The 72089-nt window shown below is 35.8% G+C and overlaps 2 protein-coding genes across 3 annotated transcripts; both read left to right on the forward strand.

Moving 5' to 3' along the window:
• Nucleotides 1–15485: 15485 nt before the first annotated feature.
• Nucleotides 15486–19737, forward strand: LOC112715272 (5-amino-6-(5-phospho-D-ribitylamino)uracil phosphatase, chloroplastic). Of its 2 annotated transcripts, none has more exons than XM_025767020.3 (11): nucleotides 15486–15945; nucleotides 16027–16146; nucleotides 16379–16447; nucleotides 16559–16663; nucleotides 16987–17041; nucleotides 17334–17407; nucleotides 17553–17639; nucleotides 17724–17864; nucleotides 18351–18416; nucleotides 19023–19132; nucleotides 19432–19737. In XM_025767020.3, the coding sequence occupies exons 1-11, from the start codon at nucleotides 15841–15843 to the stop codon at nucleotides 19598–19600; spliced, it is 1101 nt and encodes a 366-aa protein (XP_025622805.1). In that variant the 5' UTR covers nucleotides 15486–15840; the 3' UTR covers nucleotides 19601–19737. The 2 variants fall into 2 exon arrangements, with proteins under 2 accessions (XP_025622805.1, XP_025622806.1); XM_025767021.2 differs by having other exon boundaries at nucleotides 17556–17639.
• A 5330-nt stretch (nucleotides 19738–25067) lies between these two features.
• LOC112717362 (protein FAR1-RELATED SEQUENCE 5-like) lies at nucleotides 25068–26255 on the forward strand. Its single transcript, XM_025769418.1, has one exon. The coding sequence runs from the start codon at nucleotides 25068–25070 to the stop codon at nucleotides 26253–26255; it is 1188 nt and encodes a 395-aa protein (XP_025625203.1).
• Nucleotides 26256–72089: the final 45834 nt, after the last annotated feature.

The following is a 72089-nucleotide window of genomic DNA, read 5'->3' on the forward strand; positions in this document are numbered from 1 at the left end:
AAACTTGTATCTCAGATAGGTGGAGTGCAATAATCACAATAATCAACAATTCAGCATATATGCATTCAATTCATAGCCATACATTAACATTCATCTCAGCCATCCGGCTTATAATTCATAACCAGCCATACATCATCATCACACTCGGCCATTTGGCTCATATCATACTCAGCCCTTTCGGCTCTTATCATGCTCAGTCATTCGACTCATCTCATATACAGCACTCCACCACCCTCCTCCACAACTCATATCATCATTATTAATCATAATTCATCATAATATTCCCTTTCTTCATCCACAAGTTAACCCCTTCCCTACCTTATTCTCAATCACTAGGCTTTTTACTTTAACATAAGATTTAAAGGATGAAAACGGGAGTTTATAAGCCTAAAACAGCGCCTCAGAAGGTCACAAGCTTGTTGGGAATGTGAAAGGCTTGAAAACAAAAGCTTTAGAGAAGAACAGGATCGCATGCGTACGCACACCCCAAGGTATTTTCAGAACGTGTGCGTGTGCACAGGGCTGTGCATACGCACAGAAAGTTAATCTTCCAAGGTTGAGTGCACGCACAAGGGGTGCTAGCGCCATCAACAGATTGACATTCCCGACGTGTGTGTGTGCACAGGTTTGTGTGTACGCACAGCTCGCAAACCTTTGTTGGTGGTGTGTGCGCACAGGGCAAGCTAGGGCTCCCATCAGTGGTCCGCATGTGCGTGCGCACAGGTTCAAATTCCCGCGGAGTGTGCGTGCACACAGAAACCAGAAATCTCAAATTCTGTAAAATTTATAGAATTCAGATTTTTTGCCCAAACTTCCAACGATCATATCTCCTTCCACAAAATTCATATTTCAACCAAATTTAAACCATTTTAAAGCTTATAAAATCATCTTTCTTTTGATATAAAAATCATCAGATTCTAAAAATAATAGCTCAAGATATGATCTGTTGAAGTTCATCAAAATTTCATTTTTACCAAAACTCACAAACTCCCAATTTTCAAAACATACACTTCCAAATCTCATTTAAAACCAACCAAAACTCACCCTTCCAACATCAAACATTTCCAAACCTCATTCAATCATCAGTTCACCAATGTCGCCATATTTAACCAAACCTCAATTTAACAAGTCTCACATCATAATTAACATTTCACATCTCAATCTCCAAACAAAAATTCATTATATATATCACACTTCAAATCAAGCTCATCAATAAGAGCCTCAACTCTATAATCAATCACACATATTAATCCATATCACATACAACCCCATATGCTTTGCCAACAATTATCATCACTCACAATTATTCAACCACTATCCATATATTCATCTCAATGCAATTCATTCATCAAATATATCAACATGTCACAATTCACTAATTTTGTACATAACAACACAACTTATATCATCCATCAACCACATCAATAGCTCAAAAATCTTATCCTAGGGCCACTAGCTTACGTTTTCACAACCACATTATATTTTAGATATAAGAAATCGAAATCATACCTTGGCCAATTTCTGGTCAATCCAGAACACTCTAAAATTCAACTTTTAAGGTCTCCAAAACTTCACCAACAGATTTTCAAGCTTGGTGTTCCACTCCAAAGCTTTCCAAAACCACCAATCAAGCTCCAATACACATATATACAATGCCTTAGCCACAATATCACACCCAACACAATAACTCAACACCCAAATTCTTTAATATGAAACTTTCACTAGGGTTTGAGGTATCTTACCTTACCCAAGGACCAAGGAAGCTAGAACAAGCCTTCTCTTCAAGTTAATTAGATCCTATAACATAAAGAGCTCACAAATTTCAATATATTTGTCCAATAAATTCGAAATAAGGGGCTGGGATTCGAAGAAAAAACTGTGGCTTACTTCAAAAATGTTTGTATGGATTTCATAGAGCTCGACGCCGCGGTCACGTGGCCACAAACATAGCTACGAATAGGAGCTGTAAAAGGAGTAAAAGTTACGAATAGGAGCTGTAAAAGTTTACTATAATATCTTAAGTTTGAATACTAGAAGGGTTAAACGGGTTATTGCAAGTAATGATCCCCAAATAGTTGGAATTGATTGTGACTGCGAGCTTTGATGGTTCTAAAGCGGATGAGGAAATTATCATTGATGCATAATTGGATTTAGATGATGAAAGAGTGCAAGTTGTCGTGTTTGAGAGATAAGTACTATGATGTTTGGTCATAGTGACCTTGGATTTAGTTTGAGATTTATAATGATTGGTTTTGAAAGACGAATGTGAAAACCATTAAATTGTAATGTTGATGCGGTACTGAGATTGGTTTGAAGGAACCCATGACGGGTGGTAAACTCCAATTTTTAGGGAGGTGCTGTTGAAAATTTTTCCAAGAATTTGAAGGAGTGTTGGTTATATTTTTGAAAATGATTTTTGATATGAGTAACTTCAACAAAAGAGATGTGTCTCGAAAGCTTTTATAGATTATTAAAGGAAAGCGGATTCTTAAGAGTTTGTCAGCTTGTTAGTCCAAACTCATTGAATTCTAAAAACGAAGAAAGTTTTGATTGATTATAGTGATGTGGGATGATGGCTATGATTAACGATGATGGCAATATTATTGATGACATGATTTGAGATTTAATAGGGTGTGGGTTGATGAGACGGTAAAAGTAAGGAACGAGGCTGTTGGTCGGCATTGAACAAACGACCGAGACCCTCAGGGATAGAGAAATCAGAGCACGGCAACGGAAGCGCGCAGAGTAAAAGGACCTTGGAACTGTTATGCGTTTGATATAAAGGCAAACTATGCTCGCGTACTCATAGTGATGGATGGAATTTTCGAGGGCGAAAATTTCTGTTTGGGGGGTAGAATGTAATACCCGGTCTAACCAAAATTAATTAAATAATAAATTAAATAGGAGCAAATATGGTTGAAAGATTTGGCAATTGGAATTTAATGATTTAAATATGATATTTGGATTCAGTGAATTTTTCCGAGTCAGAAAACATAGTTTTCTGTGTAAAAGCACGCAGTAGAATTTTGACCGGAAGTACCGGCTGAGATCTGTCTGGTACTGCAGCTAAGAAAATTGATTATGAGTAAATAAGATTAAGAAATGAGGAATTATAATTAGGGGAGGTAGAAATATTTGAAGTGCGATTTAGAGCGCTAATCTTAAAGGTTTTGGTCCAAAATTGGGCCAACGGACAAAAATAAGTGAACCGGACCTAAGTGGGCCCAAGACCCAACATATATAAACATTAGTTATGAGCATTTCAGCTCATTTTGCCCTAAAGAAGGGGTGTTGGGCGCTGAAATTGGGAAGAGAGAAGAGAAGAGAGAAAACCTGACTCTCTTTGATCTTCAATCCACCATAACTTGAGCCACGGAGCTCCGATTGACGAGTCGTTTGCAGCCACGCATCGCTCTTCTCATCCTCTACAATTCTATCTAAGTTTTGTGGTGAGTATTTCATTCATCTCTGCCCAGTTTTTGAAATTCCCCACTGTTACACGTTTTTGGGCAGTTAGTGTTGAAATCTTGTGATTTTGGATGTTTAGGGATACACCAACATGGATTTTAAGTGGGTTCTATCCCTACTTCATATGGGCTGAGGTAAGAAGTTCTCAAATCCTTGTGATTTGTCATTTTTATGAACCCTAGGTTGATGTATATATGTGATATTGGTTATGTTAGTGTATTTGGTAATGTTGGTGCACAATTGGGAGATTGGTATTGGTTGAGGAGCTTTGGTGAGGCTTGAAGCTAAGGGTTGGTGGAGGCTTCCATAGAAGAGGCTCAATTGGTTTGGCTATAAGAGGTACGGTTTAAGTTTCATTTAAGTACCGCGTGGTGTGATGAGAATTCCTAAGCTAGATGCCCCTAGGATTAAGTTTGGATTATGTAAATGGTTGGTGCTAATATGCATAGTTGGTATATAATGTGAATTAATGATTGGGTTGAGAATTGTGTGGCCTTGTATGCTTGGTGTATTGAAAATTTGATATATTGGGTAATGAGTATTAATTTGTAGTTTATGCATTTAAATTGTGAAATTGGGTCGGAGGCCGTAAATTTTGGGCCGGAGGCCGGAAAGAGGTAAGGAAGGTAAGTTGATGTGTGCATTGTATGATGACACAAGTGATTGGATGAATTTCAGATAATGAATATGTGAATGATTGGGTTGATTGTTGAATAATAAGGTTTGAGGAGTTGAAGTGTAGAATTTGGTAATTTTGGGTGAAATTATGTAGATGAGGTATGTTTGGTTTTGGTTGAGAAATATTATGTGGTCATATATGTGATTATGATTATTGATGTCTTGATGGTATGATAATGCATGAGAGATATGTATGTTGTGATATATGCTTGAGGAATGATTAAGGTTAATTTGTGGGTAAAACCACGTGATAGTGAGTATGACATTGATTATGTATAATGATGGTTGATTGGAAATAGTATTGTTGGAAATTGGGATGAGGAAGGATGTATGACATGTTGATGTGTTCGTAATTTAGCCATTTGTTTGAAATGAGTAAAAATGGTTATATGGCGGTTTTGTGAATCGTGGCAAAGTGTTAATGTATGAGTTGAGGAGGGTTGATGTTGATTTTGGTATATTTTGATTGATTTCAAAAGGGTTGAAACTAGTATGTTTTGGTTGATTTTGAAAAGAGTTGAAAATGACTTGTTTTGAAAAGGGCACCTTGTGGTTTTATATGAAAACATAGTTTTTGGGCATACTTTGATGGGACATAACTTGGACTTTGGATCCCCGTTTTGTGCCAAACTTGTTTATAAGTGAAATTGGATCCGGGATGTCCATGCCGTTCGAAGAACGGGCGAAAAACGATTTAAAATGAGAAAGTTATGTCCGTCGGAAGATTGGGGGTTGAATCTGTGAATTCTGCAGCTTTTAACTTAGAAAATTTTTAGCAAAATGACCCTCCACGCGTAGGCGCACTTGGCGCGTACGCGTCGTTTTTCAAGAAGGCACCATCCACGCGTGCGCATGGTGTGCGCGTGCGCGTCGATGCGCTGCACCCAATGCCCAGCCATTTTCCCGAGAGTTGTGCCAGAGTTGTGCCAGTTTTGTGCTTGGGGCGCAAATACACTCACGCGTATGCGTGGCTGATGCGTACGCATCGTCTGGCTGTGTTTCAATCTGCACGTCCGCATGTATGATGCATACGCGTCGATGAGCTTTGTGGCCATCCACGCGTGCGCGTGGAGTACGCGTACGCGTGGCCCTTTTTTCATCCCAAAGTTGATTTTTGAGTTTTAAAAGCAAAATCTCATACTTCTAAGCCTCCGATCTCACCCCTTATGTATTAAATCATTATGATATGCCTAGCAAAGAGGAAGGAGCTAGGGGATGTGGTAACTTGCGAATGAAGCAAGGGGAGAAGTTGTGATCAATGATGATCAAAGATGATTATATGAGATATGGAGGATGACGGTAGAAGTACCGTGTATGCCATGAGCCGAAGGGCTATATTTATTGATAAATGGCTGGTTCTTGATTGAACCATGAGCCGGATGGCTGAGTTATTGCCGGGTTACAGCAAAGCCATTATCGATTATGGCTGAGTATAAATGCATATATGATTAATGAATGAATGTGTTAAATGGATAATAGTGGAAAATGTTGAAATGTGATGTGTAACCCCGGGTAGTAGGCAGTGGCGTTGTCCACTTGCTCTGGGTATGAGACGGAAAATGATGTTTTTGATAAACGAGTTTAATTATGGAGTTTTGAATGAATGTATTTGTGATACCTGGGTAGTAGTAAAGGTTGTGGTTCGTCCCATTTGCTCTAGGTTAATGTTTGAGATTTGATAACAATGATGATTGCTTTTAATCTGAACAAATGTATGTTTTGAGATCCTGGGCAGTAGCAAGGGTTGTGGTTCGTCCCACTTGCTCCAGGTCAGAAATTGTGACGCCTGGGTAGTAGAGGCAGTAGTGGTGAATCCACTCGCTCCAGGTTGAGCTTTTAAACACCCGCCTGGGTAGTAGCCACAGTAGTGGCTATTCCACTGGCTCTGGGTTGAGCGGGTAGTAGCAAGGGGGTTGTAGCTCAAACCTACTTGCTCCGCAAGGGGTGTTTCTGTCCAATGGTTAGCTACCAGGACATGTCGGGTTGGCTATATAACCGACAGATGATATCATCAGCCATAGGGCAGGCATACATCATTTGCATATGTTTGAATTGTTTGGGTTTGCCTATTTATTTTGGATTTCTACATCATATATGCTATGTTACCTGATTATGTGCTACTTGTTCTACTTGTACCTTATTTGTGTATTACTTGCCTGTATTGCTTGTGTTTGTACAACTGAGAGGCCCCTCATACTAGTGTCGGTGGATGTTGGGGGCTGTTCTTGATGAGATGATTTGATGATACGATTGCAAGATGATGATGATTATTGAATGAGATAATTTGAGCTCCCTGGGAAGACGCAGTGATGTGGTTTCACTAGCTCCAGGTGAGGGTATGAGGTATTGATACAAAATTGCTGAGGTAGAACAACTGGTGATGGTTTTGCTTATGATTCTGAGTCTGATTCGTGGAAGAGTCAGCGAGTTGGGAAACATGTGTAACATGAACTAGATTTAGTATCCCCTTACGACAGTTGCCTATTCATGGATTAGTGAGAATCTAGGCTGGATATTTGGTGAAGAAGTTTAGGATACTTAGTGAGTTTTTATTGCAGTGCATTGTATTTATTTGGCACTTTTACCGTACTGGGAACCCATGGGCCCGGGGTTCTCATTCCGTATATATCTCTTGTTTTTCAGATACAGGTCCAGATGCTCAGAAGTGAGCTGTGGTTCGTCTGAGATGGCGAAGATATTTATTTTCTCTACTTTGTGTTTTTCTTAGAATCTCTCCACCTTTGTTTTGAAAAGATTATATTATGTATTGAACTCTTTTGGAACTTGCCTATAGAGGCTCTTATGTTTCCTTTGGGAGAGATTATGATATACTGTTGTCAACTACATTCAAACTATACCTTAGCCGGCCTAAACTTCGCGGGTCGCGACTAGTGGCTATTACTTATGTTATATATATATATATATATCTATTTGTTATCTATCTCTTAATCTCCTTTATGCCTTGTCCGTATATCACTTCCGGCTTCACAGTTTAACTTTTCGTTGTCGAAACGTGAGTGATACGTCTTCACAATTTTATTTCTACTCTTTTCAGGCTTCTTGATTAATACTCCGTTCGAAATTTACCTATATTTATATATTAAAAATCCACTTGAGAGTCGTACCACCGTAATATCATTGACTTATGACTCGAGCATAAGGATTTGAATATTAGGGTGTTACAATTTTGCCACGTGTCAGATTATGCCACGTGTCGCAATGCTATTTGTCCACGTGTCATCCACTATGTCATCGTTACATGTGCACTAAATTGGTCCCTTACTTTGCATCAAATGACTCATTTTAGCCCCTGAAATTGAATGTCGTGCACCAAATTAATCCCTTCATCAGTTTTTTCTCATTTTTTTATAAATTTAAAATTCTCAATATTTTTTATACACTAATTTTAATTATATTTTTTATTATACATATTTTATAATAATTTTTTTAATTAATAATCTTAACTTGTATCATTAGAGTACATGTTAACTAAAACCAAAACTTTATTGTTGCCTCTTGTGTTTATTTGTATCTATTTTAATACTGTTCAAGTCTTGGTTACAATAAGTACTTATATTGATTAATAGTGTAATATATGAAAAAGCCGCCTAACTAAGTTATAGATAAAATGAATTATTATAATCGACAGTATAAATCTATCTTATTAATTTAGTGAGAAGTTAATTATATGGGAAATTAGACATTGTTAAATGGATGAGAATAATGAATTTATATTAGTTAATAAGTGCCTTATCAAGTATTCCTAAAATATTTATTAAAGTGTTAAATATTAAAAAAATTGTATTAAGGAATATTATTATACTTATAGCGTACCCTCTTTATTAAATCAATATCAATATGTCACATAATTCTTTTAATAAAATATTATAGAAAAAAATTGTATAATTAAAACTAATATTTTATAAAAATACTTGTATTTAAATAACTTGTGAAAAGATAAAATTAAAATTAGTGTATTCAAATATATAATGAGAATTTTAAATTTATAAAAAAATGAGAAAAAACTGATGAAGAGACTAATTTAGTGCACGACATTTAATTTCAGGGACTAAAATGAGTTATTTGATGCAAAGTAAAGGATTAATTTGGTGCACATGTAAATATGACATAGTGAATGACACGTAAACAAATAGCATTGCGACACGTGGCAAAATAGCATTGTGACATGTGGCATACCCATCCACGTCAGCATGTCACGTGTCGGTCAATGACACGTAATCATACCGTTACACGTGACCAAACCATGAGGTGACACGTGTCACCAAATGTTCACGCCATCAAGCCACGTTAGCGCGGCGTTAACGAAAAATGAGTCAGGGACTACTATGGTACAATTTTTTCAATTTCAGAGACATAATTGATGCAACTAAAATCTCAAAGACAATTTTAGTACACGAGGTCAATGTCAGAGAACACTATAAAGATTTACTCCATGCTTTTCATTAAGTATAATTTGAACTCGAGGATGGGTTATTGAGTTGGAAGAAAAGAAAGAAGAAATGGATTGGCTTGTAAAATTTTATTCATTTTACTCTTCATTCAAGACCTTTAGTTTTGGATTTAGATCCTCTAAAGTTTGAATTTCACTTTAGAGAGTAAAGTGTGATCTCTCACCATTTATTTCATAGGTGGAAATAAGAATAAATATGAGAGAAAAACTATTCAAGAGTAGAAGATCACACTTTACTCTCTAAAGTGAAATTCAAACTTTAGAGGATCCAAATCCTTTAGTTTTATCATAAACTAAAAACATATTATTATTAATTAAACCATTCATATCTAAATCTACTTTCTTTAACAATCACAAAACATGAATGCAAATAAGGGATACTAATTTCCAACTAGGGACAAGAATGTTACCTAGATTATTTCTTTATCAATAATAGGTTTACCATTGTAATTATTTTTTAGTGAGAGTACATAAAAAAAAGTACATAGTATATAAGGTGTAATAACTCAACAAATATTTTCTAAGGGGGATTTTTCATTCTCTCCAACAATGAGAAGAACCTATCTCTCTCCCTCTCTTAATCCCTTCTGATTCATCAAACCATCAACATCACAGCTTGAACAGCTTAGGGTATGAGATTTTCTTCATGGTGCGGTGAGCGTGGAGAGCAACCAAGCTATGAATCAAAAAAAAAAGTTGTGAATTGAGATCAATCCAATTTTGCCATTCTCTTTCTATCCCTAATTTTTCTTTCGACATTTTCTTTCCCCCATTCTTACCTCTTCCTTCAAACTCATCCAATAGAGTTTGATGAGAGGCTATTTCGCAAGATTCTTTCTTGGTGAACATAGCTGTTCCGATCAACGAGTTGGAAGGAAGAAGATCTGAATCCCTATTACTCTGTGATTCATTGATTTCTCAAAATGGCAAACATGGCAAACAGATCCTCCCATTGCAGAGGTCGTGGAGCTACATTGGCTTGCTCTCATTGCAACAAGCAAGGCCACACAGAAGATGTATGCTATAAGAAGCATATACTCCTCCCACTTCTACCAATGGCAACAACATAACACCACCATCAATCACGTGATCACTGAGGGGCATGATGATATACTCAGTGACAAACAATTCCAGCTCAATTGTCTCCAAGAGAACATTGGAAAATCAAGATCTGGATTCACTCCAGAGCAAAGATTTGCCTTGTTAGAGTTGATCAAAGACAAAAGTGTGCAGCAACAACCTCATAATGCAAATCAAATTTTGACTAATTCCATTCACACTTCCACTCCAAGTAAAACCATTGCATTACATTTTAATGCGAGAATTATGAATATTATCACTCCAAAATCTGCACTATGGGTCATTGATTCCGGTGCAACAGATCATGTGACTTTTGACTTAAAAGATTTTGCAAGTTTTCAAAATATTGATCCAATCAATGTGATATTGCCAAATGGAACCAAAACTGTTAGCACCATCATTGACACAATCACATTCTCTAAAAATTTTTTTCTCAAAAATGTTTTATACATTCCTTCTTTTGATTTTAAATTGATATCTGTGTCAAAGTTAACCTCAAACTTACATTGTCAATTGTTAATCAATGATAAGTGTTGTGAGATACAAGATAGATCCACATCAAAAATAGTTGGCATTGCTGAGTGTATAGAAGGGTTATATACAATGAGTAGAGAACCAGAATTCTCTCATTTTCCCCCTCTTCCAACAAACAAGCTTCATTGGCGGTAACTACTACTACTACTCATCCCACCACACCTTCACACAGTGAGCACAACAACATTTGGCATCTTAGATTAGGACACATACCCATGCATAAATTGATTTTTCTGAAGAAGTATTATCCTTTTATAGATAGTATTGCTTCAAAATTTCCTTGTGATTCATGTCATTTTGCAAAACAAAAGAAATTATCTTTTAATCTTAGTACAACTAAAATAAAAGATTGTTTTGATTTAGTTCATATGGATATCTGGGGTCCTATTTCTGTCCCTTCCAATGAAGGATATAGGTATTTTTTGACTGTGGTGGATGGTAAGAGCAAATTCACTTTGATTTTTTTTATGAAAACCAAATCTGAAGCATCACAATTGGTTATTAATTTTGTGAATTTTGTCAGAGTACATTTTGAAAAACAAGTTAAGTGTATAAGGACCGACAATAGGCCAGAATTTACTCTAAAATCCTTTTTTGCATCAACTGGAATTTTACACCAAACTTCTTGTGTAGAAACACCAGAGCAAAACGGGATTGTAGAGAGAAAACACCAGCATATTTTAGGTGTTGCTAGAGCACTGCTATTTCAATCAGGAATTCCACATTGTTTTTGGCAATACGCAGTTGCTCACGCCATTCACCTAATTAATAGGCTGCCCAGCACTAACCTGAATAATGCTAGTCCTTATAAGCTTTTGTATGGCAACTTACCTGACCTTTCATATTTAAGAGTATTTGGTTCTCTTGCATATGCCTCCACATTAACAAATTAAAGAACAAAATTAGACCCAAGAGCCAGAAAAACAGCTTTTCTTGGTTTTAAATTAGGAACAAAGGGTTTTCGACTTATTGATTTAAAATCAAAGGAAATTTTCATATCCAGAAATGTAATTTTTTATGAAACTCATTTTCCATTTTTACATTCCACTAGTACTGACATTTCTGTAGTGCCCATTCGTACTCCACAATGCATTGATCTTTTTCAATATGATACACCATCCACACATCATTTGCAATCACCCACACATACTACACTCATAGATTCAAATGAACATTTCTCAAGCTCAATGCACTCACCAATTTCCTCACACCCATTGCACCCATTACCACACCACACACTAATAATGCACCTGCATCACAACACTCTGACATCACACATGACTGCATTACTAGAAAGTCTGAAAGAGTCAAGAAACCGCCTGCTTATTTGAAGGACTATCATTGTATAACAACCCACACAGCTCACTCTAGCAATGTTTCCAACTCTAACTCTTTATATCCTATCTCACAACACTTGTCATATGATAAACTAACCCCGAAATATAAGTCACTTTCTCTAGCCATCACCTCAAATCAAGAACCTAGCACTTATGAGGAAGCGGCTGCACATGAATGTTGGAGAAAGGCAATACAAGATGAATTGACAGCTCTAGATCAGAATAGAACTTGGTGTCTCACTGAACTCCCAAAAGACAAGAAGGCTGTGGGTTGTAAATGGGTTTTTCGGGTAAAATTCAATCCCGATGGCACCATAGAAAGGCACAAAGCGAGGCTAGTTGCAAAAGGATTCACTCAAGTGCAAGGAGTAGATTATGGTGATACTTTTAGTCCAGTTGTCAAAATGACTACCCTACGAGTAATGTTAGCATTAGCAGCGGCAAAGAAATGGCATTTGAAACAGCTGGATGTTAACACTGCCTTCCTTCATGGAGATTTGGACAAAGAAGTTTATATGAAGATACCACCCGGCTTGGCTGTGTCACAACCAGGTTTGGTTTGTAAATTGCAAAAATCTCTATATGGGCTTAAGCAAACAAGCAGGCAATGGAACATTAAGCTCACTCAGACTCTTGTGGATGCTGGTTATAAGCAGTTTTTTGATGATCATTCACTGTTCATCAAGAAACAATCTGAAAGCTTCACTGCCATTCTAGTATATGTTGATGACTTGGTTTTAACCGGGAATGACATTGGTGAAATCAATTCCATCAAGCAAGATTTGGATGACAAATTCAAAATAAAGGATCTTGGTGATCTCAAATACTTCTTGGGAATGGAAGTAGCACGCTCTAACTCTGGAATTCACATTTATCAGCGGAAGTACACCATGGACTTTCTCAGAGATTTTGGTTATCTAGATTGCAAGCCTCTTTCTACTCCATTTGATTATAGTCAGAAACTTTCAAAGGAATCAGATACCATTTTAACAGACAACACTGTTTACAGACAGCTCATCGGCCGACTCCTTTACCTCACAAATACTAGACCCGATATCTCTTATGCTGTGGGACGTTTGAGCCAATTTTTGGACTGTGCAACAACTTCTCACCTACAGGCTGCTTTTCGTGTACTCCGATATTTAAAAGGCCGACCTGCAACTGGTCTCTTCTTCTCCTCTACTTCTAATCTGCATCTCACTGGATTTGCCGATGCTGACTGGGCTACCTGTGCCGATACTCGTCGCTCCGTTTCCGGTTATTGCTTCATGCTTGGGAACTCGCTCATTAGCTGGAAGAGTAAAAAGCAAACCACAGTTGCCAAGTTCTCTGCAGAAGCTGAATATAGGTCTCTTGCTGTTGCCACTTGTGAAGCTAGTTGGTTATCTTTCTTAATGGATTTCATTGGCTTGCCGCTTCAAAAGTCTATCACTCTATTCTGTGACAACAAGTCAGCCATTCACATTGCCAATAATCCCATTTTTCATGAAAGAACTAAACACATTGAAGTGGACTGCCACATTGTTCATGAAAAGCATTTGTCTGGTCTCATTCATCTTATGCCAGTTCGTTCCAAGGATCAACTTGCTGATTTTCTTACCAAAGCTCTGCCACCGGGTCTTTTTCTTGCCAATGTTTCCAAGCTAGGATTGTTAGATTTACACAATTCTAGCTTGCGGGAGGGTGTTACCTAGATTATTTCTTTATCAATAATAGGTTTACCATTGAAATTATTTTTTAGTGAGAGTACATAAAAAAAAGTACATAGTATATAAGGTGTAATAACTCAACAAATATTTTCTAAGGGGAATTTTTTATTCTCTCCAACAATGAGAAGAACCTATCTCTCTCCTTCTCTTAATCCCTTCTGATTCATCAAACCATCAACATCACAGCTTGAACAACTTAGGGCATGAGATTTTCTTCAAAGAAAGGTAAATAAGGTAAAGTTTAAATATAGAAACTTATTCAACACCAAGGTTCAATCGAGGAAACAAGCAAATATAGTGTAAGGTTAAAAATAAAGTTGGGTTGATCTAGTGGTTAACTTACTAATCTAATTAAATAAGTGTCAGAAATTTAAATTCTGCTTGTACATGTAATAATCTATTAATTAGTAACAAACTCATTAGTCATTGGTCTCCCAAACTAAAAAATACAGTGAAAAACCAAAAAAATAATGTAAACTTGAAGTTACTTATCAAATTTTAATATCTTAAAATTGACCATACAAAAATGAGAGATTCTCAATTTTTTTTCTCTTAATTTTCTTATAAAATATGATCTCTAATCATTTAACATTTTTTCTTATATTTATTCGGTTGGTTCTACTTAAAAAATATATGACATCACGTGCTTGGTTCAATGCACATATTCTACCATCCGTATTAACAACTTGACGTGCTATTGAGAATACTCATGTTCAATATCTATAAAACCCAATATGTAGTTATTCTTTTTGCAGTTTTGTGTAAATTATTTTTTAAAAGTATTTAACAGATTAATCTTTAATATTTTAGATTTTTTTTGGGTGTCTATATTTTAGAATACTAGGTAAATTAATCTTTATTTTTTTAAAGAAAAGTACATTTGAAATAAAAAATGATCTAAAATAAAAAAAACTAATTTAAAATTTTTATTTGATTAGAAATTAACTTTTAATATTTTAAAAAACTAATTTATCACGTTTTTATTTGGAAAAAAATCTAAAAATATTATAAACCAATTTGATATGTATTCTAAATTATAAATTATACTTACTCATAATCTCACTTGTTGTAAATATGAATAAAAATCAAAATAAAATTGAAGAGAAATAAAATTGGTAAACTTAAAAGTGTATACAAGAAGATAAGAATAATAAAATAAAATATTTTGGTGAGATATGTAAAATCAGACTTTTTTTTAGATTAAAGACATTTTTGTTATATAAAATTTAATGATAATCCTAATCAATATAGGATGTACATTTACCTTCACCTATATCAATTACACAAAAAATCAGTTACTGATTAATTATTATGCATAAAAATATATATTTTACATCTCAAAAAAAATTATTATACTATTATAAAAATATTTAATTATTTATCTATTATAGAGTTGATTATTTTACTATTATAATTTAATTATTTTTATTGTTGATTATTTAAATAAAAAATATATAAATTAATATTTATAAATATACACAAATACATAATAGTTAATTAGTAACTAATTTTTAGTGTATATAAAAAATTAACTACTACATATAAAAATATGTATTTGATATTTCATAAAATTTTTACATTATGCCAAACAAGTTTATTTATTCATTTATTGTAAATTTGATAATTCTACTATTAGAGGTTTATTTATTTTGGTAGCTGATTATTTATCTGAAAATTATGTAAATCATATGTATTTTTTGGTGGCTATGTCATAGAATTTTTTTAAATACATAAAATAAATATTTTATATATAAAATAGGTAATTTGTAATATTTTTATTGAAATTCATCTTTTTACTTATCTTATTTACACGAAAAAAATTTTTATTTTGAGTATATCTCATTTACAGTGTAAATAAAATAAAAAAATAAATTTTAATAAAAACCTTATAAATTATCTATTTCAATAAATGAAATATTTTATTTTATAAAAAAAATCCCGTAAATCATATATATAAATATATACAAATAGATATAGTGCCTGATGCCTCATCTAGGATATAATTTTGAATGTGCATAGAATATTTTTTTATTGTAAAATAAAGTAAAGAGAAAAAAAAACAACAGGATTAGAAAGGAAAAAAAAAGTTTTTCTTACGTCCACTTAATATTTCATTATCCACTTATTAAGAAAAATTACTTTTTATTTTATTTTCCTAAAAATTCCAAGGAAAATATCCACTTAATATTCCATTATCAGCTTGGACTGTTGCAGTGAGCAGATTAGATTTAGAAGAAGGTTGAACCGGTTGAAGCTTGTGAGTTGTGACGTATCACGTGATCAGAAATTACGACCACAGAGTATTTAGAACGAAAAGAGCACCCTACCTCAAATACATATTTAAAGAGCCTAAAAAATTAAAGAGAAAACAATTCAACCCAATAATCCCAAAAAAAAAAAAAAAAAAAAAAACACACACACATACACACACAGAAAGTGTGAAACAAAACGGCACCACCACCACCACCATCATCATCTTCTTCTTCTTCAGTTCTTCTATGAGCTAAACTTCCGTGACAAAAACGTCGTCGTTTTTGGTGGTTTGGTTGTGTTCCGAATCCCCATGGAATCTACAACCTTCGCCAGTTTCAGAGCCTCTTCTCCTCATTCGATGCAACAACCTTATCTTCTGAGACCCTCTCCTTTACCCTCTCACCTTCGAATTTTGGTATCCACTTCTCTCTCTCTCTCTCTCTCTCTCTCTCTCTAATTTTCATTTCCCCCTTTTTTATATATTCTTTTTGCACAGAAATTGAGGCGTTTTGGTTTGGATAAGAATCGTTTAGTTGCTCGTTGCTCTTCTGGTTCCGATGAATTTGGTCCTTTCAATGGGTTGCACTTCGCACCGAACAAGCTCTTCAGGCAGGAGGTACCAATCGTCCTCGTTTTTCCTTGTTTATGTTTAGTATTCATAGCTTCAAATTTATGCTATCGTTTCGTTGATTACATTTTTTTTTTGCTTTAATATTCTGAATGCATCCATCGAAGTTCAAAATTTCTTTTGTGCTCTTATTTAACAATTTCATTGGAACAGTGAATTGAGTGATGCCAGTGATTGGTACCTTATGTATTTGATTCCTTCACTTCGTGTTTCTTTTTAGGCTATTGGAGCTGAATATGGGGAAGGCTTTGAGACTTTCAGGACGGATGGACCATTGCAAGTTGATGTGGTAAGGATTTTAGATTCAGTTGGATTGTGTCACCGTAATTTTGTGAATGAAGTTGATGTATTTTCATGATTGAAAGGATGCTTAAGTTCTAACTTTTGTTGAAAATTTTAGGACTACTTGAATGACAAGTTGCAAGATGGTTTTCTTCAGCGCATTCGCTATGCCATGAAGCCGGATGAAGCCTATGGTCTTATCTTCTCTTGGGACAATGTGGTGGTGAGTGATTTCAAACTCAAGCTTATAGTTATTTTATTTTATTTTTCTGTAGACTGAGACAGTGTTTGTAGTTTGTCTTTACTCTTTACTATCGGATTCGAGCATGTTAGGGATGTTAAGTGAGGCAAGCTGAGTTTATGATATTTATTTATTGCAATCATATAGACGCGCATATTGGTTTGGTTTGGTTGTTAAATAGTAACTATACATGAGGCCGACTAAGTATTAGGTCTGAAAGTCTTGAGAAGATTAAAGTGTGACCACACGTAATATATTGGTTAGGGTAAATTGGTTCCCTGGTTATCACATGTTATTTGTTGCAGGCTGATACCCGAGCTCTGAAGAGGAAGGCGTGGAAGGAGCTGGCCTTGGAAGAAGGTATGTTAATGGTTTTGCTTGTGGGATTTTGATAGGATGGTCTTTATAGTACACTCTTTTAGATAGATGGGAAAAAAACAGAATTACAATCATACAACCACCGCAAAAGAATGGAATGCTTCGGAATAACCTACAGTCATATGTATGATAAGATATTTAATTTATGTTTTTATAACATCAACTTTTTCATACGGCGGACTCACCAACAATCAAACTGAAGGAATAAATTTTGTGATTATTTTATATGTATTTTTTCTGAGAAAGATTTTAATTTATAAAAATTCTTTAACAGGAAAGGATATTCCTGAAGATGATGATATGCAAAGATTGGCACTTTATGCAGGTGTTGATGATGTGTTGCATAAGGTTTGTTAGCCTTTCTTTTTTGTTTATTGGTTTTATGTTGGAATTGGTTTTTAAAGAAATACTTCCTTGGACATGGTGCGATCTTTAAAAATCTCAATTCTTGATCCAATACACCTTATTTCTCTGACTGGCTATTTTAAATTAGCAGCATTTCCTCTCAGACAAGGCAGAAAATGAGATGGAGAGGCTAAAGTTAAGGTTTTCTCAGTTATATTATGATAATCTTCTAAAGGTAAGCTATTGCCTTAACTTCTAGTGGCTTAATCTAGAGTTCTGTATAGTTGAACTTTACATTTCTTGCATACAATTTTTTTAGCTTGAAAGACCAATGGAGGGCCTCAGAGACTGGTTGGAAGCAGTTCATACAGCTCGAATTCCGTGTGCTGTTGTTTCAAGTCTTGATAGAAAAAATATGGTAGAAGCTTTGGAAAGGATGGAGCTCAACAAATATTTCCAGGTTGGCAATATTTGAGAAGAGTTGACACAGTAATATGCCTTCTTTTTCCAATCATAGTGTAGATAATCATATTGGTATAACTAGAAATAACAAACTTGGTCATGGATTGTTAAGATCTTTTTTATCTTTTTGCTTTTCAGTCTATCATTTACTATTATAATATACTCGATTGGTGTAGTTTGTTGCATGTGGATTTTGTTCTTGTCATGTTTAACATATTTGGAAGAACGCCATTGAGGCATTGACATAATTTCATGAAGAAAAAGCAGTTTTCTTTTTGCTGTGGTGTATATCCATTATGGAAAATTAGGGATATCGAAAAGCTTTCACCACATTTCGTGGTTAGCCACAGTTGAAAACTTTCCTCTTGATACTATTTAAATTTTCAACCTGTTGTGTGTACTAGATGATATGGTATATAAATTTACAAATTACTTACCATGCTCCTGAGTTTGCCACTTGCTGGTTCCCCCATTCAAATTGCAGGCAGTTGTGACGGAAGAGGATGGAATGGAATCAATAGCTCATAGATTTCTTTCTGCTGCCGTCAAGGTACAGTTCAAGTAGTAATTTATTTGACGAACTATTTCTGGGTTGGAATAATCATTACTAATTGTGTTGTTGCTCTTTTAAACTTGTTACATTTGAGCAAGTTTTCAGTCCTATTAATAATCTATTTTTTTCCTTGCAAAGATGTTTGTTGGATGGTGATGATAAGTTAAAGATGGATGTGCCTGATTGTTTTGTATATTGTATATTTTAAGTTTATCTTCCATTTTTAGGTGAAGAACTTGATTGAATCATACTAGAACTGTAGAACATGGGAAATTTTTAGGCTTCCATTCCTTCTAATAAAAAAAACCACTAATGCATTTTATGCATAGCTTTTGTTGTAGTTCACATAAATGCCAAATAGCCTGATGTGTCAATAACAAGGGTGATTGTTTGAGACGTTTTCGATGCAGCCCTGATATTTTATTATTTTATGTAAGATTCATTGAGGACTTTTGGTTCTCCTGTCCAATTATTCTGCATGTAATATGTATTAGCATGATAACATCTTATGATATCAAATTTGAACAAGGCTGAATATTTTTTACCCCTTAAGATGTCATTTTACTGCTAGTATTGAACCTGTCTGCCTAAAATGCTTTTCAGCTTGATCGGAAACCCTCGAAGTGTGTTGTTTTTGAAGATGATCCTCGAGGAGTAACTGCTGCACACAATTGTACGATGATGGCTGTTGCATTAATTGGCGCTCATCCAGCGTGAGTAATTCAATTTTATGCAGTTTTGTTATTGTAAGAGGTTTTAAGGAGAATAGAAAAGATTCATGAAACACCAGGAATCCAGGATAGTTTCCAGCATACAAATATCATTCTGGGTTTTAGTCACTTTGCTATAACTTAAACACTATTCCATCAGTTCTATTTTCCCTTACTATTAAATGAAAGAGTACTTTCCTTTCTTTTCAACAGTTCAGCACCTTAAAATCCTTTTTTCCGCTCCTCATTTTAATGAATTATTCTCTTGGCATTCAAAAACTGATTGGTGTTGAAATCTGCAGGTATGATTTGGGGCAGGCTGATCTTGCAGTTGCTAACTTTGGTGAACTTTCTGTGATAAACTTGAGAAGATTATTTGCTAACAAGGGTTCTACGTTTATGGACCTGCAGAAGCAGATCATAGAGAAAGCTCCTCAGAAAAGGAAACTTACAATAGACACCAGTTTCTAAATATATTCTCCTTGCCATTCTTTTTTCTCTTTTTTTGGGAGCCCTGGCCCTCAGATAATTTTCATTGTAATTAAATATAGTTATGTAGTCCTGATTTCTATGTCAAATAAAATGGCTATCAGTTAGTTCTGATGTAATCCATTTTTTTCAATATCTCAATTTATCCCTTTGTTTAGTGGAATGTAGTCTAATACCGGAAAAGTGGAAAGGGACGCGAGTCAGTGATGGACAAATAAGAGTAGTCAGAGGGAAAATACAGTGACTCATTATTGTGGGAGTAGAAAGTGCAGCTTAGGTGGCACACTATAATTTTGGAAGGGTTAATTGCAATTTACTAAAATTTTTTATGTAGCACACATTTTAGTCTGTAATCTTTTAATATGGGTTGATGCACAATTTAGCCCTTGTAGGCACATGGTCGAAGCATTTTAGTCCATGTACTCTTGATTGAATCAAATTAGTTGTCCTAAGTTATTAACATGAATCAGTTTTTCGAACGGAATTTGTTATTTTTTTTAATTTTTTTTCCAAGATAGTAGATGTATTTCATTCAATCAAAAAGAAAGAAACACAAGTGTCCAAAATTGGACAGTCAAGGATAAAAGAGGGGCTAATAAACTTTAGCTCACATGGCATATCTTTCCTTTTTCATCTCAAAAGTCTAGGTTTCAAATCCTAGATATTGCAATTGAGAAAAAAAATTGACAAATATGTGAGGAGTGTGTGGATGTATTATGTACTTAAAATTGGGGTTGTTCAATTTACTGACAAAAACAAAAAAAGATAAAAGAGGGGTGTCATTCCCAAATCACAATTACGAAACTCAAATAGAAAAGTGAGCGAGAACTTAGGACACAAAAACTTTCTGCAAGAATTCCTCCATTGAATATTCAACTACTTTCCAAATCTCTTCTCGCATCAAAACCTTGCCTTCAAATTGTTATTAGGTTGTTACACACGTGTTTATGTAATAAGTTTAGTGACATGTGGTATGTGCTAAACAGAAAATGTTCACTTTATTTCCCATATATAATATGGTCAACTCAATGTCATTTTGATTCCTTTATTTTTAATTGAATCAAATTGGTTCATATAAATTACTGTCCGGATCAAATTGGTCCACTAGTCTTCTTGAAAGCCGGCAATTTTGTTTATTTTAAGTTTTAGGTTATTTTGTAGTTGAGGTTAGGGGTGTGCATGGTTTGATCCGGTTCGAAGATTCGTCTCGGCCCAGAATATTTTAGGGATTAATTTGGTATGATTTCATCAGGTCTAGGGTCGGGTAAGAGTCTCAAAAATAGACCCGGTCATTATTTCGGGTCGGGTCTGGGTCATGGCTCGGGTCATTCGAATTGGTCCAGTGACTCGGTCATCATACACAATTAATATTTTTGTATTATTAGTGATGGATGATGGCTATTCTTATGTGGAATTTAAGTATTGTAAACCTTAATATTTTGTGTTATTAGTTATTATAAGACTATAAGTTAATGTTTTATATTTAAAATGCATAAGATTTTAGACTAATTAATGCATAATATTATGTTATTTGTATTGATTTAAGTATTTGGTGTTATTAGACAATATTAGTATTGATTATGGTTATGCTTTAATTTTAGAGAAGAGTTGGTTCTTGTTTTATTTTTCTAAGTGAATTTTACCATGACAAATAATGGTTGGAGTATTGAAAATTTGGATATTTTTACATGCTAGCTTATAAGAAGGTATCAAGGTAATGTAATGTTAACGGCTCGGTTTTCACCCGGTTCTTACCCAGTATAATCGTGACCCGAAAGTGTATAGATTTCATCGAGTCTAGGGTCGGATTCAGGTCTAATAAATAGCCCCGATATATATTTCGGATCGAGTTTGAATCACATCAAATTCAGTTTCACCCGACCCATGCACACCCCTAGTTGAGGCCTTGGATTAATGGCAACATCACCTGCTTTGCTGGGAGCTATACTTATGTTCAAATTTTCAACAAAAAATATAGACCAATAGTAATATGTGAGTGGATGTGTGTTATATAATGCGTAAGACAAAAAAAAGGTTTTGGTTATTTTGTACATACATTGGTAATATTAAGTAGATTTTTTAGATTATTTTTGTTTTAAGGTAACATTTGGTAAAGAGACAGAAACTGAAAGACTGAGACTGAGAGACAGAGACTAAAATAAATTTTAATATTTTGTTTGATGTAAAGTGAGAGATAGAAATTAAAATAAGAATAAAATTCTAATTTAATTTGTACAAAGGATAAAATTGGAATTAATTAATTGAAATGAGGGTATTTTAGGTATAAAATATTATTAAAGTTTCAGTCTCCGTTTCTAAAAATTTCAGTGTCCCACTTTTTGGAGGTATTGAAATACTTAAATTTTGGGGATAGAGACAGAAATTTTAGTGCCAGTCTTTAAACCAACAAACATGATATGTACTGAGTTTCTAGTCTCTATTCCAGTACCTCACAACAAACGCTACCTAAAGGATTGTGGGACTAAACTGAGTATTGTGTTTAGTGACTAAAGAGTAACGAGAATTTTAACTTCGAAATACAAAATTTCAATTCATTTAATGCTTCTTAAAAGTGGAGATACATGAGACTAAAATTAAAAAAAAAAATAGAGATTAAAATTTTAATAACATTTCTTTCTAAAAATATTCTCATTTAATTTTTTAAATTTTAAATCTACCTTTTAGTTTTCATATTTATTTTAAACAAAATAAGATACTAAGACATAATTCAATCTTATACATTTTATACCAAACACAATATAAAAATTTAATTTAATCATTATCTCCCAGTCTCTGTCTCTAGTCTCTGTCTTTAAGTCTCACTCTCTCTTCCAAAAATAATCTTATAGAATAATATCCTTCAATTTATTGTGAAATAGAGGTAAATTGACTCTTTTAAGCTAACTAAAGGTATTACACAAGAATCTATATCTCTATACTTGTTTGTCATTGCTAAGGATAAATTATCACACTATTGGAGAGAGAGTTGCCAACCGATTCTAAACTCCAATGAGGCAAATTAGGGGATTTATTTTAAATATCTTATTTACAGGTATAAATAATTTAGATATAATTTATTTTTTTATATCTTATTATTTATATTATTTATTATGTAAATGATTTAATTATTAACATATTTTATTTATACCGAAAACGAGATAAGACATATATACTTATAAATGTATTACAAGTGAACACGCATTAAGATACCAAGCATATTCTCAAATGGAATCTATATAAGCAACTCGCTTACCATGTCTCTCATTTGTCATTTTCACTACTTTTTTACTTTTTTTTTCTTCCTCTTAGAACTTTTTTTTTATGTTTGAGTTAGTTGGATACTATGGCATGGGCAAATGCATGATCGGACAAGAGGTGAAGTAAGAAATGGATCATTTTAAATAAAATTCGAATGCTCAAAATCACTAATATCTATATCATTAATTTTTATAAAAATCTCTATCACTTATTAAACCATAATTCTCCGATTGATATCAAACAAATTATTGACCTAACATTTTTGTTTGAAGAATTCAGTTTACCTTACTTGAAACAAATTGTTGACCGTGAAGAGAAAAAAACTTTCAAATAATAAACTCCCAATGCAAGTAATTTTGGAATACTATCAACTTCAAGTTTATTATTTATATTAAAAACAAAACGTTAGGACTATGTTTGAAAGGGAGATTTAGATTGAAAAATAGAAACTAAATTAAATTTTTGTATTATATTTAGGCAAAGTCTTTGGTATAGACAGCAAAATAGTATCTACATGTGTAGACAATGGGTGACAAGCTGTGGCTATGACATGTGGTACAAGGAGGGGACAAATTGATCAGGCTTTCACAGAGGTTGCAGGAAAAGTTGATGGAAGCACGTGAGGGAAGGGATAATTAGGTTGGGTAATTAGGTGATATAATTAGTAATCAGTTTTGGCTGATTAGGGGCCCAATCCTTGTGGCCCGTTTTTCGTTGTTGGACAAAAATATTTTGATGCTATTTTTTAATCTGTTAAAAAAAAAGAAAGGGACCTAGGTCATTCCCAACCCTCCATCGTGACCCAACCCCCTACCCCTATTCCCTAAATCATTCATTCAAAAACGTACAGGAGAACGCAGAATCAAAAAAACCCTCACGGCCTTGCCCTTCGCCTAGCCCTGCATGGTCGCCGACTAACAGAGGTCCTCAGTGTCGACGCCATCCCAGGTCCTCAGCACTGCAGCTTCTTCCTCCATCCTCGCCGCCTAACCCAGATCCTCCATCGTCACCGCCTGACCCAGTAACTCGGCAGGTCCTCATCGGGTCTTCATCTTTACTGGCTTCTCGGCACGGACTCAGGTTAGTGGCTTGTCGTCCTCATCTTCACTGAGGGTGTGGTCTTCTTCTTGAATTTTTGTTTCTTTTTTCTTCAAGTCTTCTTCGGTCTTGCCTTGCATTTTTATTTTGAAGTTCGGCTCTTGGATTCTTCTTCTTTGATCTTCGGTCTTGGTTTGAAGTTTGATTCCATCTTGTATTTAAAAAATTAGTACTGTGAAAATTTGTATGTATGGTTGCTAATGGTGGAAACTCACTCTGTTAGGTGGAATTTAGACTGTATGGTTGCTAATGGCAGAAGCTTACTCTGATGCTAATGGCGGAAATTTGTATATTGTTGAATGCTGTAGGCAGAATTTGAATGTCTCTGAAGTACTTGGATTATTGAATTTGAATGTCTCTGAAGGCTAAAGTAGTGATTTGTGATTTTGAATATCTCTGATTCATTGAGTATTGATTTGTGTTTTAGATATGAAATTTGTGATAAATGATAACTGACTTCTCGTGCTTATGAAATTTGTGTTTTCCCTCAAGTTAATTTTGGTTCATGTGATTTAATAGGTGTTTAGGGTAGAAACTGAAGAGGTTTTTTTAATTGGATTTGCAAGGTGAAATTTAGTTGACTTTTGATTTAATTTGGTAACAATGTTTTATGATTGGGTTTATTTGGTTTTCATTCTTTTTGAATTTGGTAATAAGGTGATTTTTTTTTCTGTTTTGTAGTGTTTGTTGCTGAATGATGGTTGTTCTCTCTTGCCTCTGTTTAGTAATCTTTGTTGAAATTATGTACATTTTCAATGCATATTTGTAAATTTTCATTGATATTATACCTTGTGAATAAGTATCTGGTTAATTATTATTCCAATGTTGTGGTTAAAATTTTTGTCTAGTTGATGATTTTTGTACCGATTTCCTTTACTTGAATTTGTAAAGTTGACTGTGTGTTAAATTGGTTTGCTGCTGCCCTTTTAAGTTGCAAAATTCCTTAGGGTTTTGCAATTTCAATTGGCGGATTATCTATTTAGGTGTTGTGGTTGTCTGTTTATTAAATTGTTGTTGTGTAGAGGTTAAGGCAGTGTATTTTTATAGCAGAAAAAAGTTATTCTTTAAAAAATCAACTATTACAACTTAATAGATGGAGTGCTATGGTGGGATGGGCAAGGCAAATGGTTTGTCTCCAGATGAAAGTAAAAACAATTTATGCCTTTCAAACAACAACGTTGTTGACGAGGATGACTTAAGAAAGGTTGAGTTGTTGTCGGATGAAGATGGTCGTGAATATGGTTACGTGATTGGGTTGACTGCAGAGGATATAATGAAAAAGGTGTTTCGAAGTGAAGAGCGTGCATATGATTTTTATGGTAGGTTAGGGAAATGCAACGGATTTGGGGTCCGTAAGGGAGACTATGCAAAGGATGAAGATGGGAGTGTAGTGAGAAGGAGGTTCTTCTGTAATCGGGCTGGCCTAAGGGATGGAAAACATTACAATAGACTAGACAGAAAGAGATGCCATAGGCCTGAGACATGCACGAATTGCCAGGCCCTGATGTCTGTATACCTTGATAAAGGTAGCTCGGTTTGGAAGGTTCGGAAAGTAATCCTCGAGCATAACCACGAGTTGATACCGACGGGAATGGTTCATATGATTCGAAGTTTCCGGGCGATATCGGGTTCTGCAAAGGCCCACATGGATGGAATGCATACGTATGGGTTGCCGACATCTAAGATATTGGGGTACATGGCTGGGATTGCGGGTGGTTATTCTTCTTTGGGTTTTACCAAGAAAGACGCATACAACTATATGGATCGGTCGAAGCGTGCAAAGGTGGTTGATGGAGACATGAACACTGCTATAGTATACCTGGAAGGCAAGGCAGCTGTTGATCCCATGTCTATGGCCCGGTACAATTTGACTGAAGAAGGTATGTTGGGAAACATGTTCTGGGCAGATGGTCCTAGCAGGGTTGATTTTCAACACTTTGGAGACGTCGTTGCATTCGATTCGACGTATAAGAAGAACAAGTACAATAGACCCCTTGTCATATTCTTAGGTTCAAACAATCACAAGAAAACAACAATTTTTGGTTTCGGTTTGGTTTTAGATGAGACAATCAGTTCATACAAGTGGATGTTGGAGAACTTGTTAGAAGTCATGTGTAGAAAGCTGCCCTCTGTAGTCGTTACCGATGGGGATGAATCAATGATTGCTGCAGTTAGGGAGGTGTTGCCCCGGGCAACCCATAGATTGTGTGCATGGCATCTGCAGAAGAATGTTACCTCGAACACCAACGAGCAGATGTTCCGTGATGTCTTTGCCAAGTGATTGTATGCTGACATGGAGGTTGAAGAGTTTGAGTGTGAATGGGCACAGGTTGCTGAACAGTATGGCTTACTTAATAAGTATTGGGCATTACAGTTGTATGAAAAGAGGAAGATGTGGGCAAATGCGTACTTGCATCGCAAGTTTTGCGCTGGGTTTCGCACGACGTCATGGTGTGAGGGCATCAATTCCCATCTAAAAAAATTTCTGTCGTCTAGGCACAGTATTCTAGAGCTTGTGCAGAATCTGGAGCTACTAGTACGGGAGTACCGGAATAGTGAGCTGGTTGCACAGTTCAGTTCAATTTACGGTGTTCCCGTTACGACGACCCGTCTTGATCCCATCGAATAGTTTGCTGCATCGGTGTACACGAAGGTCATCTTCATACAAGTGAAGAAGGAGATTGAGTCTATCTCGGTTGTTAACTTCGTAAGCAAACAAAGGGTCTCAACAACCATGGTGTACACGGTTGAGGAGTATGGATTCCCCGGTCAGAATGTGGTGGCATTGTACAATCCAAAAAGAGATAGGTTGGTATGTCGATGTGGATTTTGGGAGAAAGAAGGTTTTCCTTGAAGGCATATGTTTTTTGTCATGAAGCACGAGCACGTAAAAAGAATTCCCGAAAGCTTGATTTTGAGACGATGGAGGAAGGATGTGAAGACAGTCAATGAATATACTGAGAAGACGGGACTAGAGGATGAGCGGGGTTTCTTGTTGAGACATGGAGCCCTGCATGCTGCTTCGCAGTGGATGTTGTTCGTCGGATCTAAAAATGACGATCTGTAAAAGAAATGCATGAAAGGGATCAGGCAGATATACTGTGATCTAGAAGCCCGCAGCGGAAATGACATGATCGATAGGAGTTCGAACGCTGCCTGTGCTGTTCGGGATCCAACCGTTGTGCGCACCAAAGGGGCACCCAGTACACGGGGACACAAAGGTAGAAAAAGAAAGTGCACGAGATGCAGAAAAATCGGGCACACAAAGAGGAGGTGCACTGAGCCACAAAAAATCTCAACCTCGACAAGATATAAACACTGTCCCAACAAGAAAACGAGAGTTAGCAAACTCGAGGTAAACACTTGGTTGCAAACACTATATTCATTACTTAATTAGTTTTACCTCATTAAGTAAGCAATTTTATATCAATTTTGTTGTCATGTAGGCTGTTTCTCCGCACTTTAACCTGCACGATGATCAAGGCAAAAGGTTAGAAGAGAGAGATGATCATCGTAGTGAGCAAGATGGCGGAGATAACGACAGATGGGACCATGTAATAGGCACAACGCAAAGCCAAACCAGGAACATGGGCGGAGTAGGTAACACCGTCGACTGGAACATAAAGTTAATCGACTTGTGGCTTGGTAATCTCCTTTTCGATTGTTACTCGTATTCTTATTTCTCCATCCATAGAACATGCTTTGTGGCAGGGATTGTGTGGGAATTTCTTGATGATATTTCATGGCACTGTTTGTATTATGAATTTATTGTTATGGAACTTGCAAATTAGCTGCATGTACTTGATTTTGTTATAGTCATTGTGGAGTAGAAGTAGTTACTGTGATTCATTGATCTTGGGTGAGTTTGGATTAATGTGAGGTTCTTCGTTGTAGGTGTTGGAAATATTGCGTTTGTTACAAGATCGCTGCTGAAAGTATTGAGCACATAGTGTTCTTTGTATGGCTGGAAAAACGTTTTATACGTTACCAACTTTTTATGGGTTCCGAATTTCTTTGGTTTGTATTCCGTTAATCCGGCTGATGCCCGAAATCGTGCAGCTGCATCCAAGTTAGCATGAAAATTAAATTATGGTGTTGTTATACCTACATATATTGGAAGAAATAGTTTTGCAGTTGAGGGTAGATTGAAAGACAACAGCATCTCTTTTTGTTAGCCATGCAATTTATAAATTTATTTTAATTTTTCTGTTCCAACTTTTGATTGCATTTTAAGGCTAAAGAAATATTAGATGATATACGATCTCTCAGGTCCAGGAATTTGTATCTTGAGGCAATGCATTGCAATGTAACCCATCGAGAGAAATATAAGTTTTCACACATTTGTCTCAAGCATGGACACGCATGCACTGATTTTGAGTTCGCCCGCTTGGAGTATTATAATTTCACCTTCATTTCATTATCTTTTCTTACTTTACCAGTAAACATTTCTCGAGTGTTAGTTCATTCCAATTCTCGAGTATAAGTTTTTTCCATTATTGACATGTGTTTTTTAAGTTTGGTTTACAAGATATTCTTAATTGTATAATAAGATCCTGTATACGTAAAAATTATTATAGAGTAATTCAAAGGTTTTTTATTATGTAAAAAACAACGACAACTAAAAATTTAAAAATCTTTAGTTACATGTTGTCTTGAAAGAGAATTAGTCAATTTTAATAGTTCTAACATGTAACATATATAATTAAAAGTTTAACGATAATCCAAAACTTTAATATATTTATAAAGACTAACATAATTAACGCTTAACTAAATTATATATCCTTGCAAAAGGTTTCATTGATCTAAGACAAAGTAGGTGACTTAAAATCTACAACAATTTAGGAACCCTTCTAACGGGTTCTGGCCATCAGTGTGGCACATCTACCCATTTTAATTACCAATTGTAGTAGCCCAAAATAACAGAAATGCTAAACTGCATGCAACATAACAAAACCAAAAAGTTGTATACAATGGTAGAATGAATGTTTGGAATCACAATAACACGTCACGAGAACGAAGTTCGTCTTCACCCATCAGGACTTTTCAAAAAAATAACAACCCTCTACTATGTTAACTTAGATGGTCAGGCTTTGGCTGCTCATGCTGCCGGCTGCTGCATCCTCTTGTCCACCATCCTTGGCGTCATACCCATCACTGTCGAAGTAGCTCTTCACTGAGTTATCCCAAAAATATCCAACCTTCTGACATACTTCCTCCCTCTTAGGGTTTGACTTCGACATAACCAGATCCACAGCCAACCTCATCCGAGTTTTGTCATCAACCCTCTACAAACAATAAAATGAGCAACTGCGTTACTTCCATACAGGTTCAAAGCTTTAGGGCTTTTCCAAAACATATTACAGCACACAATGAAATATAAGTCACAAGATCACATAAACCCACGTAATAGTGGCCAGGAAACAAAATGCAGTCCGGTTAAAAGAATACCTATACATACCTCTAAGTCAAAGAATCCCCATAAATGTGACAACTCCATCCATTGGGCAACCCAGATGCCACAATCATTGGAGTTTGGTGCTTGTTGACCCGTTGCAGGCTCTAAAAATTTGAAATTCGTGACTTGTGGTGGTTTGCTTTCTGACCTCTCATAGAACTTTCCTTCTCGTAGCAATTGTTGAATGTACCTGGCCTGCAATGCTAAATAGACATGATACTCAAGTATAGTAAAATTAAAGGATGCTGGTCATCTTTATTTAGTAGAACAAAAGGGAATGTGACACGGTCAAACTACCACAAAATACATCTGGTTGATCCTGGCGGCACGCGTGTTTTGTGACTTGAGAGAGTCTAGATAAATCAGGGATTCATTCTGGATATCGATGATCATTAGATACCAATGACGATTTAAGTGCATCGGTACAAAGATCTGCGGGAAAAAATAGTTTAACATTCGGCAGGGATATCTATAGATGGATGAAACCACAAATCCATAGTCCTTTGGAATACAGAGGTATACCTTCGTGAGATCATCAGCCCGACCCATTTAAAAATATGTGTTATGAAATATAAATTAATAAAAAAATATAGATTATAAATACGACTGAATCAGCAAGTAAATTAAGAAATAAATTTTTAAATTTAGAAAAAGGGAAATATTTTAAAAATATTAAACAAACACTCAATCCGGTAAAATTTATTACATTCTCAAAATACAAAAGTTTTAAAATGACAACAACATAAAAATAAAAACATAATATTTTATATTTATAACTAATAATGAAAATAAAAAATATAAACAAAAACATATAAATATGTATTTTTATATTTGTATAGTTTATTATAGTTAATTAACGAAAAGATAATCAGAATTTAACAAAAAACAAATATGTGAAACTCTTTATATTCACTTGCATTTAATTTCATTAAAATCGCGACTCGTTTTTTTAGAGTAATATATAACTTTGCATTCATTTTTTGGCCTTTTCTGTGTTCAAGAAAATTATACTTGTCTCTAGAATTGTCAACCAATCACACCTTAATCGTTTGGTCATTATTTTATGATATAAAATCATACAAAAAATACTAGACAGTGAGTACCTCATGTAATTTTAACCAATTCTTAATGTAACTTAGATACATGATGCAACTACTACTCAATTGAATAGGAAAATAAGATATTCGCTTTCATTTCCACTAAATTGGTTTCTTTTTTCTTTGTAAAAAACCAATATAAATAAATTAAAAACTGTATCAAAGGCCATGATAACATGTTACTTTCTTGAAACAGTAACAAAAAAAATTAAGAATCCTCTACTTTATTCATTAGGTAGGTAATCATTATATATAGTAAATTACATTTCCAACACATGTCAATCTCAAAATAAAAATACATGCTATTCACCCCAAACCTATCCACTCTATACTTTCATCGTGATTCGTGCAATTGAAAAGCTTTTGATGTCCTCTTCTTTGACTCTTTTGATAACCTATCTTAATCTCCTCTTTTTTTGTTGTGAGACCTAATCTCATCTATTTGAACTCACAGTATATGCCAAATGCATCATTATAACAACCCAAAACCTCCCACAAATAATAATAATAATAATAATAATAATAATAATAATAATAATAATAATAATAATAATAATAATAATAATAATAATAATAACAACATCGTAATTAAAATAATAAATAATTGACATGCTAACAATTTCACTATAAACTATACACTTTATTATTCTAATTCATTCCATTTTTTATAAAATACTGTTTATTTTATATCATTTTTATCGATAAAATCGTTTTATATAATTTATTTCAATTTTATATTTTTTAAAATTTGTAATAAGAATATGAAATGTTTAATATCTTCACCTCCTTATGGACTCGTTAAAAAATGTTATTAAATAATAATGTCAGATTATGATTAATTTATTTATTCTTTGTTATACCCTTTTCTTTTGAACTTTTTAATAGTATTTTGTTTAGTACTCCATATAAGAAAATTTATTATTCAGTGTCATAACATCAAGTTCATATTTTTTCAATAATTTAATAATAACCATGGTTTTAGAAGTGAACTGTTGTTCGAACTACTTAGGTTACTAGACTACTGAGTCTCTAATCCAACCACAAGTCGGTGATTGAACGAGTTCACCCGTTGATATATAGATAAAAAATAAAAAAATATTCAAACATTTATAATTACTATTTAAAACACATTTTTTATTTAATTTTTTAAAATTTTTAACTCTACCAAAATTAAATAATACATTTCATCGAACATGTCATCGTGTTCTCTCCTCTTGGCAACTTGAAAAATGATATGGAAAGAGGGAATTTCCAAGTCGGATCCTGCTACAGACTTTAACGAAACCGATTCGCTGACCTCATACAATAATATCCTGCAACTGAAATGCTCTTCCAACACAAATTAAGAAACTATCAAGATAACAAATTCACGACAAGGAAATCAATAACCAAATCATCATTCATTCGAAAATTCAAAACACAACATTCGAATCATTTGAGAAGAAAATGGCAAGTTGCTATATTCATACACAGCCTTAACCTCTACACAACAACAATTTAACAAACAGACAACCACAACACCTAAATAGATAATCGCCAATTGAAATTGCAAAACCCTAAAGAATTTTACAACTTAAAAGGGCAGCAGCAAACCAATTTAACACACAGTCAACTTTACAAATTCAGTAAAGAAAATCGGTACAGAAATCATCAACTAGACAAAAATTTTAACCACAACATTGGAATAATAATTAACCAGATACTTATTCACAAGGTATAATATCAATGAAAATGTACAAATATGCATTGAAAATGTACATAATTTCAATAAAGATTACTAAACAGAGGCAAGAGAGAACAACCATCATTCAGCAACAAACACTACAAAATAGTAAAAGGAAATCACACTATTACCAAATTCAAAAAGAATGAAAACCAGATAAACCCAATCATAAACACTGTTATCTTTAAATCAAAAGTCAACCAAATTTCACCTTGCAAATTCAATTAAAAAAACCTCTTTAGTTTCTGCCCTAAACACCAATTAAATCACATTAACCAAAATTAACTTGAGGAAAAACACAAATTTCATAAGCACGAGAAGTCAGTTATCATTTATCACAAATTTCATATCAAAAACACAAATCAATACTCAATGAATGAGAGATATTCAAAATCACAAATCACTACTTCAACCTTCAGAGACATTCAAATCCAATAATCCAAGTACTTCAGAGACATTCAAATTCTGTTTATAGCATTCAACAATATACAAATTTCCACCATTAGCATAAGAGTAAGCTTCTGCCATTAGCAACCATACAGTGTAAATTCCGCTTAACAGAGTGAGTTTCCACCATTAGCAACCATACATACAAATTTTCACAGTACTAATTTTGCAAATACAAGACGGAATCAAACTTCAAACCAAGACCGAAGATCGAAGAAGAAGAATCCAAGAACCGAACTTCAGAACAAAAATGCAAGGCAAGACCGAAGAAGAATTGAAGAGAAAAGAAACAAAAATTCAAGAAGAAGACCACACCCTCAGTGAAGATGAGGACGACAAGCCACTAACCTGGGTCCGTGCCGAGAAGCCAGCAAAAATGAAGACCCGATGAGGACCTGCCGAGTTACTGGGTCAGGCGGTGACGATGGAGGATCTGGGTTAGGTGGCGAGGATGGAGGAAGAAGCTGCGGTGCTCAGGACCCGGGACGGCGTCGGCGCTGAGGACCTTTGTTAGTCGGCGACCATGCAGGGCTAGGCAGAGGTCAAGGCCGTGAGGGTTTCTTTGAATCTGCTTTCTCCTGTACGTGTATGAATGAATGTTTAAGGGAACAGGGGGAGGGGTTGGGTCACGAGGGAGGTTTGGGAATGACCTGGGTCTTTTTTTTTTGTTAACAGATTAAAAAATAGTATCAAAACATTTTTGTCCAACAACGAAAAACGGGCCACAAGGATTGGGCCCCTAATCAGCCAAAACTGATTACTAATTATAACACCTAATTACCCAACCTAACTATGTTTTTCCTCACGTGCTTCCATTAACTTTTTCTGCAACCTCTGTGAAAGTCTGATCAATTTGTCCCCTCCTTATACCACATGTCATAGCCACAGCTTGTTACTCATTGTCTACACATGTAGATACTATCTTACTATCTATACCAAAGACTTTGCCTTATATTTAATATGTAACATAATTATAAAAATGTTCCTATTTCTTAATTTAGAGAGCTTGCTTGTGATACTAACTAACCTTGACATGTGTGTGTGAATGCAGTTAACATTTGGGAGAATATTCACATACAAGATTAGTTAGTTAGTTAACTTGGATTAGAAGGCTGATATAGCTGTTGGTAAGGAAGTTGGGAGAATATTCAAATGTTCAGAATATTTAGGATAGGCTGATATAGCTCTTAGTATATAAGGAAGTTGGGAGAATATTCAGATGTTGAGAATATTTATGATAAAGTTTTATTTTTGTCTAAATTATTTGGGATAAATATCAAAATATTTTCTTTTTATATTTTTATTCCAAACATTTCAAAAGTAATTGAATATTATTTTCTCTTTTAACTTATTTTATAAAAAATATTAATGAATGATGTATATCTTTTCGAATTTTAATTTTTTCTACGATTTAGTAGGAAAAAAAAATATGACTTCATATGCATATAAGACCACAATATCATCGATCTTTCATAAGTTAACTTTTCTTTATTTTTTAACTATTCTTTTAATTATTAACAACTGTAACATTAAAAGAGTTTGCCACATACATATCATATATAATTTTCATTAGCAATTTTTTATCGAGTGAATGGCAGGACACTGAGTTACTTTTAAAATGTTTAAATAAAAATATAATAGAAAAAAAAAACTTTGGAAACAACGTTAATATTTATTCCAAATATTCGGGATAAAATGATGACATACTGTATCCTTTATTTGACTGGTTTCGTAAATATACGCTCTAAATTCACATAATAAGGTTAGTAATTAAAATTTTTTTAATAAAAATACAAAATTTATTATGTATTCATTATAAAATAAAATATTTAAAAATTTATACTAATATATGTATTAAGACTTAAAGAATATATATTTGAGCTAAACGCTTATTTTAAATTTTAATTTCCCCTGCTAACGTGGACCTTGATATACGTTCTGTTTTGGTAATATAGTATAAAAAATTTTAGGCCAACACTTTTATTAAAATTTAGTCTGTATTTAATCATTAAAAGGAAAATAAATAATAATTAATTGATAGTTATATATTACAAATTCTGCTGGTCCCAATGAACTATTTGTATAATATAATTTTGGAGTTTATCAAAGATCGAACTCTTGACTTTTTGGATCTAGCGCTCTAATATCATGTCATGATACCACTCATCTCAAAAGATTCAGCTAATAAAAAAAATAACACTAATAGTTATATCTCTAAGGAAAAGTATAAGGAGCCAATGGAATATTTTGTACAATAGAGATTTATGGAGTATTAGAGATATAACCATTAGTGTTATCTTTTGGAATGAGTGGTATTATGGCATGCTATTAGAGCGCAAGATCCGAAAGGTCAAGAATTCAATCCTTGGTGAACTCCAAATTAGTTTAAGTTTTTGGGAAGATGTTTATTATCCCTAGTACTCGGATGGTTATTTTAAATAGTATATGGATGTTCATTTTGTAAATCAATAGCCCATTGTACATATTGTACAAATAGTTCATTGTCTCCGTAGCGACATCCTATCTCTAAATACTCCCTAAATCTCCATTGTATATATTGTACAAATATTCCATTGATTTCTCGTAGTTTTCTTATTTTAAAAGGATTCAGATAGATATATTAAAACTTAATTATTGTAATTTGAATAATCAATTAATTATATAAAGTTTTATTGAAACATCAGCACAACTAACTAATATTTGATTCCATAGAACTTTAGTATTTTAGAAACTTATTTAGTTTTTTAAGAATCCAAACTGCACTAAAATTTAAGAAATTTCCGTGGTAGCAAACAAATAATAAAATCCCAAGAAAATAATTATGATATATCCAAGATCATTTATTATCAAGGTTTTGAAAATCAAATAAATAAAATTAGAGATTCAAAAATTCAATTAAAGTTAAATTAGATATAATAAAATAATATATTTATATATAAAATATATAATTTTTAAAAAGATTAATTTTATTTATTTGTGATTTATTATTTTAAAATGATTAATAACTAAAAAATTATACCGGTTCGATCAATTAATTATTTTTTTAACATATTTTTTTAAGTTTTTGACCGATGTACCACTAAGCGAACTTTAATTAAAATCGAATCTGTCTGATAACCAATTTTTTATTAGTCAATTTGAACCAATCGGTTGGATCCGATTCTAAAAACCATGGTTATTGTTATTGATGAGACATATTGAAGTAATATATATTTGTTGAACTTTTTCTCCTAAAACATTTTGAACTTTAAAAAAAAAAAAATGTACCTGTATATCATCCTATGAGGTTGTTTCTAATTTTCCCCTTAACATACACTGTTAAGAGAAGTTGATAATAATGAACTAACCTCGTGCCTCATGGGCCATGCAAGTGCTAATTCATATTATAATAGTTAATATACTAATTTGTCAAACCATGTGTTGTGGCATACTAGCATCATGGTGTGGTTGCCTACCCCAGGTTATAGAATTAGCGATACATAAATAATTATATTTTTAATATGTATATTTACATAGTTTTTTTTTTTAATTTTGTGTGAATTTTATACCATTTTTTATTTATTTTATGTTAATTTTTTTAAAGTTTAATAAAAATAAAAATTCCAATGATTTAATTATAAAAATTTTAATATTATATTATAAAATTATTTTTTAAAAATTTAAATTGATAAAAAAATTATATAAATAATTATTAGATAATAATTTGTTGTTTAACCTGTGGTCAGTGTATACTTATGAAAATGAATGAACATGAACGAGCACCCTCTCCCAATTGGATTCGAACTCTCGTGTCAAATGTTAAAAATCAACTCTTGGATAGTTAGACACAACTCTCATATTGGTCAAGACTAATTAAAACTTTGATTCTCAACCTCTCCAATAATATGACATATAATTATTTATATGTGAAAATTTAATTAGAACGTGTTTCATTCATATATATAGGGAGCCATTCGTATTCAACTCTCAAGGCATGATCATCGACTTTGATTTTGGAAACTAGCGGTTTAGAGAGATCAATAATGAACGCTAGATGCGTGAAGCTGAGACTTGCTCCTTAGCACAAGTACTAAGCAAGCCCTTAAAGGCCTTCGCGTTAGTAAGCTAGCTTTGTAAGCTAAGCAAGCCAGGGTCTCCGGACACTATGGTAGGACGTGGATCGATCATAACGAAAATGGACTTCTCCTTAATGGTTTAGAAGAGTTTCCTTCTTCTGTGAGCCAGTTTTCCGGGCTTTCTCCCTTCTCGACCAGACGAAGGAGATATGAATTCCAGGTAAGGGCTTTACTCTGTGTTCTCTCCAAGTCGCTTTTGCATTGGGGAAGACTGGAAAAGTTCATCATTCAGTGGTGGGGTCGGTCTTCATAGAAAAGAGGACGTTGCCCAACGAGTGGCAGATTTGGATGGAGTCTCGCTCATAGATAGAGGAAGAGTATGCACGCTAGCGCGCTACGGCCTCATATGTGTGTACTTTGCTTCGCGAGACTTTAAGGTATTTGGCGATTTCTCGCAGGAAGAGATACGTAGCATGGCCCAACAGACGAGATCCCATAGGAGGATTTCGTCTGAGAGCCCAATATATCATGGGTGGGCCCCGAATTGGCACAACCACCATAAGACCCATGGGAGGCCTATGCCCGGGTCAACAGAATCCTTTATAAAAATAGTGATCCTAAGCGCACTTATTTTTCAAATAATTAATGTTATCTGTAGACAGTTTCATCTTATTCCATTTCAACTCTTACTAGATTTTAATATTATACATTATACGCAAAGCCATTCTCTCGTAAGCGGAGAACCATAAGTCCATCAATCAATAGTAGAAATAGTAATAGAAATATATATATAATGCACATAAAAATAATAGTATAAAAGTTATATATATGTGTTTAGTGGATTTTTAGCAAATCGAATGTGGTTCGATTCTAATAGTTTGGGAATGAAATCAACTTTTTTCTTTGTGGATATCAGTTTTCTAACAATGCATCAAAGATCCTCGAATTAAACGAGATTTAAAGAAAAAATCGAAAAGACATAAATAAAGACTTTGAAAATAAGATTGACTGAAATTAAAAATGGTCTGCGTTGAATTTAAACAAAGCGTAAAATACCTTCAATTGAATCAAAGGACTTTTGACATGAAAGGGTTTTGAAACATAAAATTGAGCAAGTAAAGTAAATGTTGCTTGAAAGATAAATTTGTATGAAAAATAAAGTTTGCAGAAAAATAAATGGAAAATAAAGACATGTAGAAGGAATCCTATTGAAAATTAACTCGAAGCAGACTTAGAAAGTCCCTGAAATGTGAGTGTGCGCGAGTAATTTCTGAAGCAAAGTTCTAACGCTTGTATCTTCGAGCCCTCTCTTATTTATAGTCATTTCTTAATCAATTGATTTGAAGTGTAACTTCCATGTGTGTGGAAAACATAAGTTAGTGCTCTCACTCTTTTACTTGATCTTGTAATGGCAGGAAAACAACTTTCGAATTTCAAGATCTTTGATTCACTTCTTCGAATAGCTCCTTGACTTGTTAAACTAATCAAACTCTTACTCGATGACCTTAAACACAAGATCTCTTGGATATCAACTCTCTTATGAAAACTCACTCACTACTTTTCGAGTAACTTTCTTCTTTGAAATTAATTATTTTTGCAAACAATATGCTAGTTAGGTACTCTTTAAATTCATTATTCAGTCAATTTTTTAATCAACTATGCTATAATATTCGAAAAATTGGTTACTAATCAAATAATTGTATAAAATATATATTAAATATAAAATATAAATTAATACTAAAATTTAATTTTAATATATTGATAATGTAAAATATTTTATATATATAGTCGTCCAATTATATTAATTTTTTTTATCATTCATACAGTTAATATAAAAATAGTTATTTTTGTTAACATAACATTACATAATTGGAGACACTAATAAAATTATTTTACGTTAACAATATGTCTAATCAAATTTTTAAAAATATTAAAAAATATATATAAAAAAATACATAATATTTAATTTTTAATTCACACATAAGATTTTTATTTTTCAGTTGCCAGAATTTCTTATTCGGTGTATATTGTAGAGAGGGTACTTATAAGTCTGATAGTAAAAGTTAGTTATAACAAGTAGTTATATCCTTAATATGCAGCACTTACTTTACTCAATGTAACTCAATTCAATACTTTAAAAATCAAGCTTATTTTTTCTTTGTTTCAAGATTATATTCTTTCTCTTTCAATTCATTCATAACCATAACACTCATATGGTATCAAGAGCTCAAAATCTATCATGAGAGATGTAATCATCAATAATCCACTAGAACCAACAATGCTTATGCAAAAAATAATTCTGATTCGTCCCTATAAGCTTGGTTTGGCTAACGACTAAAATGATCCAATCCCATAATCTCGGACTTACCATCATCACTAACAAATCAGCAAGCTATATCTCAGAACTAACAAACCACGTCCGGATCTTGAGGATACGGGCTCAAAAAGGCCGTTACACTAACCCTCGAGAGATAGCATAAAAGGCTGATCAAACACAACCTCGAGGAGGACTGGCTCTCGGATAAACAGATAACTCATCTCTCTTATTAAGTTCTCATTAAAGCTATTTCTTATATAGTGACTGACTTAGGCATCAGAGTCCTTTTTGCAGGTTCCTCCACATCTCGGACGAGGCTTGCACCGGAGACACGACACCTGGCAGAAGTACCTCCACAAGTGCCTCTGAGACTGGCTCCAACCTATACATCGGTCTGAGCTCCAGGACGGAACATTGGTGCCCACCGTGGGGCCCAGAAGTTCAACCTCACCCCACATTAGTTTCCTAATTCTAACTCACTTTTTCTTTTCAGTTTGTACCCTCTTTCTTTGCAGGAAGGCATGACTGACCACTCAGAAACTCAACAGCACTCTCAGGCCAACGCTGACCTTATAGCCGCCAACACCGCCCTGCTCGCAGAAAATCAGCGGATGGTCGAGCTCTTGGTGACGCTACAAAACAATGGAAATCGTAAAGTAGATAGCAAAAAGACAAATGTCAACCAACATGAAGAACATCAGTCAGAATCCAACGCAAAGATAGGAGAGACCCCACCAAGGACTGGGAGAAGACGAAGCAACCCATTCTCGGAGGAGATAATGAGCTACAAAATGCCCTAGAACTTTACGCTTTCGATGACTCTGGCACCGTATAAGGGAATCGGGGATTCTAAAGTTCATGTCACAAAGTTCGAGTCCATGATGTTCCTCAACAGCAATTCTGATCCCATCCTCTGCCGATCCTTTCCGACCTTTTTAGATGGAGCCGCCTTACTTTGGTTTTCTAATATGCCTGCAGGGTCTATAACAAGCTTCGACGAATTCGCGAAGATGTTCATCAACCACTTCGCTGCATCCAAAATCTATGTGAGAGACTCGGATTACCTCAGCACGATCAAATAGGGACCACATGAAAGCCTAAAAGACTATATGACGCGCTTCACGACGGCAGCTATAGAGATCCCCGACCTCAACCCAGAGGTACAGCTGCATGCAATAAAAAGTGGCCTCAGACCTGGGAAGTTCCAGGAAGCCATCGCTGTAGCAAAGCCGAAAACACTAAAGGAATTCCGAGACAAGGCGATCGGGCAAATCGAAATAGAAGAACTCCGTGAAACCCGAAGGAACGAGAAACCGACATCCAGAAGGGAAGAGGAAAGACCATACAAGTCCCAGAACAGAGACCTTAAAAAACCTTTCAAGATGGACCTGAAGTTCGATTCGTACACCAGATTCAACACCAGAAGAGAAGACATCATCAAAGAAATCTTTCACAACAAGCTCATCAAACCACCAAGTCGAGCAAGTACATACCAAGACCAAAGGTATGTCGACAAAACCAAGCACTGCGCTTTCCATAAAAAATTCGGCCACACCACGGATGAGTGCGTAGTGGTCAAGGACACTCTGGAAAGGCTGGCGCGACAGGGCTTGCTAGACAAATACATCGGTAGATGAGCTCAGAAAGACCCACAGACACCGGACGATGCGGAACACCAAAAAATAAATAATGAGAAGCGACAATGGCAAAATGATCAACCACCCAAGAAGATCATTAATTACATCTCTGGGGGATTCGCGTGCGGAGGAAAAACGAGTTCAGCAAGGAAAAGAAGCTACCGAACAATGTTAACAATGCAGGACGGAATGTCGCCCGACGCACTCACACCAAGAATCCCTGAGATAACATTCACAAGCAAGGACTTCGACAACAACACTCCCAACCTAGATGATCCCATTGTGGTCTCAGTCACAACAGGAGATCTTATAGTTCGGAAAGTCCTTTTAGACCAAGGGAGCATTGCCGACATGATGTTTCTATCCACCTTTAAGAAGATGCAACTAAACGAAAAAGTCCTACAACCATCCTCCGGTGAACTAGTCGGATTCTCAGGAGAGAGGATCCCGGTAACAGGTTATGTTTGGGTGAGGACGACCTTAGGGGAGCCTCCTCACTCAAAGACTTTAGACATACAATATCTAATAGTCGATTGCTTTAGCCCTTATAATATCATCCTAGGCAGACCATCTTTAAATGCGTTCGGTGCTATTATTTCCACTATTCACCTTTGTGCCAAATTCTGTTCAGAGACAGAAACTATAGCAACAGTACACTCCGACCGAAAAGAAGTGAGACAATGCTACAATGCAGGCCTCAAAGTACAATAAGAGAGGAGGACAAGGGTAAACTCGGTATACAACGCATGTGACATACCAGACCTCACCGAGCTTGATCCGCAAATAAATCATGAAGAAAGGCCCGCACCAGCAGATGACTTAAACCAGGTAACACTAACAGAGGACAAAGACAAATATACTAATATTGGATCTGTTTTATCCACAGGATACGCAACACAAGTGACAAACCTGCTCCAAGAAAATGCCGACCTATTCGCATGGACCCCAGCCGACATGCCTGGGATACATCCAAAGGTCATATGCCACAAACTGGCTCTAGACCCTAAAGCACGACCGATCAAGCAAAAGAAAAGACAGCTTGGACACAAAAAGGCAGAAGCTGCGAAAAAGGAAACACAGAAGCTGATAAGTGCAGGATTTGTCCGAGAAATACAATACACGTCGTGGTTAGCGAACGTCGTAATGGTCAGAAAGAGCTCGAGAAAATGGCACATGTGCGTCAATTTTACCGATCTAAATCGAGCATGCTTGAAAGATTCGTACCCACTTCCGAACATCGACAAACTGGTAGACAACACCTCAGGGTACCAAATCCTAAGCTTCATAGACGCTTACTCCGGTTACAACCAGATACTAATGCATGCCGACGACGAGGAAAAAACAGCCTTTATAACCGACCAAGGGAATTTCTGTTACAGGGTCATGCCATTTGGCCTCAAGAACACAGGCGCAACCTACCAGCGACTAATGGACAAAGTATTCCAAAAGAAGATAGGGAGGAACATGGAGGTATATGTCGATGATATGGTAGTTGAGTCAAACACTGAGCAAGAACACTTAGCCGACCTCAAAGAAGTATTCGATCGGCTAAGAGAGTACAACATGCGACTCAACCTTGAGAAGTGCGCATTCGGAGTACAGGAAGGAAAATTCCTAGGGTTCATGCTCACCCAAAGAGGCATAGAAGCAAACCCAGATAAGTGCAATGCAATACTAAGCATGAAGTCACCTTCAACAATCAAAGAAGTACAGCAACTTACAGGAAGGCTGGTAGCCCTATCAAGGTTCCTACCAGCCATGGCCATCAGATCGGATCACTTCTTCAAAACTCTCATGAAGTCAAAAAAGTTCGAATGGACAGAGCAGTGTGAAGTCGCATTCTCCGACCTGAAGAAGATAATATCATCACCTCCCATACCAACAAAACCTGAACCCGGTAACCTGCTATATCTATACATTTCGATAACTGACCATTCAATTTCATCTGTGCTTGTAACAGAAATAGGGCAACAACAAAATCCAGTATATTACATCAGCAAGATTCTACAGAATGCAGAAACAAGGTATCCTAAAATAGAAAAGTTGGCCTATGCCCTAGTAATCACAGAAAGACGCTTAAGGCACTACTTTCAAAGCCACAAGATCATAGTACGGACAAACCAACCACTACGACAGGTGCTAAGCGAACCGGATCTAGCAGGTAGGTTGACCAAGTGGTCTGTCGAACTGTCTGAACATGATATACAATACCAAGCCCGGGGAGCATTAAAATCACAATGGTTAGCCAATTTTATAGCAGAATTTGCAAACTGCACCAATATCCACCCAGAGTGGGAGCTATACGTAGATGGTGCTTCCAACGAGGACGGGGGAGGAGCTGGAATCGTCCTCCGAGATAATAACGGAGTAACCACCAAGCAATCAATAAATTACATGTTCCCTGTCAGTAACAACCAATCCGAGTATGAAGCACTCCTGGCGGGATTACGTTTAGCCAAAGATTGTGGAATACAAAACATTAGTGTTTACTGCGACTCATTGCTAGTGGTCCAACAGGTAAATGACATTTATCAGGTATGCGAACCTTCATTAGAACAATACCATGCACAAGTCAAACAACTAATCACAGTGTTTCAAAACTTCAAAATAACACACATTAACAGAACTGAAAATCATAGAGCTGACGTTTTGTCTAAGTTAGCCACAACAAGAAAACAAGAAGATGTAACCACATTATCACAAATAACATTGGAACATCCGAGTACTTGTAACAATCTTGTTTTAATTCTGTCACAGACAACAAATTGGCGAACACCATACTTCGCGTATTTGAAGACTAGAGAAATCCCTCAAAATGAGAGGAACCATAACCTTTTCAGGAGAAGAGCGAGTTCCTTCACCATTATTGGCGACGACCTATACCGCAGGGGATTCTCGAGACCTTTACTCAAATGTCTAGGCGAGGAAGAAGCTTACCTCGCCATGGCAGAAGCACACGAAGGGATCTGCAGCACGCACATCGGAGGCTGAACACTCACAATCAAAATTACTCAGAGCTGGGTACTACTGGCCATCACTAAAGAGGAATTGCATAGAAAAGGTCTGCAAATGCGACAGTTGCCAAAGGTTCGCCCCAGTGATACACAACCCAGTCGAGATGTTACATACCACAGAAATTGGATGGCCGTTTAGTCAGTGGGGAATGGACATACTCGAACCTTTTCCGATCTCCAAAGGGCAGGTAAAATTCCTTCTAGTGGCAATAGATTACTTTACCAAATGGATAGAGGCCCAACCACTAGCCAAGATAACAGCGGACAAGGTAAAACATTTTATTTGGAAATTTATAATATGCCGATACGGATTACCTATGGATATTGTTACTGACAACGGTAGACAGTTTACAGACAGGAAAATAGCCTCTTTCCTATTTGATCTTAATATAAAACACCACTTCTCCTCGGTCGAGTACCCACAAACTATTGGGCTCGCCGAAGCAGCTAACAAAGTCATTTTGCAGGCACTTAAGAAAAAGGTAACATTGGCAAAGGGGTAGTGGGCCGAGTTAATATCAGAAATCCTTTGGGGATACAACACTACCCCCAAAGCTTGACGAATGAAACACCTTTCAGGCTAGTCTTTGGATCCGATGCCATGATCTCGGTGGAAATCTCCTAAGGATCCGTAAGAACAAACTATTTCAAGGACGAGGCAAACAACATTGCTAGACAAGCAGAGGTAGAAACGATAGAGGAAGTACGAGAAGAGGCAAAGGTCAGAAACGCAGCAATGCAACAAATGATACAGAACAAATACAACAAAAAGGTCAGACCACGAAGGCTACAACAGGGAGACCTCGTCCTTAGGCGCCTAGAAGATGTTCAAAAACCTCCTGTGCAGGGGAAACTTGCCGCCAACTGGGAGAGACCCTTCAGGATCGCCAAGGTACATGGCCGGGGATCATACTCACTTCAAACCCTAGAAGGAACCAACCTATCAAGCACGTGGAACATCTTTCACTGCGACTTTATCATACTTAGTCAACAATTTTTTCCTGGAGATCGGGCGGTACTCTTTTTCCTACCACCGAGGTTTTCATCCCTAAGGAGGGTTTTACTCAGGGAGGTTTTAACGAGGCCGACCACTCCAAGGCATGTCACATGTGATACATATTCTATTATGCATAAGTTATAAACATCATGCATCCTATTACATAGATTGCAAATAACACCCTCCAAAAACAATGATTTCAAAAAAGAAAGGGGGCATCATCAGCAATATCGAGTTTGCAAAATACATCCTACAAATTCGAAATACAAGCCGAAGTCTACCAAAAAGTCAGAAATCGCATCAAGAAATCGTAGACCTGGACTTTACCTCCAAGGTCATGACTAAGCCTACTTTTAAATCCAAAAAAGACACGAAACACAAAAAATCGTAGCAAAATCAAAGTGCAAATTAAAGCATAAAACGTCAAACTAGTATTTTCGAAATACTACCAAACCAATATTCAAAATTACAAATCTACAACATTTGCTAGAGCAAGCAAATTCCCAAAATAACAGAATTAAATAAACTATTACTACTTGTTGTCCTCAACAACATTATCCCCTTCAGCCTCGTCTAGTTCAACATCCACAAGTTTCCCCCCGACCACTATCTTGGTAACATCCAGTTTCGAGACATCAAAGTTAGGAGAAAAAACAGAAACTTGGCTAAGACACTGATCAAAACCAGCAGTGAACATCTCCATAACTTCAACTTCAAGCTCGCAAACTTGAGCCACAACCTTGTCCTTCCCCGTCTCAATCTGAGATACCTGGTTTTGCAAAACACGAATCTGATCACGAAGCATTTCTATCTCCCCCTCCAGATCTTTCACCTCTTTCGCCTTCTCAACAATGATGCCGTCTCTCCTTGCAAGCTCTTTATCCTTCTCACCAATAGACTTCTCCAGCACTGCAATCTTGGTCAGGTATTCTTTCTCACCCACACCTAACAGCTCGGTCGTACGACCTATGCATAACATCCTAGTAGCAATAACCTATAAAGAAAAACGTGACCATTATAAAACAAATAGGAAACATAGAGAAACACACATAGGCTAAAAAAGCATACCTGCATGTATTGACCAACAGCTTCCATACCAGCCCCATTAAGCAGCTCCACATCACCGAAAAACTGACCGACCTTGTCAGCAAGCTCTGAAACAGGAAATTGGTCACTCCAAAGGGACCTCGAATCTGATCCTCGAGCAAAACCATACAACCTCATCTGCTTCGGCCTCTCATGCTGGACAACGGCCCCTTGAGCAGCCTAGGCAGAAACCACCTCTAGTGACTTATCAGAGTCACCCTTTTTTGTTTCACAGTATGGGAGCTGGATTGAGCAGCCTTAGGTATGATAGTCCTACTGGAGCCAACCTTATCAACCTTCTTCTGATGCAAAAATGTTCTCAAGCGAGAAGAAGAAAGACTAGGAACCCTACCACCTGAAGAAGCAGGAAAAAGCATAAGCACAACAAACAAAACCAAAAGCAAGAAAGACACAATCAAAGGCTACCTATATATCTCGATAGAGAATCTTTGTCATTTTCAAAATTCAAGAGATTAGGAATACATAACAACTTCCCAGACGTAAAGCACTCAACTAAGTTGTCCAATATCAAATCCTCCTCTGGAGTCCTACCAACAGCCTTAAGAACCTGCATTGGCTCAAGACACCAATACAAGCGAAACCTTTTGGCCAACTCATCATCCAAATAAAAGGGGTATTCAGTCTCCTTCGAGCGAACCTTCAAAAACAATTCTTTAAAGTTCTTAAAAGAGGACTTACAGAGGACAAACAAAGACCGGCCAGGATAGCTACTAAGGTTAACCCAGAGGCCCTTTCTCACACCCTTCGACTGAAAAAGTGAGAAGAACAAATTCAAGGTAGGTCACACTTCACGAAAACCAAACAGACACTCAAATGCACGAAGGAAGGCCCACGAATTGGGATGCAACTGCGATGGGGCACAGTTAAGTTGCGTCAGCACATTACACTCAAAATTCGTAAACGGGAATTTCACACGAAGCTCATTCAAAACAAAACTGTAAAAATAGAAATAGGACCAATCACCCCTCCTTTCACACACCTTCTCCTCACCATTACAGGGGAGAAACTCAACACCTAACCAGAACCCACCCTAACGCAACTAACAACATTCAAAACAGACAATGATTCCACACTACTAAACAATGAGGCCCGACACTTTACATCTGCATGCACCCAGTGGTGCCAATCATCTTTCACTTCAACAACCTTGTCTTTCTTCATCATGAGCAGTAAAATAAGAAAGAGAAGAGGATAACATACCTCTAGAGGACATCTTCAACAGTAAATAAGGAAAAGGCAACTTCTCCCCCCAATAAAGGGGTAAGGTAATAACCACAACCCCACTACCGCACGATTAAACTTAAGGAGCCGTAGGATCAAGAAAACCCTTCATCTGCACTAACGGCCCATATTCATCATAGAAAACCCAACAGGTGTACATTTATTACAAGCTCATTCCCAAGACAGACGGACATGAAAAAGTTCAACTCACTTCCGCGATGATCGAAGCAAGTCAAACATAGGGCTATGATCCATCCCTATAAGCTCAGTTTGGCTAACGACTAAAATGATCCGTTCCCGTAATCTCAAACTTACCATCACCACTAACAAATCAGCAAGTCATATCTCGGAACTAACAAACCACGTCTGGATTTTGAGGATACGGGCTCAAAAAGGCCGTTACACTAACCCTCGAGAGATAGCATAAAAGGCTGATCAAACACAACCTCGAGGAGGACTGGCTCTCGGATAAACAGATAACTCATCTCTCTTATTAAGTTCTCATTAAAGCTATTTCTTATATAGTTACTGACTTAGGCATCGGAGTCCTTTTTGCAGGTTCCTCCACATCTCGGACGAGGCTTGCACCGGAGACACGACTCCTGGCAGGAGTACCTCCACAAGTGCCTCTGAGACTGGCTCCGACCTATACCTCAGTCTGAGCTCCAGGACGGAACAAATTCTTTCACAACCAATTCAACCAAACATTTCTCAGTTCCATTGTATGAGAAGCTTTCTAATTTCCTTAATAACATTCACAATTTATGATAAAAAAATGTAAAATCATCTTGAAAAATATTAAAAAAATATTTCCTCTAAGATTTGCAACTCTAGAGGATGAATTAACAAATTCAAAAACAAGAGCATATAAAGATTGGCGAGTAGATGATTATAATATCACTTCATGGCTATTTGCATCTATAGATTCATCTTTTTAGCAGAGTGTTTGGATGTAAGTTTGCTCATGAAATTTAGAGTAGAGTTCATGCTTATTTTGTTTCCCAAACTAAAACGAGAATTCACCAACTTCAGTTGGAATTGAAAACTATGAAAAAGCAAGGTTCAACCTCTGAGTATCTACTATAAATTAAGAAGATTTCTGATTTCCTTGTTGCTGTAAGATCTCCATTATTAAAATCTGAGAATAGTAGAATACAATCTGTATTTTTGATGGACTAAATATTGATTATCAGTCTTTCATCACTTTTGTGATTGCCAAGGAGCCTTCCTGTTCTATACCTGATCTTAAGGCATTGCTCATGGCATAAGAAGAGATCATTGAAAGATTTTATAAGCCTGACTCAAATATGGTGGAGATTAATCTTACTCAATCATCAACAAATACAAAAATTTTAAGATTCTGCTTGTTTATGGAAGAAGAACACAAGAAAATCAAGATTCTTTTAATGTTGGTAGAGGTAATTCTGGCAATTTTAATGGAGGTAACTATGGAAGAAGAGATCGTGGGGAAAGATCATCAAGAAGTGGTAGAGAATTCTGGCCCAACATGAATAGACCACAATATTAAATTTGTGGCAAATTAGGACATATAGCTAACTATTGCTTTTTTTCGTTTTGATCAAAACTACTGACATGCTCAATAGTATACTCCTTCCTCTTCTATGCACAATGATCTTCCACTTCCACCCTCTTTTTATAATCTCAAGACACTTATGGCTACACCAACAACTTTAAATGATCCTTCATGGTATGCTGACAATGGAACAACTCACCATTGCACTCCAAACATGTCAAATTTTTCCAATTATGAAGAATATCATGGTTAAGATCAGGTTTACGTAGGTAATAGTACATGTATGAATATCAAACATATAGGATCATCTAGTTTAACTCATCTTTCAACATATAAACATTACAAATGATATGATTTACTACCTAGATTATTTTGTTATTAGTTTAATATTGATGATAATTAATTATAGTAAGAGTACATAAGGTTAACCATCAAACCTTTTTTCATAGTGTAGTGAGCGTGGAGAGCAATATGTTATGAATCGAATTAAAAAGTTGTGAATTGCCAATAGTTGTCAATGGTTCCATTTTCTTTTTTCCCGTTATTTTTTCTTCGACATTTTCTTTTCCCCTTTCTTATCTCTTCCTTCAAACTCATCCAATAGTGTTTGATGAGAGGCTATTTGGCAAGATTCTTTCTTGGTAAACATAACTTTTTTGATCAACGAGTTGGAAGGAAGAAGAAGATCTAAATCTTTATTACTCTATGATTCATTGATTTCTCAAAAATGACGGACATGGTGGACATATCCTCGAGTGGTAGTTTTAACGCAACGCAAATCTTCTGCATCAACTCATGAATCTTCAATCTCAAATTTCGAAGAGCACTACAAGTCCGATTCAAGATCAATCAGGTAGTAGAGGTCGTGGAGCTATAATGACATGCTCTCATTGCAACAAGTAAGCTCACAGAGAAGATGCGTGCTATAAGAAGTATAGGTACTCCTCCCATTTCCAACAACGGCAGCAATATAACACCACAATCAATCACGTGGTCACTGAGGAGCATGATGATATACTCAATGAGAAACAATCCCAGCTTATTTGTGTCCAAGAGAACACTGGAACATCAAAAATTGAGTTCACTCCAGAACAAAGATTTACCTTGTTAGAGTTTATCAAAGACAAAATTTTGCAACAACAACCTCATAATGCAAAGCAAATTTTGACTAATTCCATTCAAAATTCCACTCCAGACAAAACCATTGCATTGCATCTTAATACAAGAATTATGAGCATTATCACTCCAAAATCTGCATTATGCGTCATTGACTCCAGTACAATAGATTATGTGACTTTCAACTTAGAAGATTTTGCAATATTTCAAAATATTGCTCAAATCAATGTGATATTACTAAATGGGACCTAAATTGTAGACCATCATTGGCATAATCACATTCTCTAAAAACTTTTTTCTCAAAAATATTTTGTACATTCCATCTTTTGATTTTAAACTGATCTTTGTGTCAAAATTAACCTCAAACTTACATTGCCAATTATTAATTGATGATAAGTGTTGTGAGATACAAGATCGATCTACATCGAAGATGATTGGTATTGCTAAGTGTAGAAAAGGGTTATATACAATGAGTAGAGAACCAGAATTATCTCACTTTCTCCCTCCTCCAACAAAGCAAGTTTCATTGGCGGCAACTACGACTACTACTCATTATACAACACCTTCACACACTGCGCAACAACATTTGGTATCTTAGATTAGGACATATACCCATGCATAAATTGATTTTACTGAAGAAATATTATCCTTTTATATATTGTATTGCTTCAAAACTTCCTTGTGACTCATGCTATTTTGCAAAATAAAAGAAATGATCTTTTGATCTTAGTACAACTGAAACAAAAGATTGTTTTAACTTAGTTCATATGGATATTTGGGGTCCCATTTCTGACCTTTCCAATGAAGGATATAGGTACTTTTTAACTGTGGTGGATGGCAAGAGCAGATTCACTTAGATTTTTTTTATGAAAACCAAATCTGAGGCATCATAATTAGTTATTAATTTTGTGAATTTTATCAGAGTACAATTTGAAAAACAAGTTAAGTGTATGAGGACTAACAATGGGCCAAAATTCACTCTAAAATTCTTTTTTTACATCAACTGGCATTTTACACCAAACTTCTTATGTAGAAACACCAGAGCAAAACAAGATTGTAGAGCGAAAATACCAGTACATATTAAGTATTGTTAGAGCATATTATTTCAATAAAGAATTTTACATTGTTTTTGGCAATACACAGTTGCCACGCTATTCACCTAATTAATAGACTGCCCAACACTAAATTGGATAATGCTAGTCTTTATAAGCTTTTATATGGTAACTTACCAAACTTTTCATATTTAAGTATTTGGTTCTCTTGCATATGCCTCCACATTAACGGATTCAAGAACAAATTAGACCCAAGAGTCAGAAAAATAGCTTTTTTCGGTTTTAGATTTGGAACAAAGGATTTTCGACTTATTGATTTAAAATCAAAAGAAATTTCATATCTAGAAATGTAACCGTTTATGAAACTCATTTTCTATTTTCACATTCCACTAGCACTGACATTCCTGCGGCACCCACTCGTACTCCACAATACATTGATCTTTTTTAATATGATACACCATTCACACATCATTTGTAATCACCCACAGATACACACTCATAGATTCAAATGAACATTTCTCAAGCTCAATGCACTCACCAATTTTCTCACACAACATTACACCCATTACCACACTACACACTAACAATGCACCTACATCACAAAACTATGACATCACACATGACTGCATCACTAGAAAATCTGAAAGAATAAAAAAACTACCTGCTTATTTGAAGGACTACCATTGTATGATAACCCACACAACTCACTCTAGCAACTTTGCCAACTCTAACTCTTTATATCCTATCTCACGATATTTGTCATATGATAAACTAATCCCAAAATATAAGTCCTTTTCTATAGCCATCACCTCAAATATAGAACCTAGCACTTATGAGGAAGCGGTTGCACATGAATGTTGGAAAAATATAATACAAGCTGAATTGGAAGTCCTATATCAGAACAGAATTTTGTGTCTCACTGAACTCCTAAAAAGCAAGAAGGTTGTGGGTTGTAAATGGATTTTTTAGTTAAAATTCAATCCCGATGGCACCATAAAATGGCACAAAGTCAGATTAGTTGTAAAAGGATTCACTCAAGTGCAAGGAGTGGATTATGGTGATACTTTTAGTCCAATTGTTGAAATGACAATAATATTAACATTAGCAGCGACAAAAAAAATAGCATTTGAAACAACTGGACGTTAATACTGTCTTCCTTCACGGAGATTTGGACAAGGAAGTTTATATGAGGATACCACCTGATTTGGCTGTTTCACAACCAGGTTTGGTTTGTAAATTGCAAACGTCTCTATATGGGCTTAAGCAAGCAAGCAGACAATGGAACATTAAGCTTACTCAGACTCTTGTTGATGCTGGTTATAAGCAATTTTTTTTAGGATCATTCCCTCTTCATAAAAAAAATCTGAAAGCTTCATTGCCATCCTAGTATATGTGGATGACTTGGTTTTAACAAGGGATGACATTGGTGAAATCAATTCCATCCAGCAAATTTTGGATGACAAATTCAAAATAAAGGATCTTGGTGATCTCAAGTACTTTTTGGGAATGGAAGTAGGACGCTCTAACTCTGGAATTCAAATTTATTAGTGAAAGTACACCATGGACCTTCTCAAGAATTTCGATTATCTAGATCGCAAGCCTCTGTCCACTCCATTTGATTATAGTCAGAAACTCTCGAAGGAGTTAGGTACCATTTTAACAGACCACACTACTTACAGACAGCTCATCGGCCAACTCCTTTACCTTACAACCACTAGACCCAATATCTCTTATACCTTGGAATATTTGAGCCAATTTTTGAACTGTGCAACCACTTCTCACCTACAGGTTGCTTTCCGCGTACTCATATCTAAAAGGCAGACCTACAACTGGTCTATTCTTCTCCTCTACTTTTGATCTGCATCTCACTAGATTTGTCGATGTTGACTGGGCTACCTGTGTCGATACTCGTCGCTCTGTTTCCGGTTATTGGTTCATGCTTGGAAACTCTCTCATTAGCTGGAAGAGTAAGAAGCAAACCACTATTGCCAAGTCCTCTATAGAAGCTGAATACAGGTCTCTTGCTGTTGCCACTTGTGAAGCTAGTTGGTTATCTTTCCTAATGAAGTTTATTAGTTTGCTGCTTCAAAAGTCTATCACTCTATTCTGTGTCAACCAGTCAGCCATTCACATTGCCAATAATTCCATCTTTCATTTATCTTATGCCAGTTCGTTCCAAAGACTAACTTACTGATTTTCTTACCAAAGCTATGCCACCGAGTTCTTTTCTTAGTAATGTTTTCAAGCTAGAATTATTAGATTTATACAATTTTAGCTTGCAGAAGGGTGCTACCTAGATTAATTTTTTATTAGTTTAATGTTGATGGTAATTAATTATAGTAAGAGTATATAAGGAGTACAAAAGGTTAACTACCAAAATATTTTTTAGTTTTCTGGTTTTATTCATTTAAAAATTTTTAAAATAAGAAGAACTCAATTTTCTCCCTCTCTCAACTTTCATTCTTCCTCTCTTTCTTCTGGTTCATCAAACTATTAACATCACAACTTAAATAGTTTAGAACATGAAATTTTCTTCATGTACCATCCATTGCTTATAATCTGATAAGTGTTTTAAGATTTGCTAAAGATAACAATGTTTACTTCTCTTTTTGGCTTGATTTTATTTTGGTTAAATCGTGGGCTACCAAAAAATTCTTTTTTTGAGGCAGTTGCTAAGAATGAAATGTATAGGCTTGAAAAAGTTACTATACCAAAACCTAATCCTTCAGTATTATTTGTTTTTATTTTGCCTTTGAAAAGTGTAACTTCAGATATTACATAAGAGGTTTGGTCATCCAATAATAAAATTATAGAACATTGTGAATAAATGTGCTTTACCAACGAATAAAGAACCATTAGAATCTTTCTTGTGTCAATCATGCAATATGGCTAAATCTCATAAGCTTTCTTATTCATATTTATTATTTACACTAATCCTCTTGAACTCATAGTTTTTTATGTATGGACTAGTTACCATTGTTTCATCTCAAGGATTCATATACTATGTCTCTTTTTTAGATGTTTATTTAAGATATACAATACCACTTTATACTTATTTCATCATAAATCTAAGGTCTTATCTATTTTTAAACAATATAAACAGCACATTGAAAAACAATTCGAATTTGCAAATAAGGCATTGCAAATGGATAATGGTGGTGAATATATGTATCGTGATTTTAAGCAGTTTCTTGTTCATGAAGGCATCACACATAGACTAACATGCCTATATATTCCTCAGCAAAATGGATTAGCTGAAAGAAAACATAAACATGTGGTTGAAATTGGATTAGCAGTGCTAGCAACTGCTGCTCTTCCTTTGCACTTTTGGGATGAAGCTTTCTCTACAGCAGTGTACTTAATAATAGAACACTTACACCCTTTACTTAGAAATGTGTCTCCCTTTGAAGTCTTATTTGGTAATGTTCCTGATTATGCCTTTCTAAACATTTTTGATTGCTTATGCTATCCTCACTTAAGAGACTATAATAAACACACTTGAATTTAGATCTCAACTATGCATTTTTATTACTAAGGAGAAAAAAAAAATCATAGTGTCAAAAGATGTAGTTTTTTATGAAAGTACTTTTTCTTTATCATCATTCTATACCACTTTACAAATTTCTAATTAAAATGTTGTTAATACTGAACCTTTACTAGTGATACCTACTCTTCTTCCTTTTTCTATAAATCTAACGAATTTTATTTCTCCTAGCATATCTACTTCTATTGTTAATACTAATCAAGACAGGTAAGATGCTAATATACAATATAGAGATGATGTTGATAAGACAGCTGATCATAATACAAATTCCTCAACAGTTCTATTTTTTGGAATTCAAATTGAGCTTTATGGAGATCTACCTCCATCCACATTGTTGAGTTTAGTAAACTAAACTGTGATAAAGATGATGGCTAAATATTATTGGGTTAATTATCAAATATTTGTGTGATTTGTTTAATTTAGTGTGCAGAAAATAAAACAGGCCCAAGAAGTAAATGATCAAAGCTTACACACACACACCTTATACCAATTTCAACTATACCACTCCATTCACTCCAAACTTGATCCAAGAAGGCTGGACAGCTGAGCCAAGTGAAAGAAACAAAGATAAGTTGGCCCAATCCAAGCCCAATTCGGTGACCCCACTTAAACCTATCTCTCTTCAACCTAATCACTAACTGGGAAAGCAAATTAAATTCCATTTGAATCTTTCTTCACTTCCACCGAGTACAAACTCTCATTTCTCTCTCTTCCATTCTCCTCACGTCAAATCAGAGAACTAAGAAAGAAGAAAGACCAGAAGTTAGAGCAAAAAGAAGAATGAAAAGCTAGCTTCCATTTCCAAGCAAGAAGCAAAAGTAAATGGACTACAACAAAGGGGTAAAATTTCATCCGAACAGAGTATCTCAAAAGCTAATTTTTCCATTTGTGAATCACCAAGAAACCGTGAACAAATCAACTATATAAAAGCACCATTCTGGAAACTATGGAAAAGGTGAAGTCAATAGTGCTCTGTTTGGAATCCACGATCAAGAAACAAATTTAGGGCCAAAGAAAAGATAAACGGCCTAGATTCAAGAATCTTGAAGAAAAAGGTTGAGAGAAAGGTAAGGTTGCATGTCACTGCTTCTGCTCTCTCTCTCACCTCTGACCACGCCGCTGCTAGTTCTGATGTTGGAGAAAAAGACAACCCAAGTGTTGAACTTGGTTCAAACCATGGAAGCTTCACTCCTCTATAATAGGGGTGAACGGCCAAGGATTGAGCAAGAGAGAAAGAGCACTTGTTTCAGTTTCCATAGCTCCCTGAGATGTTCTTGTTCTTTTCCTTCATGGTTTTTACTTTGTAATTCTTTTTCTCAGTTTAGTCTGTCTGAGTTTTATTGGAAAAAGGCAAACATAGAAAAGTGGTGCACGAAATTGTGATACACAATGGCGCCAACAACTTAGTACGCACAATTGTAATCTCAACTCTTTTTTCACAACTTCGCACAACTAACCAGCAAGTGCACTGGGTCGTCCAAGTAATAAACCTTATGTGAGTAAGGGTCGATCCCACAGAGATTGTCGGCTTGAAGCAAGCTATGGTTACCTTGTAAATCTCAGTCAGGCGGATTCAAATGGGTTATGGAGTTTTCATAATTAAAAGATAAATAAAACATAAAATAAAGATAGAGATACTTATGTAATTCATTGGTGGGAATTTCAGATAAGCGTATGGAGATGCTTCATCCCTCTTGAATCTCTACTTTCCTACTGCCTTCATCTAATCCTTCATACTCCTTTCCATGGCAAGCTGTATGTTGGGCATCACCGTTGTCAATGGCTACTTCCCGTCCTCTCAGTGAAAATGGTCCAAATACACTGTCACCGCACGGCTAATCATCTATCGGTTCTCGATCATGTTGGAATAGAATCCAGTAATCCTTTTGCATCTGTCATTACGCCCAACACTCACGAGTCTGAAACTCGTTACAGTCATCCCTTCCCAGATCCTACACGGAATACCACAGACAAGGTTTAGACTTTCTGGATCTCAGGAATGGCCGCCAATAATTCTAGCTTATACCACGAAGACTCCAATCTTTCGGAATGGAGGCTGAGAGATACACGCTCAATCTTAAGTAGAACGGAAGTGGTTGTCGGTCACGCGTTCATAGGTGAGAATGATGATGAGTGTCACGGATCATCACATTCATCAGGTTAAAGTGCGAGTGAATATCTTAGAATAAGAATAAGCTTGAATTGAATAGAAAATAGTAGTAATTGCATTAATACTCGAGGAACAGCAGAGCTCCACACCTTAATCTATGGTGTGTAGAAACTCCACCATTGAAAATATATAAGTGGTCTGGAGGTCCAGGCATGGCCGAATGGCCAGCCTCTCCAAATATGAAAATATGATATCCAGAATTCTCTATTATCCAAAAATGAAAATACAATAGTAAAAGGTCCTATTTATAATGAAACTAGCTACTGGGGTTTACAGAAATAGGTAAATGATGCAGAAATTCACTTTCGGGCCCACTTGGTGTGTGCTTGGACAGAGCATTGAGCTTTACACATGTAGAGATCTTCCTTGGAGTTAAACACCAGCTTTGGTGCTAGTTTGGGCGTTTAACTCCAACTTTTATGCCAGTTCTGGCGTTTTGACGCCAGAAAAGGACAGAGAGCTGGCGTTTTGACGCCATTTTGCGTTGTCAAAACTTGTGCAAAGTATGAACTATTATATATTGCTGGAAAGCCCTGAATGTCTACTTTCCAACGCAATTAAGAATGCGCCATTTGGAGTTTTGTAGCTCCAGAAAATCTACTTCGAGTGCAGGGAGGTCAGAATCCAACAACATCTGCAGTCCTTTGTCAGCCTCTGAATCAGATTTTTTCTCAGGTCCCTCAATTTTAGCCAAAAAAACCTGAAATCACAGAAAAACACACAAACTCATAGTAAAGTCCATAAATGTGAATTTTGCTTAAAAACTAATAAAAATATACTAAAAACTAATTAAAACATACTAAAAACTATATAAAAACAATGCCAAAAAGCGTATAAATTATCCGCTCATCACAACACCAAACTTAAATTGTTGCTTGTCCCCAAGCAACTGAAAACAAAATAGGATAAAAAGAAGAGAATATACAATGAATGCCATAGTATCAATGAAACTTAGTCCTAATTAGATGAGCGGGGCTTGTAGCTTTTTGCTTCTGAACAGTTTTGGCATCTTACTTTGTCCTTTGAAATTTAGAATGATTGGAATCTATAGGAACTTAGAATTTTAGATAGTTTTATTGATTCTCCTAGTTCAGTATGTTGATTCTTGAACACAGCTACTTTATAAGTATTGGTCGTGACCCTAAGCACTTTGTTTTCCAGTATTACCACCGGATACATAAATGCCACAGACACATAACTGGGTGAACCTTTTTAGATTGTGATTCAGCTTTGCTAAAGTCCCCAGTTAGAGGTGTCCAGAGTTCTTAAGCACACTCTTTTACTTTGGATCACGACTTTAACCACTCAGTCTCAAGCTTTTCACTTGGACCTGCATGCCACAAGCACATGGTTAGGGACATCTTGATTTAGCCGCTTAGGCCTGGATTTTATTTCCTTGGGCCCTCCTATCCATTAATGCTCAAAGCCTTGGATCCTTTTTACCCTTGCCTTTTGGTTTTAAGGGCTATTGGCTTTTTCTGCTTGCTTTTTCTCTTTCTTTCTTCTTCTTTTTTTTGCCAATTTTTTTTGCAAGCTTTCTCATTCACTGCTTTTTCTTGCTTCAAGAATCAATTTCATAATTTTTCAGATTATCAATAATATTTCTCTTTGTTCATCATTCTTTCAAGAGCCAACAACTTTAACATTCATAAACAACAAGATAATAAATATGCACTATTCAAGCATTCATTCAGAAAACAAAAAGTATTGCCACCACATTAAAATAATTAAACTAGTTTCAAGATAAAATTTGAAATCCAAGTACTTCTTGTTCTTTTGTAATTAAGCACATTTTTCATTTAAGAGAGGTGAAGGATTCATGGAGTTATTCATAGCTTTAAGACATAGACACTAGACACTAATGATCATGTAGTGAAGACACAAACATAGATAGAACATACAGCATAAAGCCAAAAACAGAAAAATAAATAGACAAGGAGATTAAGGAATGAGTGCACCTTAGTGAGGGTGGCGTCTTCCTCCTCTTGAAGAACCAATGGTGCTCTTGAGCTCCTCTATGTCTCTTCCTTACCTTTGTTGCTCCTCCCTCATAGCTCTTTGATCTTCTCTAATCTCATGGAGAATGATGGAGTGCTCTTGGTGTTCCACCCTTAATTGGTCCATGTTGTAACTCAAGCTTTCCAAAGCAGTGTTGAGTTGCTCCCAATAATTGTGTGGAGGAAATTGCATCCCTTGAGGCATCTCAGGGATTTCTTGATGAGGGACTTCCTCATGCTCTTGTTGAGTGCCATGAATGGGCTCTCTTGTCAGATCTCCGGGTATTCTCCCTTTTTGAACCTAAAAGGGACCTCATGGATCACGTTCTTCTTGGCCACAACTTCATAGAAGTGGTCTTGATGGACCTTTGAGATGAATCTCTCTATTTCCCATTATTCAGAGGTGGAAGCAATTGCCTTCCCTTTCCTCTTTCTAGAGGTTTCTCCGACCTTAGGTGCCATAAATGGTTATGGAAAAATAAAAAGCAATGCTTTTACCACACCAAACTTAAAAGATTTGCTCGTCCTCGAGCAAAAGAAGAAGGAAAGAAGGGGAAAAAGGAGGAGATGGAAGGTGTATATGTTTCGGCCAAGGGGAGGGGAAGGTATGTATGATGTGTGAAAATGAAGTAGTGAAGAGGGGTATTCATAGGAAAAGCGAAAGAGAGTGGCCGAAAGGTTTGGGTGGGTTTTTGGGGAAGAGTTAAGGAAGTGATTAGTGAAGGGTATTTGGGGAAGAGATATGGAGGTGATTGATGAAGGGTATTTGGGGAAGAGTGTTGTAGAAAGGTGTGAAGAGGAGAGAGAGTGAGTTGAGATTGGTGGGGATCCTGTGGGGTCCACAGATCCTGAGGGGTCAAGGATTTCTTATCCCCGCTCCAATTGGGCGTTCAAAACGCCTTGGAGTGTAATTCTGGCATTTAAACGCCAGTCTGCTGCCTTGTTCTGCAGTTTAAACGCCAGCTTTTCTTCCTGTTCTGGCGTCTAAACACCAGTTTGTTGCCCTATTTTGGCGTTTAAACGCCCAGAAAGGTGCCAGATTGGGCGTTTAAATGCCCATTTTACTGCCCTTACTGGCGTTTAAACGCCAGTAAGTCCTTCCTCCAGGGTGTGCTATTTTCAATGCTATTTTTGATTTTTTCTTTATTTTTATAATTGTCTTTGTGATTTCACATGATCATCAACCTAAAAGAAAACAAAATAATATAGAAAAATTAAAATAAAATTGGGTTGCCTCCCAATAAGCGCTTCTTTAATGTCAATAGCTTGATAGTGAGCTCTCATGGAGCCTCACAGATGATCAGAGTATGGTTGATATCTCTCAACACCAAACTTAGAGTTTGGTTGTGGCCAACACCAAACTTAGAGTTTGAATGTGGAGGCTCTGTTTGACTCTGTATTGGGAGAAGCTCTTCATGTTTACTCTCCATGGTTATAGATGGAGAACCTTGAGTCTTTACTATAAGGCATTCTTCATTCACATGAAGGATCAACTCTCCTCTGTCAACATCAATCACAGCTCTTGCTGTGGCTAGGAAGGGTCTTCCAAGGATGATGGATTCATCCTCATCCCTCCTAGTGTCTAGGATTATGAAATCAACAGGGAAGTAAAGGCCTTCAACCTTCACTAGCACATCCTCTACTAGTCTATAAGCCTTTTTCATAGATTTATCTGCCATCTCTAATGAGAATTTGGCAGCCTGTACCTTATAGATTTCCAGTCTCTCCATTACAGAGAGTGGCATTATATTTATCCCTGACCCCAGGTCACACAGAGCTTTTTCAAAGGTCATGGTGCCTATGGCACAGGGTATTAAGAATTTACCAGGATCCTGCTTCTCTTGAGGTAAATTTTACTGAACCAATGTATTCAGTTCATTGGTGAGCAAGGGAGGCTCTTCCTCCCAAGTCTCATTACCAAACAGCTTGGCATTCAGCTTCATAATTGCTCCTAAATATTGGGCAACTTGCCCTTCAATAATGTCTTCATCCTCTTTAGAATATAAATAGTTATCAGAGCTCATGAATGGTAAAAGGAGGTCCAAGTGAAATCTCTATGGTCTCTGTATGAGCCTAAGATTCCTTTGGTTCCTCATAAGGGTATTCCGTACTGACCATTGGATGTCCCCTGAGGTCTTCCTCAATTGGATTCACATCCTCATCCTCCTCTAAGGTTTCGGCCACATTGATTATATCAGTGGCCTTGCACTCTCCTTTGGGATTCTCTTCTGTATTGCTTGGGAGAGTGCTAGGAGGAGTTTCAGTAATCCTTTTACTCAACTGGCCCACTTGTGCCTCCAAATTTCTAATGGAGGATCTTGTTTCAGTCATGAAACTAAGAGTGGCCTTAGATAGATCAGAGACTATGTTTCCTAAGCTAGAATGATTCTGTTCAGAATGCTCTGTCTGTTGATGAGATGATGATGGGAAAGGTTTGCTATTGCTAAACCTGTTTCTTCTACCATTGTTATTGTTGAAGCCTTGCTTCTGTTGATCCTTCCATAAAAAATTTGGATGATTTTTCCATGAAGGATTGTAGGTGTTGCCAAAGGCTTCACCCATGTAATTCACCTCTGCCATTGCAGGGTTCTCAGGATCATAAGCTTCTTTTTCAGAAGATGCTTCTTTGGTACTATTGGATGCATTTTGCAATCCATTCAGACTCTGGAAGATCATATTGACTTGTTGGGTCAATATTTTGTTCTGAGCTAGTATGACATTCAGAGCATCAATTTCAAGAACTCCTTTCTTTTGAGGCGTCCCATTACTCACAGGATTCCTCTCAGAGGTATACATGAACTGGTTATTTGCAACCATTTCAATAAGTTCCTAAGCTTCTTCAGGTATTTTCTTTAGGTGAATGGATCCACCTGCAGAGTGGTCCAGTGACATCTTGAAAAATTTAGACAGATCATCATAGAATATATCTAATGTGGTCCATTCCGAAAGCATGTCAGAAGGACACTTTTTGGTCAGTTGCTTATATCTTTCCCAAGTTTCATAGAGGGACTCACCATCTTTTTGTCTAAAGATCTGAACATCCACTCTAAGCTTGCTCAGCTTTTGAGGAGGAAAGAACTTGGCTAAGAAAGCCATGACCAGCTTATTCCAAGAGTCCAGGCTATCTCTAAGTTGTGAGTCCAACCATGTTCTAACTCTGTCTCTTACATCAAAAGGGAAAAGCATAAGCTTGTAGACTTCAGGATCAACTCCATTGGTCTTAACAGTATCACAGATCTGCAAGAACTCAGTTAAAAATTGATAAGGGTCTTCTGATGGAAGTCCATGAAACTTGCAGTTGTGTTGTAGTAGAGAAACTAATTGAGGCTTTAGCTCAAAATTGTTTGCTCCTATGGCAGGGATTGAGATGCTTCTTCCATAGAAGTTGGAAGTTGGTATAGTAAAATCACCAAGCATCTTCCTTGCATTGTTGTTTGGTTCGGCCATAATTGTTTCTTTTGCTGCTTCCTTTTCGAAAATTTCAGTGAGGTCCTCTTCAGAGTTTTGTGCTTTAGCTGGTCTTAGCTTCCTCTTCAGAGTCCTTTCAGGTTTAGGATCAGTTTCAACAAGTATGCCTTTATCTTTGTTCCTGCTAATATGAAAGAAAAGAAAACAAAGAAAATATGGAATCCTCTATGTCACAGTATAGAGATTCCTTGAGGTGTCAGAGGAAAACAAGAATGGAAGGATGAGGCAGGTAAGGAAGAATTCGAACACACAAAGAGAGATGGAGTTCGAATTGACAATGGAGGAAGAATGTTAGTGTTTAAATAGAAAAAGATGAGAGAGGGGTGGATTTTTGAAAATAAAAGGAATAAAATTTAAAATAAATTTTTAAAAATTGGTTGTGGTTTTGAAAAAAGATAAGAAATAAAGTTGAAAAAGATAAGAAGTTATAAAAAGATTTTGAAATTAGAATTTTAAAAAAGATATGATTTGAAAAAGATATTTTTGAAAAATAAATTAAAAAGATTTGATTTTTAAAATTTATAACTTAATTAACAAGAAATTTAAAAGATATGATTCTAAATTTCAAATATTGAACCTTTCTTAACAAGAAAGTAACAAACTTGAAATTTTTGAATCAAGGTTTTTGAAAATTAGTGAAAGAAAATTGAACAAGATTTGATTTTTGAAAAAGATGTGATTGAAAAGATATTGTTTTGAAAAAGATATGATTGAAAATATTTGATTTGAAAAAGATTTGATTTTGAAAAATTATGAAAATTTGAAAAAGATTTGATTTGAAAACAAGATTCCTCTCCATATGTCTTCCTGGCGTTAAACGCCCAGGAGCTGCATGTTTTGGGCATTTGATGCCCAATTGCTGCATGGTTTGGGTGTTTAAACGCCCAACCAGGTACCCTGGCTGGCGTTTAAGCGCCAGTTTTCCTTCTTCACTGGGTGTTTTGAACGCCCAGCTTTTTCTTTGTAATTCCTCTTCTTTATGTTCTTGGATCTTTATTTTGCTAAATCCTTTATTCAAGAAGATATGTTTTCAATTTTAAAAAACAACAAAATGAGTCGAAACATATAATTCTTGGATCAAAACACAAGATATATGCAAGAACGTTATGAACGTCAAGATGAACACCAAAAACAATCTTGAAGATCAAGATGAACATCAAGAACTCAGTTTTCTTATGAAAAAAAACATGGAGGACACCAAACTTAGAACTTTCTCATGTTTGGGCCATATGAATGCAAGAATGCATGTGTAGAACATCATGCAATGCAATTCAATAAATCATGAAGATCAAACAAGGCAATTCATCAAGAACGACTTGAAGATCATCAAGAACACAATGTATGTGTTTCGAAAATTGCAAGACAATTAAAATCATGCAATTGACACCAAACTTAAAATTTGGCCCTCGATCATGTTGGAATAGAATCTAGTGATCCTTTTGCATCTGTCACTATGCCCAACACTAGCGAGTCTGAAGCTCGTCAGAGTCATCTCTTCCCAGATCCTACTTGAAATACCACAGTTAAGGTTTAGACTTTTCAGATCTCAGGAATGACCGCCAATAATTCTAGCTTATACCACGAAGACTCCGATCTTTCGGAATGGAGGCTAAGAGATACACACTCAATCTTGAGTAGAACGGAAGTGGTTGTCAGTCACGCATTCATAGGTGAAAATGATGATGAGTGTCACGAATCATCACATTCATTAGGTTGAAGTGCGAGTGAATATCTTAGAACAAGAATAAGCTTGAATTGAATAGAAAATAGTAGTAATTGCATTAATACTCGAGGAACAGTAGAGCTCCACACCTTAATCTATGGTGTGTAGAAACTCCACCGTTGAAAATACATAAGTGGTCTGGAGGTCCAGGCATGGCCGAATGGCCAGCCTCCCTAAATATGAAAATTTGATATCCAAAATTCTCTATGATCCGAAAATGAAAATACAATAGTAAAATGTCCTATTTATAATGAAACTAGCTACTAGGGTTTACAAAAATAGGTAAATGATGCAGAAATCCACTTCCGGGCTCACTTGGTGTGTGCTTGGACTGAGCATTAAGCTTTACATGTGTAGAGGTCTTCTTTAGAGTTAAACACCAGCTTTGGTGCTAGTTTGGGCGTTTAACTCCAACTTTTATGCCAGTTTTGGCATTTTGACGCCAGAAAAGGTCAGAGAGCTGGCATTTTGACACCATTTTACGTCGTCAAAACTCACGCAAAGTATGGACTATTATATATTTCTGGAAAGCCCTGGATGTTTACTTTCCAACGCAATTGAGAGCGTACCATTTGGAGTTCTATAGCTCCCGAAAATCCACTTTGAGTGCAGGGAGGTCAGAATCCAACAACATCTGCAGTCCTTTGTTAGTATCTGAATAAGATTTTTGCTCAAGTCCCTCAATTTCAGCCAGAAAATACCTGAAATCATAGAAAAACACACAAACTCATAGCAAAGTCTAGAAATGTGAATTTTGCTTAAAAACTAATAAAAATATACTAAAAACTAATTAAAGTATACTAAAAACTATATAAAAACAATGCCAAAAAGCGTATAAATTATCCACTCATCAAAAAGTTTTTAAGAAAAAGTCAACGAGTTGAAAAATACAAGAGCTAAACTTGGAGAAAAAGCCTAAGTTATCTCAGAAATTCTTTATAAATTTTTTTGTTTTGTGTCATGATCCTGAGAGGATTCCCTTGCAAGTTGGGTTAGCACTTTGTTATTGAAATCTAGGGTGAGTCCTAGTCATGTTCAGGTTGGGTTAGAATCTAGACTTGTCCCTGATAGGATTGGGACAGATCCTAGGGAGAATTGGTGTATGTAAACTGTTGAAAAAATAGTGAAATTCCATTATTATTGTGATGGAGATTGGATGTAGGTTACATTGCGCTGAGTAACCGAACCAGGATATATCTGTGTGACACACCCTAAACTCATCTTTGTTTCTGGTTTTGTATCTTAGGAGACAAAATAAAAAGTGTCTCCTGTTTGCTCAATATAACAGCATCTCACTATATCTGTTCTAGCAAGCCATTGTGTTTTGGCTCCATTCGTGTTAGGAGATAAAACTCAAAATTCTCTTCTGTAACTCTCTTTAGAAAGCAAAGTTACAAGTATAGCAAGAATGAGGCCAAGATTCAACCCCCTCTTCTCTTAGCCATTGATTACCATTAATTGGTATCAGAGCTTGGTCTCAACGAGATCAAGGTTTGTAGCTTGAAAGAAAGATCCTGATAGCAAGCAACAATGGTTCCAACGTGGTGGCTTACACTCTACAGAAGGACAATAAAATAATAGACCTATATTCTTTAATGGGAAAAACTACAACTAATGGAAAGAAAGAATGAAGATCTTTGTTTAATCAGTGGACTATAACATATGGAAAATTATCATAAATGCTCCTCAAGTCCCTACCAAAACTGGCGCAGATGGAGTTGTCACTCCAAAAACTGAAGCCGAACGGAATGATGAAGATAAAAGGAAGATTGAGCTCAACACCAAAACTATCAACATGCTAAATTGTGCAATCAGCTTTGGGAATACCGAAAAGTATCAAGGTGCAAAACAGCAAAGAAAATCTAAGATAAGCTTTAAGTCATACACGAGGGTACTATTCAAGTCAAACAAACCAAAAACATGTTGTATAAAGAATACAAAATGTTCTCTATGAGAGAAGGAGAATCCATTGATGATATGTTCAAAATATTTTCTATCATCATCAATGGCTTAGATGCTTTGGGAATTACACACTCTGAATCAGTGCTCGTGAGGAAAGTCCTAAGAAGTCTTACAAAAGAATGGGAAAGCAAGGATATAATCATAAGAGTGGTAACATCATTCAAATGACTTATAATGAACTAAGAGGAAAACTACTTACTTTTAAAATCACTCACTTAAAAAATAATGCAAAAAAGAAAGGAGTTGCTTTAAAATCATGCATTGAGTTACTGGGTGATGAATCCAGTGATGATTCATCAGATGATGAGTCTGTGTTTTTTTCCAGGAAACTCAGGAGAATGATGAAACTGAGAGGACGAAGCAAAGAAAGCAGCTCAAGAGGACCGAAGAAGGACCTTAGCAAGGTCATCTGTCACAACTGTAAAGAAGCAGGACATTACAAATATAATTGTCTAAAATTAAAGAAAGAAGACAAGTCCTAAAAAAATAAGAAGAAAGGACTTATGCCCTCTTGAAAAGATCTGGAGAATGATTCAGATGAAGATGAAGATTCAGACAATGGATCTGAATCCTGCTTCATGGCTAACCATATCCAACCTAATGAGTTTTGCCTAGCATCCAAGAAGAAGGATGACATGTGGTACTTGGACAGTGGATGCTCTAGGAACATAACCAGAAAGTCCATATACTTCATCAAGCTTGACAAATATGATGGAGGTTTTGTGATTTTTAGTGATAATGGTAAAGGTAAAATTGTAGCCATAGGTAAAGTAGGTAAAAGTTTCTCCTCTTTCATTAATAATGTATTCCTTGTTGATGGATTAAAATACAATCTTTTAAGCATTAGCCAATTATGTGACTTAGGATATTGGGTTATTTTCAAGAAATTAGTGTGGTTGGTTGTGTGTGAAAAATCTGTTGAAATTTTGTTTGAAGCTAAAAGATGCAATAATGTGTATGGACTTACTCTAGGGGAATCCAAAAAATGGATATGGCATAAGAAATTAGGACATGCCATGTTCCAAATTTCTAAACTTTTGAAGAAAAAGTTGGTTAGAGGTCTTCCTAACATAAAATTTGATAAAGACATCACTTGTGATGCTTGTCAATTGGGTAAACAAACTAAAACTTCCTTTAAGCCCAAGGAGGATATCTTAACTAAAAGGCCATTGAAAATGTTACATGTTGATATTTTTGGTCCTACTAGAACTCAAAGTCTTGAAGGTAAATCTTATGGTTTAGTAGTGGTTGATGACTATACTAGATATGGATGAGTTATTTTCTTGACTCATAAAAATGATGCTTTCATTGTTTTTTTTTATCTCTTTGTAAAAAGATCCAAAATGAAAAGGATTTGAAAATTATTTCCATAAGAAGTGATCATGGAAAATAGTTTGAAAACCAAGATTTTGAAACATTCTGTGATAGTTTTAGAATTTCTCATAATTTTTCATGTCCTAGGACATCGCAACAAAATGGGGTTGTTGAAAGGAGAAATAAAATTTTCGAAAAAATGGCTAGGGTTATTCTTTGTGAAAATAAAGTTGCAAAATTCCTTTGGACAGAGGCTATAAATATAGCTTGCTATATTTTGAATAGAACCATCATTAGAAAGGGATTAAAGAAAACTCATTATGAGCTTTAGAAAGGGACACCTCCTAATGTCAAGTACTTTTATGTTTTTGGATGCAAATGTTTTGTGTTGAACACTAAAGATAACCTTGGAAAGTTTGATCCAAAGTCTTATGAGGGTATATTTTTTGGTTACTCAACCACTAGTAAAGCTTATAGAATTTATCTCAAAGAACATAGAATCATAGAGGAGTCCATACATGTCACATTTTGTGATACTAACATTATTCCAAGTGTTGTTGTTGAGGATGATGCAGGAAATGAAGCTGCAATAAACCTAGAAAAGGATCATGGAAATGATAAATCAATCACCACTGTAGAAAATGCTAGCCTTGACTCTATTGAACAAAATCCAGGAGACAATTCTATTTCGTCTCCTACTGAAGCAGGAGATTCTGGAAACTTGAATCCCATAGAATCGGATCAAGATCAAGTTGAAATCTCTTCACCAAAGCCCAAAGAATGGAAGTTTTTAAAGAAATATCCCCATGAATTTATCATTAGAGATCCATCCCAAGGAGTTACCAATAGATCCTCAACTAGAAAGAGAACCGAACTCAACAACTTTGCTCTCTTGTTTCAAATGGAACCTCAAAATATGAGGGAAGCTCTTAAACACCCATCATGGGTTAAAGTAATGGAAGAAGGGCTAGTTTAATTCGAAAAGAATGAGGTTTAGTCACTTGTTCTGTACCCAAATGGTAAGAAAGTAACTGAGGCTAAATGGATATTTAAGAACAAATTGAGTGAGGATGGTAGTGTGGTTCAAAATAAAGCTAGACTTGTGGCCCAAGGGCATAATCAAGAAGAGGGCATTAACTTTGATGAGTCATTTGCTCCGGTGGCTAGAATGGAAGCAATAAGATTATTGCTTGCCTATGCTGCCTATAAAGGATTCAAAATTTTTCAAATGGATGTTAAATGTGCCTTTTTGAATGGCTTTATTGATAGAGAAGTATACGTAGCTCAACCCCCCAGTTTTGAAAGTAATGAGTTCCCCAACCATGTTTCTAAACTTTCAAAAGATCTTTATGGTTTGAGACAAACTCCAAGAGCTTGGTATGAACGACTAAGTTCATTCTTGCTACAAAATGATTTTCAAAGGGGCAATACGAATACTACCCTTTTCATAAAAGAATCTAATGATCATTTCATACTTGTTCAAGTGTATGTGGATGACATTATGTTTTTTGATCGGCAAATGAATCCTTGTGTGAAGAATTTGGAAAACTAATTACTAGTGAGTTTGATATGAGTATGATGGGAGAACTCACATTCTTCCTTGGATTATAAATCAAACAAACTCCTAGTGGCATTTTTGTACACCAATGTAAATATGCCAAAGAATTAATAAAGAAATTCGGTTTAGAAAACTCTAAACCTATGAATACTCCAATGCATCCTAATATGAAACTTGACAAGGATGAAAATGGAAAAGATATTGATGAGACACAATATAGAGGAATGATTGGATCTCTTATGCATATAACATCCTCTAAAATGGACATTGTTCATAGTGTAGGTGTGTGCTCTAGATTTCAATCTCACCCAAAAGAATCACATCTTTCGGCTGTTAAGTGAATCATTAGATATATCAAAGGCACATATGATTTTGGTCTATGGTATCCTAAAACTGACGATTTTTGTGTAGTTGGGTGTTGTGATGCAGATTTTGTGGGTGATCGTGTGGATAGAAGAAGCACTTCAGGGATTTGATGCTTTCTTGGACAATCCTTGAATGTTTGGTCAAACAAAAAGCAAGCCACTGTTGCCTTGTCAACAGCTGAGGCCGAATACCTCTCAACCTCTTCTTGTTGTTCTCATTTAATATGGCTCAAAACTTAGCTTGCCGATTATAAACTGAAAGTAAATAGTATCCCTCTGTTTTGTGACAACTTGAATGTTATAAATATTTCCAAAAATTCTGTTTTATACTCAAGAACCAAGTACATTGAAGTTAGATTTCGTTCTATAAGAGAACATGTGCAAAAGAGAATTATTGATATTCAATTTGTAAAATCGGAAGATCAATTGGCCGATATCTTTGCAAAACATTTGTGTGAAGATAGGTTTTGTAAACTGAGAACTGTACTAGGAATGGTAAAAGCCAAGTCAGTAGATTAATTGTGCCTAATGAATTTCTGATTGTTTTTATCTCTCAGGTCGCAGGGAGACAAAACTGGGCAGATAATAACTTCCTCTGTAAGGCTTAAACAAGGCACTGAAATCATTTGTGATATGAACTGGAATCAAATTCAAAGTGGCCTAGTGTGCTTTCTCATCACTATCATTGGGCCTAAGTGAGATAAGTTTTGTTTAATGAAATGGGCCTCATGCTTTCTTTGATCTTATGCATGAAAGTGGAAATTTTTTATTTTTTTCCTTTTAAATTAAATTAGTCAGTCACCTTTCAAATCATCTTGCTCAGTCACTTTAAAATACTGCATATTTTTTTAATTTTAAATTTTTCATTGAAACCCGTTTCATCAAATAAATTCAAGTTTTCAAGGGAAGTTTTCATTATGCATTAAAGGCGGTTTTCAATCAAGAAAATCTCTCCCTTCTCCACTATTCCACTCCATCACTCTCTCTCTCCCCTCTTCAAATTCTCACTTCTTCATTATGAGAAAGAAAGTGGCTACAAGAAGAGGTACAGGTTCCTATATTCCTCCTCACAACCCTCCTACTTCCAGACCTCAGTCACACACTCATATCCACATACACTCACACTCTTCCTCCTCACACTCCTCTCAGTTTCCATCTTCAATGGCTAGGACTAAAACTATTCATCCTAGACCCTCTTCTGCACTATAGGATGACGGTTCTTCTAGAGCCAAATCTACAAAAGGAAAGAGACCAATGACTGACGAAGAACGTCTGTCCTCTCCTCCTCCTCACTCATCTCATCAACCATCTGGTTGCTCATCCCCTTCAGGCCATCATTCCAAAGGTACCAAAAGACCTGTTCTTCAATCTGTCCAAGAACCCTCTAATATTGATTCTCTTAATTTTAAGTCTTGCTTTCGTAAACTCTCTCACTCACATTTTGACCCTCTCCATTTTTCTTCTTGCATGGATTATGAGTTTCATAAAAATGTCATTCCCAACCAGACTTTGTGCTCCACATTTGTTGTTGACCTCGATGCTCTAGCCAATAAGGGTATAGATTTTTGAAATGATTTTCATGTTTTGAAATGGGATAATATTTTCAAAATTTGGAAGCCTGTGTATCCAAATTTGATCCAAAAATTTTATGCCAATATGTTGTTTCATGAGAGTAATATACACTCATATGTTAAGGGGCATTAGATTATTGTGAACAAAGAATCCATCACTGTTGCCCTTGATTAGATAATATTGGGGCTAATGCATATGTTCCTGGAAAATGGAATGACCATCTTGGTATCTCACATCAAGATGCCCTTGCTAGAATCTGTGAAAATTTCTCACTCATGGATGGCATGATCCCCACTCATAAAGTTTTAGGTCCTGTTAGAACTCAACTTCACCGCATCATCACTCACATCATTCTGTTTCAAAGTGGCTCATACCAGCGACTTACCATCTGTGACATCTTGATTCTCTGCGCTATCCTAAATCTTACTCTAATCTCATTTGCATATCTTATGATACGTAACATGCTAGACTGTGTTAAAAGTGACAAAAATGTTTCACTTTCCTATGGAATATTTCTAACATGCATATTTGAGCAATTTTCGGTTAATCTGAGTAATGAGCTTGTAGAAAACAAAGTTTCTTCACTAAAAGGGGGTGGTGTAGTGAAACCGACCAAAGAAAAAGGATCTAAGGCCACTAAGGATCAAGTTATAAAAGAAAGTGAAGATGAAAGCTTCCCTCCAACTTCAGTTGCTGGCACTCTAGTTCTCACAAGTACTTGATCAATGGGATAGTCAAAGATGTACTTCAAAAGTTTGTGAACAAGACCAAACAGATGGTCTACTCCAGCAAGCAAACTCGAAAACTTGCCCATGAAAATAAAAATTCTTTGCTGAAATCTCAAGACAGAGTTGAGGTACTTCTAAAGTACCTTGATTCACTTGATGAGGATCAAGTGCTATCTGAGAAAGAGGAAGATGTCTTGGGTACTGAAAAAGAGGATTCTGATGCTTAGCTTTTGTCTCTTGCGGCTGCTGAAAGTTTGATATTTTGTTGTTATTTCTGGTTTCTGAACTTTATTTTGATGGCACGCTACTTCACTACTTTTTAGCTCTCTGGATACTATTTTGAATATTGTCTATTTTGGGACGATTGTAATCAAACTAGACCTTTAACTTTGTTATTAACATATTTTCTTAGTTTACTATTTTGATATATGATGAGCGGATATTTTATACGCTTTTTGGGGGTAATTTCATGTAGATTTTAGCATGTTTTAATTAGTTTTTAGTAGAATATTATCAGTTTTTAGGCAAAAATCATATTTCTAGGCTTTACTATGAGTTTGTGTGTTTTTCTGTGATTTCAGGTATTTTCTGGCTGAAATTGAGGGAGCTGAGCAAAAATCTGACTTGGGCTGAAAAAGGACTGCTGACGTTGTTGGATCCTGACCTCCCTGCACTCGGAATGGATTTTTTGGAGCTACAGGAGTCCAATTGACGCGTCCTCAATTGGGTTGGAAAGTAGACATCCAGGGCTTTCCAGCAATATATAATAGTCTATACTTTGCGTGAAGATAGACGACGTAAACTGGCATTCAACGCCAGTTTCATGTTGCAGTCTGGCGTCCAGCGCCAGAAACAGGTTACAAGTTGGAGTTCAACGCCCAAAACACGTTACAACCTGGCATTCAACTCCAGAAACAGCCCAAGCACGTGAGAGGCTTAAGT

The sequence above is a fragment of the Arachis hypogaea genome, chromosome 10 (assembly GCF_003086295.3).
Source record: "Arachis hypogaea cultivar Tifrunner chromosome 10, arahy.Tifrunner.gnm2.J5K5, whole genome shotgun sequence".
Lineage (NCBI taxonomy): Eukaryota > Viridiplantae > Streptophyta > Magnoliopsida > Fabales > Fabaceae > Arachis > Arachis hypogaea.

What these genes read in the sequence shown, in the direction of transcription:
- LOC112715272 (XM_025767020.3), top strand. Translation starts at nt 15,841, where the DNA reads ATGGAATCTACAACCTTCGCCAGTTTCAGAGCCTCTTCTCCTCATTCG. An exon ending in TTGATGATGTGTTGCATAAG is followed by an intron (nt 17,408 to 17,552) that starts GTTTGTTAGCCT and finishes ATTTTAAATTAG; the next exon opens with CAGCATTTCCTCTCAGACAA. An exon ending in TTAATTGGCGCTCATCCAGC is followed by an intron (nt 19,133 to 19,431) that starts GTGAGTAATTCA and finishes TGAAATCTGCAG; the next exon opens with GTATGATTTGGGGCAGGCTG.
- LOC112717362 (XM_025769418.1), top strand. Translation starts at nt 25,068, where the DNA reads ATGGAGTGCTATGGTGGGATGGGCAAGGCAAATGGTTTGTCTCCAGAT.